General features: G+C 49.3%; 1 protein-coding gene across 1 annotated transcript; it reads left to right on the forward strand.

Annotated features, from left to right (window-relative positions):
- The first annotated feature begins 898 nt into the window (after nt 1–898).
- On the forward strand, nt 899–38,655 carry KCNJ3 (potassium inwardly rectifying channel subfamily J member 3). Its single transcript, XM_050340519.1, has 5 exons — nt 899–1,004; nt 1,069–1,281; nt 1,340–2,043; nt 7,568–7,784; nt 34,608–38,655. Exons 1-5 carry the CDS (start codon nt 899–901, stop codon nt 35,189–35,191), a joined length of 1,824 nt encoding a protein of 607 aa, XP_050196476.1. The 3' UTR covers nt 35,192–38,655.
- The last annotated feature ends 32,445 nt before the right edge of the window (nt 38,656–71,100 follow it).

Raw genomic sequence — 71,100 nt, forward strand, 5'->3', positions numbered from 1 at the left:
GTTGGGCAGAGAAGCTGTGGCTGCCCCTGGGTCACCCCTAAAGCCACCAATTTTAACTGCTTTAATGCTGGTTCCAGTGACCCCACGGAATAGCCAAGAAGTGGGAAATGAATAATAAAATAAAATAAAATAATAACATAGTAGGAAGGAGGGGGGGTGCCCAACCTCCTCTCACCCCTGGCCCCTCCCGGCCGGTTCTGCAGGAGCTGGAGCCCCGCCGCGGGATGGGGAAGGAGGGGCCGGGGGACGCTGCGGGGCGGGGCACGGGGCGGGGGCGGTGTGCGGAGCATCGCGGGGGGCGGTGTGCGGGGGTCCGTGTGCGGGGGCCGTGCGGGGCCAGGCCAGTGCGAGGTGGGCGGTGCGGGGGCAGCGCACCGGGGCCAGCGCGTTGCGGGGTGCGGAGGGCGGTGTGCGGGGCGGATCGAGGGGCAGTGCACGGTGGGCACTGCACGGTCGGTGGTGCGGAGGGCGGATCACAGGGCGGTGCGGGGAGGGTGCTGCGTCGCAGGGCGGGGGGGATCCGGGGGCGGTGCGGGAGGGCGTTGCGCTGCGGACCCGGGGAGGTGCGGGGGCAGTGCGGGGGCGGTGCGCTGCGGGGCCCGGGGGCAGTGCAGCGGGAGGCGGTGCAGGCGGGCGGTGCGGGGCGGTGCGGGGGCGGTGCGGGGGCGGTGCGCGCTGGGCCCAGGCTGCCGACGGGGCGCGGTGCCGGGGGGCGGTGCGCTGCGGGCGGGGCGGTGCGTGGGGCGGTGCGGGAGGGCGGTGCGGGCCGGTGCCGCTGCCGCGCGCTGCCGGCGGCTCGCGTGGAGTAGCGGCAGCGGCGGCGCCGAGCGGAGGCTCCGCAGGAGGGCCGGAGCCAGGCTGCAGGGAGCTCAGCGAGGCTTTGCAGGGTCGCAGGAGCATGTCGGCGCCACGGCTGAAGCTGAGGGACGACTACCAGGTGGTGAGCACCTCGGCCAGGCGGCGGGGCGGCTGCGGCAGGGCCGGTGCGCTGCGGCGCCGGGCCGGTGCGGGCGGTGCAGGCGGGGCGGTGCGGTGGGCAGTGCGCTGCAGGCTCCGCGGGCGGTGCAGCGGGCGGCGCGGTGGGCAGTGCGGAGGGCGGTGCGCGCGGGCCCGGGGCGGTGCGGTGGCAGTGCGCGGAGGCGCTGCGGTGGGCGGTGCGCTGGCGGGCGCTGCGGGTGGCGGTGCGACGGGCGGTGCGGTCGAGGGCGGTGCGGTGGGCGCGTGCGCTGCGGGCCAGGGCGGTGCGGTGCGGCAGTGCCAGCGCGGGCGGTGCGGTGGGCGGTGCGGCGGGGCAGTGCGGCAGGGCGGTGCGCCAGGCCCGGGGCGGTGCGGTGGGCAGGCAGCGCGGCGGTGCGGCTGCGGCCGGGCGGTGCGGGGCGGTGCGGAGCGGCGCTGTGCGCTGCGGGCCCGGGGCGGTGCGCGGGCGGTGGAGCGCTGCGTGCGGCCTGGGCAGTGCGGCACGCTGCCAGTGGCGGCGCATGCCGGCGGGCCGTGCGGCAGCTGCGTGGAGGCGGCTGCGCCACGTGCAGCGCGGCGCGTGGGCAGTGCGAGAGCTGCGGTGCGCTGAGCGACGCGCTGCGCCTGGGCGTGCGTCAGGCGCTGCCGTGTGCAGTGCGGTCATCGCTACCGTGGCCCGGTGCGGCGCCTGCAGCCGGTGCATCGCCACACACGCGGGGCGACCTCGACAGGCGTACGCACAGCTGCATCGGCGTGGCCAACGTGTACAACTTCCCCTCCGCCTTCCTCTTCTTCATCGAGACCGAGGCCACCATCGGCTACGGCTACCGCTACATCACCGACAAGTGCCCCGAGGGCATCATCCTCTTCCTCTTCCAGTCCATCCTGGGCTCCATCGTGGACGCCTTCCTCATCGGCTGCATGTTCATCAAGATGTCCCAGCCCAAGAAGAGGGCCGAGACGCTGATGTTCAGCGAGCACGCCGCCATCTCCATGCGGGACGGGAAGCTCACCCTCATGTTCCGCGTGGGAAACCTCCGCAACAGCCACATGGTCTCGGCGCAGATCCGCTGCAAGCTGCTCAAGGTGAGGGACGCGGCCCCGGGGCGCGCAGGGCAGGGCCGGGTTGGGTGTTAGGGAGAATTCCTTCCTGGGAAGGGCTGTCCTGCTCAGGGCAGCGGTGGAGTCCCCTCCCTGGAGGGATTTCAAAGCCCTGTGGATGTGGCATTTGGGGACGGGGGTCAGTGGTGGCTTTGGCAGTGCTGGGGCATGGTTGGACTTTGTGATCTTGGAGGGCTTTTCCAGCCTTAATGGTTCTGTGAGAGAGCTGTGGCCCCATGGCCCCACTGCTGGTCCCTCGGGGACATCCCACCACCCCATCCCACCACCCCCTCCATGTCCCAGAGCTACTCACCCTCCGACAGCAGAGCTTTGCCATCCCTCCCTCCTGCCAGGGCTGTCCCCTTGTCCCTGCGTCGGGAGCAACCTGGTCTAGTGGAAGGTGGCCCTGCCCAGGGCCAAGATTTGGAACGAGGTGATCTTAGATCATTTTTGGGTCCTTCTGCTGCTGCCCCAGCCTTCCCGGCTGTCCCAGCCTTCCTTCTGTGTTCCTGGAGCAGGGACCACCTCCGAGAGCCTCAGGCTGCGGGCTGAGCCACCAGGATTCTCAACTTCCTTGGAGATAATTCTTCTCTTCAGCCCGGGATTTAAATGCATATTTATAGATTCCTACAAAATGCTCCGTTTTCCCTGACAAGTAAATCCTCTGTAGCTCAGATTCCTGGGTGAGCCGGTGAGGAGAAAGCTCTCTGCCTCGCGGGCATAACCCGGAGCTTTTGGGCAGCCCCGAGCCCAGCCAGGCAGAACTTTTTATTTCTGCGGTGCGTGAACTGCAGGCAGAGCTCAGTGCCAGGGCTGGACGTGGAGAACCCCGCCGGTGGCCCTGGGAAAATGGAGTGTTTGTTGGAGCCCCGCTCCGGCGGCCGCGGATCCAAAAGATCCACGGGGGAGAGGGAGGCAGGATGGAGGGGGTGGAAGGGGCCGGCTCGGGTGACGTTTGAGGCAGGCAGAGCATCCCGCAGGGTGCCCTGGCCCTCAGGTGGGTGCTGTGCAGGGAATGGGGGTGCCCTACCCTCGGGATGGGTGCTGGGTAGGGAATGTGGGTATCCTGCCCTCAGGTGGGTGCTGTGCAGGGAATGGGGGTGCCATTGGGAAGGGTGTCCTGCAGGGAATGAGGGTGCTCTGCCCTCGGGATGGGTGCTGGATAGGGAATCTGGGTATCCTGCCCTCGGGATGGGTGCTGGATAGGGAATGTGGGTATCCTGCCCTCGGGATGGGTGCTGTGCAGGGAATGTGGGTGCTCCCCCCGGGATGTGGGTGCTTTGTAGGGAATGTGAGTGCTCTCCCCGGGAGGTGGGTGCCGTGCAGGGAATGTGGGTGCTCCCCCCGGGATGTGGGTGCCGTGCAGGGTCCCCCTGCCCTGGGTGATCCCTCGTGGAGGTTCCCCAGCTTCGTCCCCTCTCCCCTGGCGGCTCCCCCCGGGCAGAAGCTCATCCCCCATCCGAGGCTCCTGAAGTTGTCCTGCTTTTCCCCAAATCCACGTTTCCCATGGGATTTGGCAGCCAGGATGTCTCAGTGTTGGGGGTTGCAGAACCCACCCCAGAGCCCCTAAATCCTGGGAGAGCTCCTAAAGAACCCCCAAAACAGCCCTGTGATAGTGTTAACACTATGAAATATCACATATAAAGATGTATAAATCTATAGAAAATAAAATTGCAGCATAATGTCATTTGTTTATATAATATAAAAGCATATGTTTAATCTATATTTAATAATATTGACGTTTTACACCACATGTTTAACAACATTCAATAATTCATGTGTAAATATGAGTTATGTAATATATAAATATAATAAGGAGCATCCAGCAGTGCCCTTTGCTGTCGAGCTGAGGGGCTCTCCCTAAATATAATTTAACTCTTACATAGAGAGCCACTTGATATATAATATTATATATATAATAGAACTGTAACAGCTCTCTGAGAGCTTTAAAGCATTTCAAAATATTAAGGAGCAAGATATTAAGGATATTTCAAGATACTAAAGAGCAAAAATGAGTCATGTCCGTTATAGCATTTGAAAATGACCCTTTTTTTGTGTGACTTGAAGTGCCTTGGGGGGAATTTTAAAAGTTGGTGCTTAAAACTTAGTGTGGCTCCAAAAAAATTCCCTGGAGATTAAATGTTAGTGAGCAGGTTCTGGGTCTGGGAGCGTCCCTGGGCAGCTGGGAATGGGGAGGGAGAAGGGAATAAAGGGTAAAATGGGGCTTTTCCAGGGATACAGGTGGAGCTGGCTCTGCAGATTCCCTATAAAATATCCCTACATGGAGCTTTCCTTGGCAGGGAGGGGGGGGAGCAGTGCTTGGCCAGCCTTCCTGGGGGAAAAACCAGAAAAGGAACAAAAAAAGGGAAATAAAAGGAAAATAAAGAGAGAAAAAAGGGAAATGGGGAAAAAGGGGAGAAGGGAAAACAAAAGGGAGAAAGGGGAAAAAAATAAAAGAGGAAAATAAAAAGAGAAAGGAAAATGGGGGAAGGGAAAATAAAAGGAAAATAAAAAGAAAAAAGGAAAATAGAAGGGAAATAAGGAAAAAGGCAAGAAAGGGAGAAAGGGGAAAATACAAAGAAAAAAGAAAAAATAAAAAAGGGACAATAGAAAGGGAAAATGGGGAAGGAAAAAATAAAAGGGAAAATAAAAAAGAGAAAATAAGAGGAAAATAAGTAAAAAAAGGGGGAAAAGGGAAAATGGAAAGAAAAAAAAATGGGAGAAAAAAGAGGAAACAAAAGGCAAATAGAAGGAACAAAAAGCGAGGGGGAAGGAAAAAAAAATCCAAACCCCAAGGATTGCAGCAGGGAGAACAATCCAGCCCCTCTTCCCAGGTCTTGCCAGGCCTGGACACGGTTCCCAGCTGGCAGGGAACAGGGATGGGGATAATTCCTGGCTCAGTGTTCCTGTCTTGGTTCCCAGCTCAGCTGTGCAGGTGTTGCACGCCCGGGTGCTCTCAGATATCCTTCTGAAATGCCTTTTTTTTTCCCCCACAGGAGGTTCTTTTCCTTGCAAAACTGTGTGAAATGGGAAATCCCTGTGCACTCTGTTTAATATTTCTTTATTTTTCCTGGTGAGCTCAAACCACACCAGAGAGAAACCAAACCCAGAGCCTCAACAGTAACAAATCAGTGCACAGCCCTGTTTGCTGTAACATTAATGGCAAACTGTTAATTTTTTAATAGATTTTTAGGATTGTAAAGAGCTCAAATGGCCCTCAGAATTCCTAAGCTTTCCTCCCTCATTTCTTGGGGCAAAGGAGTCACTCAAGGTCTTTTCTTTGACAAATTGTGGGCTAGAATAGCACAATAGTCCCTATAGGAATTCCTCCAATAGTCCCTATAGGAATTCCTCCAGCCAGGCTGGGCTTGGACACTTCCTGGGATTCAGGGGAGGTGTAAAACAATACTTGACTGATCTGTATTTTAACTTCCTAACTCCATCTCAAATCCCTGGGAGTGTGTGACATCCCAGCTGGGTCGTGGAACTCCTGATTTCCCTGCAGGGTCAGGGATGGTGCCCTGGGAATCTAATCTGGGGTTAGATGGGATATTAGGAGGGGTTTGTCCATGCAGAGGGTGGTCAGGCACTGGAAGAGCTGCCCAGGGCAGGAGTACAGTCCCCAGCCCTGGAGGGATGTAAAATCCATGGGGATGTGGCACTTTGGAACAGGGGGCAGTGCTGGGGGATGGTTGGATCTGATGCTCTCGGAGGCTTTTCCAGCCTGGAAGAATCTGTGATTCCAGGATTTCCTTCCCCCCTCTGGAGCTCATCCTGTTTTCCTGGATTGTGCTGAGTCCCTCAAGCCCCACGTTGTCTTTAACCCTCCTTTTCCATCACTGTTTCACCTCTTAAGATCCTGGAATCCTGGAATGGTTTGGGTGGGAAGGGACCTTAAATCCTATCCATTCCACCCCCTGCCATGTCAGGGACACCTTCCACTGGCCCAGGATGCTCCAAGCCCCGTCCAACCTGGCCTTGGACACTCCCAGGGATCCAGGGGCAGTGCTGGGTGGACAGTCCTGGGTGTCCCCAGTGTCACCCACAGCATCCCAGCCCCTCTCCCTGTGCCTGTGCCAGTGTTCTCCAGCTGTCCATGGGAGCAGTTCCCTCCCTGGAGCTGCTCCTTGCTCAGCTCACAGGAGTTTTTTGCTGCTTTTCCTGTGGGATTTTTGCCTTTTTAATTGAAAACTTCCCCGTGGGGAGGGAACAGGCCCAGCCCTGCAGGTGGGGCTTTGTGCAGGTGTGCCCTGGGCTCCTTTAGGGCTGTGTGAGCTGGGATGGGATCAGGGGGCAGGGCTGGGAAATCTGCACTTTCACACCCAAAAATGGGAGTCCAAACTTGAGCAAGACACCCCATTGCTTGTTTGGGGGTTGATCTGCTCCCAGCCCAGCACCACTCAGGGGGAGGTTTAGAAATAGAACCCAGGTCCCAGGCGAGGCTCCTGCTCCTGTTTGCTCTGTCTGATGCCTTTAGATATTAAAAAATCCCGTTTAAGTCGGTGGAATTGCTCATTGTGGGAATGTTCCCCTCAGCTCCAGATGTGGGGAAGGATGGAAAGGCATCCCAGGCAGTGATTTAATGCTGGGTTTGGCTCTGCACAACAACCCCAGCAGTTCCTAAAGCTCTTTTTTTTTTTTTTTTAAATCTGAATGGAAATAATGGGAAATTCTGTAATAAAAGTAATGACCAGGATGGGCTGTAATGTTCTGTTCCTGCCTATTCATAACTCAGGGAGAAGGAATAAAAGCTGGAGAGGGGGTGTTTGAGCAGGGCTCCTTATGGATTAGGGATGCCAAGTGTAGCACTGCGAGCTGGCATTGGAGGCTTCAGCTCTAGGTGGCATTTTATGGCTTTGTTATGTGGCTGTTAATGATGGGACACTGTGGGTGGCACAGTGACACCAGGGACACCCAGAACTGTCCAGCCAGCACTGCCCCATCCCTGGAAGTGCCCAAGGCCAGGTTGGATGGGGTTTGGAGCAGGCTGGGCTGGTGGAAGGTGGCCCTGCCCGTGACAGGGGGTGGCACTGGGTGGGCTTTAAGGTCCCCTCCATTCCTGTGGGTGGCCAGTGGTTTTCCAGGGCTCCCATGTCGATGATGTGTGATGGCAGTAAAATATGTGTAGGAAATAATTCCTCCCTCCTCTGCCAGTGCTGGGCTCCCTGCTCTGGCATGGCCTGGTGGCTGGAGCAGGGTTTGCCTGCTGAGATGGGTGGTGCAGAGCAGATGATGTGGGGTATGGGGTGTGGGGTGTGGGGTGCTGCAGGGGTGTCCTGGTGATGGTCATTCCAGCAGTGATCCCAGAATCCCAGACTGGTTTGGGTTGGAAGGGACCTTAAAGCCCACCCAGTGCCACCCCCACTGTGGGCAGGAACACCTTCCACTGGCCCAGGTTGCTCCAGCCTGGCCTTGGACGCTTCCAGGGATGTCCCCAAGCCCTCTGGGCACTCTGTTCCATGCCCAGCCTGCTCCTGACCTCCTGCCCTGTCTGTCTCTCCCTGCCCAGTCCCGGCAGACCCCGGAGGGTGAATTCCTGCCGCTGGATCAGCTGGAGCTGGACGTGGGCTTCAGCACCGGGGCTGACCAGCTCTTCCTGGTGTCCCCCCTGACCATCTGCCACGTGATAGACTCCAAGAGCCCGTTCTATGACCTGTCCCAGCGCAGCATGCAGACCGAGCAGTTCGAGATCGTCGTCATCCTCGAGGGCATCGTGGAGACCACGGGTGAGTGTGGGCTGGGAGACCGGGGCTGCAGGGGCAGGAGCTGCCTGCCTGGGACAGCAGCTGGCAGACCACGGGAATGACAAGCTGGGGGATCCTCCCAGCACGCGGTGGGGCCCTTGGGATGGGCCCGTGCAGGGTTGAGGGTTGGGCTCCGTGACACTCGTGGGTCCTTCCAGCTCAGCGTGTTCTGGGGTTGTGTGAAGTTAAAGCAGGAAAATCCCCCAGGCCCTCATGGACACCACCTGCTCTTTTAAAGAAGTTCAAGGGATGATTGGATTTTACCCAGAGTGGCACTCCAGAAGGAGGTTTTATTTCGTGGTTTTCCCAAAGCAATACTCTAACAGTGTCCCAAGTGAAGAGGAGCCAGCCTGTCCCACATTCAGAGGGTGAAAAAATGCCATTTGTTTGTCACCTCAGCACTGACACTGCTGAAAGAGCTGAGCTGATTGTTCCAATTACTGAAAGACTCCAATCCCACATTTGTGTGGCAAGTCACTGCCATTGGCATCCCTCTTGGAATATGCATGTTCAGTTGTGCAATAAATGGTGGAATATGAGAAACTATGGTTAGAAATGGAATAAAATGTGCAGCCAGCGATCACACACCCATCAGAATAACAGAGTAACAGGTGAACATCACACCTGACTCTGAGCTGTGTCCTGTGTGGTTCATGGACACCTGATCTTTGAAGACTGATTTTGCAGATAATTAATTCTATTTGTTAGATTATCTGGGCCAAATTTGCTATGCATGGATGAGTTGGTGTATCAGGCTCCTACAGGGTCTACTAACGAGAAAATAGGGTCCAAAATTTCCTTAATCCTGTTTCTTCAAACAAAGACGAAGTTTGGAGTAGTTCAGTGTAGCTCAGGAGTTTGAAGGGCAGCCAAAGTTGTGTCTCCCTCCCAGCTGTGGCTGTTGGAGGGATTTTGGCAGTGTGTGTGTTACCAGGCTGGTGGGTTTTGGTTCTCCCAGGATGTTCTGGTGCTGTGCTGATGCTGGGGCGGGGTTGGGAACGTGGGATGTGATGCTCCTGCAGCCAACGAGTCCATACCTTCATTTCCCAGCCTGCTTTCAGCCCCAGGGAATGTTCAGAATATCTTGGATCATTTTTTAGTCCATATGTTGGTGTTCCAGTGTTTCCATCCTGTTTTCCTTGCACATCCCAGAGCCTCAGGCTGCAGCCCAGCCTGGTCCCAGGGAAGCTGGGACAGCACAGGGGAATCCTCTGTGCTCTCCCATCCTGATATTTCCATAAAAACTTTCATATTTCCGTAAAAATTCCTAGATAGTTCCACAAAAATTCCCTGATATTTCCATAAACCCCCCCCTGCTGGGATGGAAGCTTTGCAGGGCTCACCTGCAGCCCAGAACACGCACCTGGCTTGTTTTTATTCTTCGCAGAATTGTTTTTCCAGCAAAATAATCGAAGAGAAGTTGTTTTGTAAATAACTCTTCGAATTTTAAAACAAAGTGGTGTGTTTGGGTTTGTTTCTGTAAATGTTTTAGACCTGGAAATTACACAGAGAAATGAAGAAAAAAAAAGGCAAAAAGAGGGATTTTCTGGGTCTTTAAAGCCTAATTCGTATAAGCTGCGAATTTGGTGACCTAGTTTTGTGAGATGAGCTGAATATTGGGCAAAATAGAGCAAAATGTGCTCTATCTTGATAAAACATGAAGGGATGAAAGGGTTTTAAAGTTAGAAAAAAGTCTTCCAGTGGGAGAAAATGAGGGAGGAGGAGAGGACAGGGCTGGAGGAGGACCGGGGATGGCAGGAGGGGGTCAGTGTGAGGGTGATGGAGAGGAGGGGAAAATCCTTCCTCCACGGCTCTGCCTTTCAGGGATGGTTCCAGCAGCCCCTTGTGCTGAGCCTGGCTTGGGTGTGGAAAAGAAGGACCTGAGGGAAGGGACAATCTCATCTGAGGATGCTGGGTTTTTTTTAAAGAGAGGAGATGTGGACACTTCAGCAGGGTTAAAAACCTGCAGGAGGGCAGGAGCCACCTCTGCCCTGGAGCTCTCCCAGCACATTCCTCATTTCACCTCCTGTCATCCACCATAAAGCCAAGACATCTGGCAGGGCAGAGGTTTTGGCTCTGGGCACAGCCAGTAATCCCTGTGCAATCCCTGTCTGTAAATGCAGGGTGTGCATCAGGAGCAGTGGGAAGGAAACACTTCCCATGGATCCCGTCCCTGGACACCTCTGCCAAGGGAAGGAGGGCTTTAACTCGGAGTTGTCTGTGAGGTTCATGCTGGCAGTGTGACCCCTGGGGCTGGGCTGAAGGTCCAGACACACCAGCCTCAGCACTGAGGGCATTTTTAAGAGGTCAGAGCCCCCAGGATTCTTCTCTTCATGGAACAACCAGAGCAGGGATTTGGGGAGGCTCAGCTGGGCTGTCCCATCCAGACCGTGCTCTTGCTGGGAGAGGCTGGACCAGATCACCCTTGAGGCCCCTTCCAACCTGGTGATGATGATTCCAGCCTGTGATTATTAGGAATATGATCCACAACTTGCAGCTGGCTCTGGGGGAGGCTTTGGAGGGGGAGCTGCTGGGGGCTGTGGCTGTGTGTCCCTGTGCTGGCTGTCCCCTGTCCCCTGTCCCCTGTCCCCTGTCTGTGGTGGCAGTGGTGCCACACGAGCCTCCAATCTCTGCTGGCGTGGAAGGAACAGAAATAACTTGCAGTTGTTTGGGAACCAGGCAGCTATTTTTGGGTTGGTGTGAGAACAAGGCTTGTTTGGGTTTTTTTTTTTACCTTGGAAAGTCAGTGAGTAGGTCGTGCATCTGGGAGGGCTTTTGTGGTGAGTTCTGGTGGGTGTGGCTGGGGGAGAGTGCTGGGGGCACCCCTGGGTCCCACCAGGGACTGCCCCGAGGGAGCAGGAGGGTCCTGTGGGGAGTAGGTTGGAGGAGGATTCGATGAAGTGTGGTTGGTTTGCAGCTGAACTGAAGTTCCAGCTGGCAGTGTTTGAGGTGGGGACTGATGGGAACAGGGTGGGAGAAGAGTTTGGGGGGTCCATTTGAGCCCAGAAGGGCCAGACTGAGGCCAAAGCCAAGGCTGAGCAGAGAGCAAGGCTGAGCTGTGTGGGGTGCTGTGCTGCAGCACCAGCCCAGCTGGTTCCTCAGGAGATGCTCCTGCTGCCTCCCAGCCCTCCCAGCTCCCCACAGAAGTCCCTTCCTGCTGCTGCTGTCCCAGCCCTCGCTGTGCTGCCTCAAACTCTGAGTTCTGAGGTGCAGTCACAACGTTCTGCTGGTCCTCCTGGGAGCAGATTGAGTTAGACTGGGAGTGAAACCTGGGCAGGTTTCAGAGCAGCCCCTGGAGGGTGAGTCTGCTCCAAGCCCTGCTCCTACCGGGGGTTTCTCTCGCATCCCAGGAGGAAACCAGATGTTCAGTGCAGAGGGAAGAACTTTTACCTTTCAGCCTGCAAAGCTGCCTTTGGGCTGGTTTTCAGTCCCCTCACATCAGTTACTGCAGGAAAAAATCCTCATCATTTTGTGTCATTGAGTTGGATTGAAATTGTGTTGGATTTTGGGACTCAGAGTGAGATGATCCTCGAGGACCCTTCTGACCCAGACTGTTCTGTGATTCTGTGCAGTGCTGCTTATGAAACCATCTTTTGTGTTTAGAGCTGGACTCAGCTCTAATGTTTCCCTGGAATATTAATTAATTCCACTTGGATCTGCCTTCCCAAGCAGGGAATGTTGCTGAGCAGAGCAGCACTTTTAGGAGGAGTTTTCCCCAGTGGATGTGCCCCTTGGCTCCTGTGCCACCACTCCTGGCTTGCCAGCCAGGCAGAGGGGCTGATAAATCATGGAATCACAGAATCCCAGGATGAAGCATCCCAGTAACTTTCCCATTTTCCATGTTGTTCTCATTCCAGTCCTCCACTATCTCCAGGCTGCAAGTCCCTCACAAATCACAACAAGGATTAGAAGGTGTTGAGTGTTTCTCCCTCTGTGTATTTACAATAAACAGGGATTTAGGAGCCAAATGTCATTGGTTTGGGCCATGTCTGTCTTTTCATCTGGACTTGGAGCCTCTTGCTTTGTTCCAGCAGGTGCTTGTGGAGGTTTTTTCCCCCTCTTTCTTTCCTGCTTTAATCCGTTGACTTTTGATCTGCGACACCGCCGAGGGGTTTAGGGAATTAGTAAATACACACAATAAATTTTGTTTTGACTGTCTGCAGAGGCAGTAAAGATTTTTTTGGAGCTGTCTAATGAGTTGTTTAAGCAGGATCTTCTCGCTTATAAATCCCACTTGGCTGATTAAAATCACCATTTCCAATGCCTTCTCTCATTAAACCATATAAAAATGATTTCTCATAGATGCCTCCCAACTTGATTAAGTTAATTTACTGCCTCATCACTGAAATTTTAATTTCTGGATATATAAACATTTCTTTATGCTTTCCTTACCCTCCTTAATTACAGGTTTTAGGTTGTTTGGATAACAGGACGTGGAAAGTGGGGAGCAGAGCCAGCACATCCCTGGAGGGAGGGAGGGAACCTGGGGCTTCTGACCCTCCTGACCTCCCTGGAGCATCAGGGCTGAGCTGGGCAAAGCCAGGCTCTCCTTCCCTTCCCTTCCTAGGGGGACTTGGCCCTTTCCAACCAGCTCTTTCTTTTAGCAAAATATCTCAGCAGACAGATTTTTTGTGAGGTCACAGGAGGGGTCACAGCCAAGGATGACTGAGGGGGCTCCTGACTCCTTGTGACAGGACAAGGGGGATGGGTTTGAACTAAAAGAGGGAAGATTTAGGTTGGATATCAGGAGAAATTCCTGTCTCTGAGGGTGGGCAGGCCCTGGCACAGGGTGCCCAGAGAAGCTGTGGCTGCCCCTGGATCCCTGGAAGTGTCCAAGGCCAGGTTGGACGGGGCTTGGAGCAACCTGGGCTGGTGGAAGGTGTCCCTGCCCGTGGCAGGGGGTGGGACTGGATGGGCTTTAAGGTGTCCCTTCCAACCCAAAGCAGTCTGGGAATGCTGCAGGATGCTCAGTGCTGGCTCTGGCGTTGGGTTTGTTCCCATTTTTTGGAGCATTTCCCAGCTGAGATGTTCCAGTGGCTTTTCAGAACCCAAAGATGGTTGTGATTCACAAGGGTAATTGCTGATCATTTGGGATTTATTTTCTGATAGTCCTTCAACCCCTCCATTATTCTGATAACATGTAATTTTGAAGGACAGAGTGTTTATTTTCCAAACCTGTTGTCCTCATCTCACATTACTGTGATGGGGAACGTGAAGCTCCCTTGTCAAACCTTCCTGGTGGTGCAACAAGTTCTGACCTTCCCCCTGGATTCTCCTTCTGGCCTTTCCCTCTGGATGTGTTTAGGATTACACAGCCCTTTGCAATTCCTGTATTATCCTGTGACTTATCAGGAGGCCTCTAAAATTGCTAAAAAATGAACACTGAATAAGAACCTGGAGTGTACAAAACCTGGCAGGAATGGGATGTGCATCCCTTCTCCAGACTCATTAAATGCTACTTTGGAAACCTTTTAACATCGTTTTCTGATTAAAGAAATCAAACAGCCTGCCAGGCTTTTTAATTAAATAAATAGAGGTGGCATCAAAGGCTTATTCCACTGGTTTTACTTCTAAAAACATGAGTAATTTGAATGATGGAACCGTGGGTCTCCACAGGAAGGTTTCCCTCAGCAACAGATACAGGGGGGTGATGTCAGAACTCAACAACGTGAGGGAACAAAGAGCTGTGACACAGATCTGAGAACTAACAGGGTTTAGATCACTTCTACAACCATTTCAAAGTGTTCTTCTTGTGTGTCATTCTCAGGGTTGCTTTGCTTTGAAGAAACCTCAATACAGATGTTCAGCTTTAAATGTGGAGCGTAAAATATCGTAGAATTATGGAATAGTTTGGGTTGGGAGGGACCTTCAAAGGTCAATATACTTATTCTGGTTTTGTCTTGCCATTCACATCCTGGGGGTTTTATTGCACAAATGTGGGCAAAGGGTGGAAGAGGGAAAGCACTCTGGATGGAGGTGGTGGAGGAACTCAGTGGTGTGCAAATGCTGCATCACTTGAGAGCTGGTGGGCTGTCCACCTTCATTCTCTCCTTCCCCCACTGTCTTCCAGCAGGTTTTGTGACCAGGTCTTGGTGTTCCTGAGGAATCATCCACCTCACTGTGTGGCCAGGGCAGAAATTTGGGTAGGGAGGTGGGGTGAGGAGCTCCCAGAGCAGAGCTGCCTCTTGTGCCGGGGCTGCTCCCCCAGGGATGGCTTGCCTTGGGTCACCCTGGGGTCCTCTGCTGGCATGGGAATGGCAGGAATCTGGGGGGAGCAGGGATTTGGAGTGGGGAGTCCCCTGTGGTGTTTGGTGAGGGAGTCCTTGTGTTCTGCCTTGGTGGGACTGGGGTGGTTCAATCCGTGGCTGAATTTCCTGGGGTCCGTCTTTCCGAACCGCTCCTCTGCCAAATCCACAGACTGACCAAAGCCTGAGGGTGGAGGGGACTTTTGGAGCTCCAGCAGGGCCACCTAGACCTGGTTGGCCGGGAGCACCTCTGGGTGCTGAGCCATCGGTCAGGGGGAGGTGCCAGGAAAAGAACAATGCGGCAATTTCACGTCGCGAAAGCGGCTTTTCTCTATCCTTATTTATTTATATTTTTCATTTTTTTTTAGGCATAACCTAAACATGGTAAAATAGCAGTTAGAAGTCCCACGCCTTGGCAGTTCAGCAGCTCTTTTTTCCAGCGCTGCTGTTACATAAAATCCCTCAGTGGAAAAACCGATACGGGCTGGGGGTGAGGGCAGAGCCGTTTGGCACAGCCAGAGGGGACGGGCTGGGACCTTCACCTGCTGCCCCTCTGCCCTCCTGCAGCTGCTGCTCAGGGGCAGCACAGCCAGGATCAGCTCGGCCAGAAAAGGGGGAAAGCATTTCTAATGCCAAGGAATCGTGATCATGGAATGAGTTGGGCTGGAAGGGACCTTAAAGCCCACCCAGTGCCACCCCCTGCCATGGGCAGGGACACCTTCCACCAGCCCAGGGTGCTCCAAGCCCTGTCCAGCCTGGCCTTGGACACTCCCAGGGATCCAGGGGCAGCCACAGCTTCTCTGGGCAGCCTGGGCCAGTTCCTTGCCTGTTGTTTTTTTCTGCTGATAAGCATAAATTGGAGATCTTCATTTTTCCTTGTCCTCTCACCATCACTGCCTCTCTGCTGAGCTGGATAAATGATTTAGGGATTTTTCAGGATATTTCTGGGAAGGAAAACCACTGTCTGCAATGGCCCCAGTGCTGGAGACAGGGCAGTGATGTTGGACAAGACCTGCTCAAGCTCTCTGGGTTGTGCCAGAATCTGAGTTTGAGCCACCAGGAACCCGAGGGACATTTTATTTCCCAGGTGTGGAAGTGGGGCTTGGAACATCCTAAACAAACAGGTCCTGCAGAATATCTTGAACCAAGAATGAAAATACTCATCTGTTGGTGGCTGATTTGGGCTTAATTCAGGAAGCATTTTAATTGCTGGTGCAATCTGAGGGATGAGTTTTGCACGTCCTTAAATATTTCAGCTCCCAGCGGGTTCCTCACACCCTCCCTCACCTGGAGGGTGGCCAGAAAATGGCCAGGAGAGGGTTGGGTTGGGTATTAGGGAAAATTCCTTCATGGGAAGGGCTGTCCAGCCCAGGGCAGGGGTGGAGTCCCCGTCCCTGGAGGGATTTCAGAGCCCTGTGGATGTGTCAGTGGTGGCCTGGGCAGTGCTGGGGGATGGTTGGACTCGATGGTCTTGGAGGGCTTTTCCAGCTGAACCATTCCATGATCCTATGGAGACCAGGCTGGGGTTTCCAGCAAGGCTGTAGCTTTAAATGGCACTAAATGGGGGATAAATGGAAAACCTTCCATTTTCTGTTAGTGCAGCAGATAAATTCCTGCTTCCAAGAGCTGCACTTTTATCCATTTCCTGATACTTTGCATATCTCTCATTTTTCCCTCCAGTTTTTTAATTTTATTGTAAAATTCACTTCAACCCCCCTGAATCCCTGCAGCAGCCCAGCTCTCTCCCCTCAGCAGCCCCGTCCCTCTGCCTGGGAAGGAAATTAAGCCCATTTGACCTGATTTGCTCTGACAAATCCATTTTGGCCCTTGCTTCAACCCTGCTCTCTTCAACCCTGGCTGATGAAAATTGTTTTCTTGCTTTGTGCAGTGGTTTTTTTGGGGATGTGGAGCGAAGCTGATGGGGTGTAATGACCTGTCCCCTTCCTCTTCCTCCTCACTGGAGCATCCCTGGATCCACCAGCTGCTCCATGTGATGGGTGTTGGCCCTTTCTGAGGCAGCAGGGCAGTGATGGGGGGGGAAGATCAGCAAATATTTTTAATATCAAGGGTCAGAAATTGAAGTTGGAAATGCTGGTAATTCCTGGGAAGGGCTTGCAGCTGGTGAGCTGCAAGTGAAGCCCTTCTGGCTTGACTTCAGTTTGTAATTCAGGATTAATTAACACTGCACTGATGAAAACAAGGGGTTAGAGCAGTTTGTACTTTGTTCCTTTCTTCCACATGATCAGAAATGTTCGTTGTCTTCAAAATTAAAAAATTCCTTGTACCTTTTCATTACTTGGAAATTCTGGGCAGTCAGTTTTCAGTTTTCAGGTGGGTTTTTTTGCTCTTCAGTCTCATTTGTCACAAACCCAAAGGTTTTTACTCTTTTGCCTGAGAATTTGTCTGGGAAGACACCAAATGCTCATCCTGAGCTGGAGCATAAAGCATTCCATGAGAAATGTCCCTGATCAGGGCAGGGGGTCGGAAAAAGATGAGCTTTAAGGACCCTTCCAACCCAAACCATTCCGGAATTTTATGATACTCTGTGCATGCATCTCAATTTCTGCTTTAGGTACAGAGAGACAGGTTGTTTGGTGGGAAATTGGGTGGCCAGCAGCTGGAAATTGTTTCATTCTGGGGAAAAAAAATTGGAAATAAGCAGCTGCACTTCACCCTTTGGAAATTCAGACTAAATCCTCCCAGTGTGGGTCTGTAAATGAAACAGCAAAAAGGGAATGTGGCTTTCCTGGTGGGAAGGGTGGAGGGAGGACTCTCTGGGATGAGGGAGGAGGGGATGGAGGGCAGCAGGAACAATGCTGAACAAGGGCAGAAGGCAGGAACAATGGAATTACAGCCATTAAGCTCAGGGAAGATGAGGAATGACCTGCTGAGTCTGTCTCTTGGAGGGCTGGGTTTTATTAATCATGGGCTTGTCTCCACTGGAGATCTCCAGCCTGGCCCAGCCCTTGGCTCGTGGCTGCTGGGGGGGAGAGAGCTGGGGGATGATGGAGCTGATCTCCAGGGCCCCTTCCAACCCAACCCAGCCTGCTTTGTTCATTGTTTTGGAGCCTGAGCCATTATTTTTATGTAGCAGCCCATTCCCACTCCTTATTTAAGACACTGGATCACCTGGAAATCCAGCCTTTCCCTGGACACTTCCCCCCAGTGAGTTATTGCTGGTGCTGTCAATTCTGTCAGCAGCCAACTGATCCCTCCGTGGTGTTATTTATTTTCTGTCTAAATTCAGCAGGGCACCTGCCTCTGGCAGATGTGCTGGCTCCTTCAAACCTGCCAGAAATGCCCAGCTGTCTTTTCCATGGATACCTGTTCCTTGTCCTGGATACCTTTGTGCTCACTGTTCTTTATTTCCAGCACTCTACATTGGGGGGGGGGGGGTTGGTAAATGGCTCCCAGCTCCCAAAATCCAGCCTGGAGGCCGTTCCCTCTCCTCCTGTCCCTGTTCCCTGGGAGCAGAGCCTGACCCCCCCGGCTCCCCCCTCCTGTCAGGGATTGCAGAGCCAGAAGGTCCCCCCTGAGCCTCCTTTTCTCCAGGCTGAGCCCCCCCAGCTCCCTCAGCCCCTCCTGCTGCTCCAGCCCCTTCTGACACTTGGCAGCTCAGCTGGCACTAACTGGGGGCTCAGGGTTTTATGGGTGACACAAAATAGTGGTGGTTTCTGTTGAAAGCCTTGTTATGTGTCTGCTGTTGTTTCTTTGGGGGTTTTTTTTTGAGGTGAGATTCAAGCTGAAGAAAAGAGCTGCTTTAGCTCTTTGTGTGTTACACAACCAAACCTCCACTTAGTGCTCCTTCTAACGAACTAAATGATGGTAAAATCCTCTGGCAGGAGAAGGGGAAGAAGTCGTGGGTAAAACGCTGCGACGTTTCGGGAGAGTCATCCAAAATGTCATGAGGAATTCTGGATTTTATGGAGGAGAAGCTGTGCTTGGGCTGCAAACAGCCTGGAGGCTCCTCCAGCTCGGGAGGCTGTAACACCCTCCCCGTGGGGGCTCATCCTCCTGCCTCCCTCCCTGTCTGGGCTGCTTTTGTGGGGCTGGGGAGAGCAGGGGGAGCAGGAAGGGGTGAGGAGGGCAGGCTGTGGGCACGATGCTCCTGGGGCTGCTGGGCTGGAGCCCCTGCCCAGTGCTGGCTCCTGCCTGCACTCAGGACTCATCCCACTGGACAAGGTCCAACTTATTCAGGACTGATCTGCTATTGGAGGCATCCACTGCAGATCATTATCTTGGCTTGTTGTACCGAGTTAATCTTGAAGTCAAAAATAAGCTCATTAGTGACTGTGACGGGGTTCAAAGGGTTTTTATCTGTGTGTGTCATCACAGCACTGGGAGAGGATGCTGGGGATGCTGGAACAGCTTCCTCCTCCAATTGCAGGATTTATTAGAGTCTCAATGTCTTTTTTTCTCGTCCTCACTGACTCTCTGCAGCCCTTGAACATACTGTGCAGTACATGAACAAATCCCAAACCTCACTGCAGAGGAACTCAGCCCTCCTGGTTCCAGTGGTGGTGTCTGAACCCCCGTGATTGCAGAGCAGGTCCTGGGGAGTGGATGGGAAGGGGGTAGGATGTGGTTGCCAAGAGCAAGGCGTTGGCTCAGGGTGTCCAGGTGCCTCTGGACTCAGTGTGACCAGCAGGGCAGGGGGGATCCTGCCCCTCTGCCCCCTCAGGTGAGACCCCCCTGCAGAGCTGCCCCAGCCCTGGGAACAGCAGCACAGGGACGTGGAGATGATGGAGAGTCCAGAGAACACCCTGGAGATGCTCCAGGGCTGGATCCCTCTGCTCTGGAGCCAGGCTGGGAGAGCTGGGGGGGTCACCTGGAGAAGAGAAGGATCCAGGGACACCTGAGAGCCCCTTGCAGGGCCTAAAGGGGCTCCAGGAGAGCTGGAGAGGGACTGGGGACAAGGCATGGAGGGACAGGACACAGGGAATGGCTTCCCACTGCCAGAGGGCAGGGAGAGATGGGAGATTGGGAAGGAATTGCTGGTCTGGGAGGGTGGGCAGGCCCTGGCACAGGTTGGGCAGAGAAGCTGTGGCTGCCCCTGGATCCCTGGGAGTGTCCAAGGCCAGGTTGGAGCAGACTGGGCCAGTGGAAGGTGTCCCTGCCCAGGGCAGGGGTGGCACTGGATGGGCTTTAAGGTCCCTTCCAGCCCCAAGCATTGCAGGATTCCCTGATTCCCTGTTTTTCCCCTGTGCTGCTCTGGGTCAGGGCTGGCTCTGTGACTCCTGTCGGGAGGTTCTCCCTCTGTTCCTGCTGACAGGGTCAGTTCTTCACTTCAGCTCTAATTCTCCCCTTCCAGTTATTTATAACTTTCCAGTCAATTAACTCCTAAGACTGCAATTTTTCATGCTTGGTCTTTGCTTGGAGGAAAATATATTTTGGCAAGTTGGTAGACAGAAAAAAATCTCTTTGCTTTTTGTGGCTGCTGCTTTCCTGGTCCCCAGCTGCGTGTTCCCAGTGCTCCTGGGAGGTGGGGAGAGAGATCCAGGGAAAGAGGGGGAATTAACATTGCAAAAAGAACTTTTTTTTTTTTTTTTTCTTAATCCTACCAGATTTGCATCTCCTCTCACGTATGACTTGCTAAAGTGTTTCTTAATTGGCCGAGGATCCCGAAATACTCAGAGGTGTTTAGCACAATTTCTCTGTATTTCCATGGAAAGATGTTGAGGAGCTCATGGAATTCTGAACCTCAGAAGTTCCAGAAAGTTTGAATATTTATTTATTTTTTAAATTGTCTGGGATCTAACAGTGGGCTGGAGAACCTCAGTACACACATCACCCCCCTGATTAATTCCCTGTCACCAGCACATACATCCCTGGAGTTGCCACTGGTATTTAATGCATATCTTGGTCACTTTTCTTTTTCTTTAATTCATATCATGGTCAGTTTAAATTTTTTTTTTTACTCCATATCGTGCTCTCTTCTATTTTTTATCTTACCTATGCCAGGGAGTTGACTTTCTGCCAATACACAAATTTTCCAAGCACGCTCAGCGCTGGCAGGACAAAAAAAAAAACAACAACCAAACAGCCAATTGTGCCCCCAGACAGTAAAATGGCCCATGGAGTCAATTTGTGCACAGTTATTGACTGTGGGTGGGAGAGGAACAGCCTGGTGTGGGTGAGGCTGTGGCAGGGGCTGCAGCCCCAGGGTGGGAATCACCCCTGGGTTTGCTTTGTGCCCCTGCCCTGCCTGTTGGGTTCAGACTCTCCCTGCTGTTGGAGATTTATTCCATTTATTTATTTCCTGGCAGGATTCTTCCTGCTCAGGTTTGGTCAGAAATGATAAGGATTCAAGGAGGGTGACAAGGACAAGGGGAATGGTTTCAAACCGAAGGAGGTTGATTTAGAGCGGAGATGATGGAGAAATCCTTCCCTGGGAGGGGGGGCAGGCCCTGGCACAGGTTGGGCAGAGAAGCTGTGGCTGCCCCTGGATCCCTGGAAGTGTCCAAGGCCAGGTTGGAGCAGCCTGGGCTGGTGGAAGGTGTCCCTGCCCATGGCAGGGGGTGGCACTGGATGATCTTTAATTTCCCTTCCAGCCCAAACCATGCTGAGATTCCATGAGGGTGATGACTTTGGGATGCTGTGAGGTCCCACAGCTGCTGAAGGTCAGTCAGGCGCCCCAGTGCCATCAGGAATCACCTCTGTGTTTCCTTTGGACGGGTCTGAGCAGGGAAATGCAGAGATAAATGAGGCCAAAGTGAGGTGGCCTCTTGGAGCAGCAGTTTTTGTAATGAGATTTCCTCTGCTCCTCGTTAGGATATCGATCTGTGAGTGCAGCAGGATCAGTCAGGACAAAGCAGAGGCTCCCAGCTCCTGCAGAAATAACCCAGGACATGCAGGAGTCACTGCTGGTGCTGAAGGACACGTGTGGGGCTGGGGCTGGGCTGGGGGGTCACTTTGTCTCCCCCCTGTCCATGGCTCTGGCTGGGTCAGGGTTTGGCATTACAAAGGGGCTTCTCCAGGGAACCCAGGGGCTTTAACACGGGCTGGGTGTGGGGATTGGGCTGATTTTGGCTTCTGGAGTGTTTTTGGGGCTGGAGTAACCAAGAACTGGAACAACTTGAAAGTTAAAATTGTGTCCTTGGAGTGCAAAGAAAATCAAGATCATGGGAATCACAGAACAGTTTGGGTGGGAAGGGACCTTAAAGCCCATCCAGTGCCACCCCCTGCCATGGGCAGGGACACCTTCCACCAGCCCAGGGTGCTCCAACCTGGCCTTGGACACTTCCAGGGGCAGCCACAGCTCCTGACATAAATGGATTGACCAAGTTTTGTCCAGGGGAGGCCTGGGCTGGCACTCAGTGCTCTGGGCTGGCTGACAAGGTGGGGATGGGTCATGGGTTGGACTCAGTGGTGTGGGAGGGCTTTCCCAACCTAAATGACTCTGGGATTCTGGGATCAGGTTCCCAGCTGGTGTGTTTGGTTCCAGCTGCTCCCTCAGGTACCGGACAGAGGCAGACCCTGGAGCTCTCTGAATGTACCAAACTCCCAAACTTCCCTTCAGAGCCCCTGTAATGATTCATTTCTTTGCCCTTCGATGTCATAAGGTGACACTTCCCATCTTTTCCCTGCAGTCATCCCGCAGGACACAGACCTGAGCACATTCCCAGCGTTCCCTCCTCCTCATTATGCTGCAGATGCTTTAAATTCCCCCAGTAATGGGGAGGAAATTTCCCACAGTGGAACATTGCTGACTTAATGCTGCTGACTTAATGTTCAGTGCTTAATGTGATGAAGTAGCACAGATTTATATTTAATATTTCCTTTCAAGCCCTGCAAGATTTCCCTGCTCGTGGCTGTTTTGTGCAGTTTTGCTCAGCAGCCAGACCTGGGCAGGTTTCTAAAGCTCTGAAAAATTCATACAGTGCTTTGTACCAAGCACCTCATACATAACAAAAGTGGATTTTTCGTTTATTTTTTTCACCTGGAAGAGTTTAAGGCTTTAAAACCTGCCCGAAAAACATGCCTGGGGATGTTGTTTGATGCGTGATGCCAGTGAAACCGTCCCATCCTTCCACTCCAGACTGGATATTAGGAAGAAATTTGTGGCTTGAGGGTGGGCAGGCCCTGGCACAGGCTGGGCAGAGAAGCTGTGGCTGCCCCTGGATCCCTGGGAGTGTCCAAGGCCAGGTTGGAGCACCCTGGGCTGGTGGAAGGTGTCCCTGCCCATGGCAGGGGATGGAATGGGATGGGGTTTAAGGTCCCTTCCCACCCAGACCATGGAATTCCACGTTTGGGTGCACATGTGCCCACAGGAACGCGCCTCTAGGAGTAAGATGAAGGTAAATACCATTCCCTGGGAGCTGTGGCTCACTCTGAGCACCCCTGGTAATTAATTCATCAGCACAGCTGCCTGGGATCAGAGCTGTGCTCAGGACAGAGGCTTCTAATTGCGAGTTAATGGCTCGTTAGTGCTGAGCAGATCCACGTGAGAGCAGCCCCGACACGGGCATGGTCACTGAGGGCTTGCAGGCAGTGGGATCTGCTGTTCCCTGGGGGGATCCCTGTCCTGGGGTCTGTGCTGGCTCCTGTGAGCACACAGGTGGGTCTGGACTGGGGGGGACAGCTGGACTGGGGGGTTCTGGCTGTGCTGCCACCCAGAGAACTGCCTGGGAGTTTGGGATGGTGTGGGACGATGTGGGGTGGTCATGTCCTCCTGCTTTGGTGCCTCCTTCCTCTTCGACCCAAACTGGGTCCATGGGGATAAGGTGTTTTTTGGGTAAAAACATGTGAAATGAGCAGCAATGGTTGCTACCTAGAAAGATAAAGAAATATAAATCTTAGAATCCTGATTTGAGGATCCAGAGAATCCTGGAATGGTTTGGTTGGAAGGGACCTTAAAGTCCATCCAGTCCCACCCCTTGCCCTGGGCAGGGACACCTTCCACCAGCCCAGGCTGCTCCAGCCTGGCCTTGGACACTTCCAGGGATCCAGGGGCAGCCACAGCTTCTCTGCCCAACCTGTGCCAGGGCCTGCCCACCCTCCCAGTCAGCAATTCCTTCCCAATATCCCATCTCTCCCTGCCCTCTGGCACTGGGAAGCCATTCCCTGTGTCCTGTCCCTCCATGCCTTGTCCCCAGTCCCCATCCAGCTCTCCTGGAGCCCCTTCAGGCTCTGGAAGGGGCTCTCAGGGACCCTGTGTGGGACAGGGGCTGTGTTGGTGGATAATTTGCTGGAGATAATGCAGGGAAGGGGACTGTGGTGAATGGACATGTCCTGGTTTAGGGGAGGGGCTGCACCAGAGAAGCAGCAGCAGCCCCAGAGCTGCCCATCCCACCTCTCCCTTTGGTTTCCCAATGTTTCATCTTCCAGGGAGAGGAGGATAATAGCTTGGAAATGCCCAAAATGGCTTTTCACACCTCAGTGCACAGAGAAGTGAGTAAAAGGGTGAAAAAAATGAATGTATGTTCCTAAAGTGTCTGTACATGAGTTCTGTACCCTTTGAATACAGGGAAAAATGACAGGGAGGAAGAGGAAGGGGGGGAAAATGGGACTGGGATGTGCAAACACCGTTTGCTTTGTTATTTGTCAGGTTAGCAGTGATTCAGTAAAATGGGTATTCTCCCTTAAACCTGGAGAACAGCGTTTTCCTTGGAATAACAGAGCTGCAAACTGGACTTTATAAACACATGAGTTGCTCCACCTGATATCATTCCACCCGTGTGGTGAGGGATGTGTGTCCTTGGAGGGATGGGGGGGAAACTCTGCCAAGGGCAAAATCTATTTACAGGGTCAGGTGTTCTCCACTTCAGCCCCCAGGGCCTGAGCATAAACCTTCCAAATCCAGGTAAAGGCTTGGGGTTTAGCTTTGCCTGGGGGGAAATACTGATTATTCCAGCGCTCCAGGTGTGGAGCAGTTGGCCTTGGGGATGTGGGTTCATCCTGCTCCCTCCCTCCCCCCAGCACCTTCTGAAACACAGATACCTCTGGAAAAATGCTCTTGCTGTAGCTCAGGCTGGGAGTATAAAATCAGCTTTCTAGCCTGAGCCTCATACTGTGTTTTCTGGCTGTTTGATCAAAACAGGGGCAATTACAGTTGGATCCACGGGGTTGACAGACAACCAGCAACATTTGTCTGGGCTCACTTGGCTTTAAATTACTCTGAAAAGGGGTGTGTTTGTTGCATGGGCTTTTTTCTTGGATTTATTTCATTCTTCCCATTTAACCTCAAGCTGAAAAAGGGGTGGGAAGTGGTGAATTGTTGAGTTTAAGGCGGCTTTTTGTGGGGGGGGTTTCACCTAAAGAGCTCAAAACACATCCTGCTAACTCCTCTGGGCCCAGCCTGTGGGAAGGTTTAGTTGGCAAGGTCAGAAGTTGGACTTTGTGGTCTTGGAGGGCTTTTGCAGCCTAAATGATGCTGGGATTCTGTGAGGATGATGCTGGGATTCTGTGAGGATGATGCTGGGATTCTGTGAGGATGATGCTGGGATTCTGTGAGGATGATGCTGGGATTCTGTGAGTCCTTTTGCAGCTGGGGAGGCACCTCTGCAGCCCAGCAGGTCTTTCCCTGGGAGCAAAGCAGTGCTTTGCATTTAGGATTGGAATGAAACTCAGAATGGTGAAAATACTGACTTGCTCTTGAAATCCTCAGACTGAAAAGTCACAATTTTCCCTAAAATGGCAAAGATGCTCCAGACTGAGAGGATTTTAAGCCTGGTGAGAGCTCAGATCAGCGTGGTTGCAGCGTAAGGAGAGGGGGCTGTATATAAAATTAGAAACCCCTCATAGGCATATGGTTGGTTGTGCAGCTCAGCACCGAGCTGTGGCTTATTTATCCTCCTGGGGTGCACATGGAAATAATGACTGTGCTGTGTGACATCACAGTGCCAGAGATATTGTCACTAATTAACCTTGCTGGCTGCTGGACCGGCCTCCCCCTGCACACGCCGCAGGAAATCATTTGCCTCTGTGTTATCTGCTGGGTGCTTTGGGGATAAACCATAATGGGCCAGAGGAGGAGATCAGCAGCCAATAACTCCGGGCTTTATCTGCCTTTGTGCCAGGAAATGTTGGGGGTTTAGGGTTTGGGGGATTTTTGGTTTCCCCTGAGAGAGGTTTGGTGATGCTGGGAGGGAAGGAGCAGCTCTGAGATGGGCACCTGGTGACAGGGTTCCACCTGGGGACATCAGGAGATGTGTTACCAGGGGGGAAAATGCGACAGGAAATTACTGAAGGTGTGAAGATGCTTTTTTAGGAGTTTTTCCAAGGGGAGCCTGAGTTGAGCAGAGGCAGAGCTGGGGTTGGGGAGGTGCCACTGAGATGCTCCACTCACTGCATGGGAGGGGGAGACCTGCACTGCCCCTGCATCCCTGGCAGTGTCCCAGGCCAGGTTGGACAGGGCTTGGAGCAACCTGGGCCAGTGGAAGCTGTCCCTGCCCGTGGCAGGGAGTGGGATTGGACAAACTTTGATGTCCCTTGCCACCCAAACCAGTCTGGGATTCCATAATTGGGTGGTATTGGTGTCTGTGTGTATATTTATATATGAGGTGTGTCTGGTTTGCTGAAGAGCCTTTTGCAGCCCCAAATGCAGGCTGACAGTTGTCTCCCCCAGCACTGACAGCACTGATGCCTCTCTTCCCTGGAAGTTGTGTGCTCCTGACGTGTTTGCAGGGAGTGTTTGTCAGCTGGAGCCGGTGCCTGAGCAGCAAACGCTATGTTTAGTTCAGGGATCTGCTGTTAAGCTGTGCATTAATTTTAAATACATGACAGGAGCTGTTCCGGGCTGGGAGATGCTGGGGATGGAGCTGGGAGCTGTGATGTTCCAAGGGGAAGGCAGGCACTCCAGGAGGGATGCAGGTGAAGAGCTGGGAAAACTGGTTTAAACACGGTGTCAGCAGCTGAAAGGGACAGAACAGCCCCTCAAAACAGAAGGTTTGGGCTTGTTGGGGCTGCCAGGGGGGTAGGCAGGCACATTCCCTGGGTGTTGGGCTCCTGTGGGCAGCTCCTGTCCCAAAGCAGGAGGTCCTTTGGTCCCCATCTCCCCTCTGTTTGGGGATCATCACCTGGTTCCCAGCAGCTCTGGTGACCCTCTGTGACCCCTGGGAACAGGGGAGGACAGTCAGTGGATTTTAAACATTGTACCCCAGGAGAGGGTGGTGAGTGAGGGTTTCATCGAATCACTGAATATCCTGGGCTGGAAGGGACCCCCAGGACCATCCAGTCCAACCCCTGGCCCTGCACAGACACCCCAACAATCCCCCCCTGTCCCTCAGAGCGTTGTCCAAACCCTCCTGGAGCTCTGGCAGCCTTGGCAGGGCAGGCTTGTTGGAAGCAGTTCTGGGGATGAACTGATGGCCTCCAAACGTTTAGGGTTGCAGAGATACCCAACAATCAATACATGTGTTGAACCAAACACTAAATGAGGAGAGTTTATATCCAAACACAGCTCTGGGCTGTGTTTCATAGAATCTTGGAATCACAGAAGGGAGTTCTGTAATCTCTGAGGGATCTTAGAGCTCATCTCATCCCAACCCCTGTCCCTTGAGCACCTTCCACTGGCACCACATTGCTCCAAGCCCTGGCCTTGAACACTTCCAGGGATGGGGAATCCACAGCTTCCCTGGGCAGTCAGAGATGTCTGATCCTTCTCTGTACCATCCTGCTGTCCCTACAGTCCCCATCCAACAGCACGTTATTTCAGCTCAGAAAGTGCTGCTGAGTTCATGTTATATTTAAATCAGTCTCCCAACCACCCTGAGAGCCCTTTTCCATAGGATGGATGCAGGGATGCAGCAGGTGTCCCTCTGATGGTGCTGTGCTCCCTCCACTCCCTGCAGGCAGCCCTTGGGCCATCCCTGAATCCTGGAGGCCAGAAATGCTCCCCCTGCGTGGCTGTGCCGAACAGCTCCAGCAAACTGTTCCTCCCAGGATGGAGGGGACTGGTTTTTCCATCCCAGGAAGGCAGTGTGAATTCCACAGGGTGTTTTTGGGGCTGCAGATGAAAGCTCTATTTTGGTGCTCAGGGCATATGGCCGGGTGGGTGTTTGGAGCTGCTGGGGAATCGTGTGTTCAGAGGGAAGGGCTGGGCTTTGGGTTGGTGGTTCTTGCCTCATAATTAAAATGTTCTCATTCAAAGAGCATAATTTATTTTAAATGTCTTTTTTTTTTTTCCCCTTTCCTGAGTGGTTTGCAGGCTGTGCTCAGGTTTTGCTCTGTGTGTGTGTTCCTGAGGCACCCTCTGACCTCAGTTTTCTCTGATTTACAAGAACATTCCTTTCTCCCCGTGTCTCTTCCCCACCATCCCCAGTGGACATTGTGCTGCAGATAAACCCCCTCATTTCGGGCTGCACTTCAGAGCCCAAACTCCATGAAAAGCAGGACCAACTGTATTTCTTTACTTTTAGATTGGAAAACCCATTTCAGACCATTGACTCCAACTGTTTCCCAGCACTGCCCCTGGATCCCTGGAAGTGTCCAAGGCCAGGTTGGACGGGGCTTGGAGCACCCTGGGCTGGTGGAAGGTGTCCCTGCCCATGGCAGGGGGTGGAATGGGATGAGCTTTAAGGTCCCTTCCCAACCAAACCATTCCTGGATTCTGGGATTCTATAATTAGCATGAGGAGGGTTTTCAGAGCATTGTGGTATCAGTAAAAATCTGGGAACACTTGAGGCTGGAAGGGAGCTCTGGGAAGCAGAGCTGTGCTCTGGCAGGGCACGGATGGGCAAGTTCATGGCAGAAAACCACTTTATCCTTGTCCCCAGTTTGACCCTGTAAATATCCCCATCCCTGGGGAGGGAATGCAGTGCCTCTCCCTGCTCCCATCCTCCTGTCCCCCTCTGACCCTTCCCCCCTTCCCCTTCCCAGTGCCAGCATTGCTCCTAGCAGAGAGCAGGGAATGAAACCCTTCCCGTTTGGTGCTGCTGATTCAGTAACATCCCGGTAGGAGGGAGATGATGCAAAACTGGGAATGTGGCAGATGGCTCTGTGGAAAAAAAAACCTGCTCCAAGGAGGGAGCTGGAGGGGCTGGCTCAGCCCTGACGCACTCGGCACGGAGGGAAAAGGGACGGGTCGGAACTGGAATAGCGGGAGGGTTGGGCTTAAAAAATGAACAGAGAATAAAAGCGCCAGGCCAGACTCTCAGTATAAAGTTCTGTCACTGCATTGAGTGTATGGTTGATGGTTTGGTTCAGATAGCCGTGCTCCTGCCTCTGTTTTTCCCAAAGAATGGAAAATCCTGCTGCAGCCATGGAAGGGCAGCACTGAAGGCTGCCAAGCTTTCATTTTTTTCCCCCTTTTTTTGGTGACCAATAAACAGTTGGCTCACCTGTTGCATCCCTGTGCATGGAGCAGGATGGGGATGTGCTTTCCACGCTGCTTCCGTGGTGTTTTTGAAAGCTGCTGTAATTTGGGATGAGGAAGGGAACTGTGTTCCTGGCAGACATCAGGATGAGCTGCCTGCAGGGTGCCAGGGAATCGAGTGTCTGAGGGATTGGGAATGGCCCTGAGAAGAGGGATGGCTGATAAGAAAATACCTTTGGTGTCAGTGCTGTTTTTAAAGTGTCACGAGAGCTCCTGGGAGAAGGGTGGGAATAAACCAGGAGTGTCTCTAGAGCTGAGCCTGAACAGCAGGTCTGAGTTGAGAGCAGAGCAGGAGCCTGGCTTTGTACTCAGGGGGGGCAGAAATGTCAGTGTTTAGCATAAGGCTGGTGTCTGACTGACATGAGTGTGTGCCTGGCATTCCTGGAGCCACAGGATCATGGAATTGTGGAATGGTTTGATTTGGGAGGGACGTTAATGATCATCTCATGGGAAGGGAATCCATGGGCAGGGACACCTTCCACTAGCCCAGGTTGCTCCAACCTGGCCTTGGACACTTCCAGGATCCAGGGGCAGCCCCAGCTTCTCTGGGAAATGTATTCCAGCCCCTCCCCACCCTCACAGCCAGCAATTCCTTCCCAATCTCCCATCTCTCCCTGCCCTCTGGCAGTGGGAAGCCATTCCCTGTGTCCTGTCCCTCCATGCCTTGTCCCCAGTCCCTCTCCAGCTCTCCTGGAGCCCCTTTAGGCCCTGCAAGGGGCTCTCAGGTGTCCCTGGAGCCTTCTCTTCCCAGCTCTCTGACCACAGATTGCCAGAAGGTTCTGGTGCCCTTCAAACCATCATCACTTTAATAAACAGCCCTTGAAATTGTGATGGGGAAATGTTAATGCTAAAAATAGCTGTTCTTTCCAAATAGTTGGGGGGTGGTGGAGTTCAGACACCACACAGTGTCTGGGAGGAGCCTTCCCGGGCTGTGCCTTTCCCAGCCTGGCATCTGAACTTCCATGGAAAAATAATGTGGCACTGCAGATGGAGAGGAAGAGCTTTAGAGCTTCCTTTCCTCCCAGTCTGGGTGCTGACCTCCCATTTCTGTCCCCGTTTTCTGGCTCATCACAAAACTCAGGCACAGTTACCACTCCAGGTGACCATCAGGATATCACATTCCTTAGCTAAATGGGATAAACCCAGCTCCTTTCCCTGTGTTTGGAGGGAAGCTGTGGCTGCCCCTGGATCCCTGGAAGTGTCCAAGGCCAGGTTGGGCAGGGCTTGGAACAACCTGGGAGAGTGGAAGGTGCCCCTGCCCGTGGCAGGGGGAGGGAATGAGATGATCCTTATTTTCCCTTCCAACCCAAGCCATTCCAGGACTCTGTGGTTTCCTCTGGATGTGGAGAGATTGCCATGGAAATGGTGCAGCTCCTTTTTCCTGCAGCAGTGAACCCTCCCTGAGTCCCACAAGGGCAGGGGATGAACGTGGTGTGTTTTTATATCGAGTCTCACATCCAGCTTTACTCTCCCCTTCGTGGGCCCGAAATTGCGGTGGTAAATCAGCTTAATTGGTAGCACTTCATTAAGCATTGCTGTCTGATTAGCTTTTAACAGGGGGGTTCACAGTTCAACTGCAGGTTTAAGGGAGCTCAACCCCCCAAAATGCACGAGGAGCAGCCCCTTGGACCCGGCTCAGCTCCAGGGTTTTTCACCTGCAGGGCAGTAACTCTTCAAAGGGAAAAAGGAGAAAGTCTGACCAAAAATAATCCTGTATATGTGCATTTTGGCCAGGAATGCTGGAGAGATTCCAGTTCCTTCCAAGATGCCCTTTCTGGGACCATTGGGACCACGTGCTGGTGGATCATCATAAAGCCAAATAAATTATCTCTTCCTCCCCCCAATTAAGTTTTCCATGTTCAGAGGACCCCTGGTGTCCCTGTGCCCAGCCCTTGGCCAGCAAACTGCATTCCAGGCGCCCAGAAAGATTGCAGGGGAAATTTCTGGCGTTAACTTCGGAGAGGGAAAGGAGCCACAGAACCTTTGTGTGCCAGAATTGGTTCTGAAGAGTCTCACAGGCTGTGGGGGGGCTGATAAAGCTCATTAGTGATCTGTGATTTCCCAACCATCAGCCAGCTTCTGGAATAAAATGGAATAAATAACAGCACGGCTGGGATTTTTTTTTTTTTTCAAGGCAATTTATTATGGGCTCTAGAAATTGCCTGAAAAGAGCCAGTTCCATCTGGGTACTTGGAAATTTGGGAATAATTGGAGGGTTATTATAGGGTAGAATTAGTCAAAGCATTTATTTACAGATTTTTTTGGCCTCCATCTGCCCCTTATTAATCCGGGGAGGCAGCTCTGAGCTGGGCTGACAGTGAGCTGTAGAATCATGGAATGCTTTGGATTGGGAGGGAAGTTAAGGATCATCCCATCCCACCCCCTACTGTGGGCAGGGACACCTTCCACCAGCCCAGGTTGCTCCAAGCCCTGTCCATCCTGGCCTGGGACACTTACAGGGATCCAGGGGCAGCCACAGCTTCTCTGGATGTCCCAGAGATGCAAACCCAGCATTCTCTGGTTTTGATGTGATGAAGAGGGGGTTTATTGGATGTTTATTGGGGTTTTTTTTGGAGTACAGGCATTCTCCTGGCTCTCTCAGGTGTGCTGCTGTGGTTTGTGTGCAGGCAGAGCTTTGCTGATGTTGGTGACAGCTCTGGGATGGGGGTGTTTGTTTGGAGTGAGGGACAGAATGCACCAAACCCTTTTCCCTTGACAAACCGATGGCTGGTTAATGCTGTAATAAATAATTCCTCTGCTTGCAGCCTGTTTGCTTCCAGCCAGGGCTGAACATTCTGCAGATGAATATTAATAATCCAGGGAACTTGGTAAGATGGGAACAGGCCCATGAACAGGATGGAGGCAGCGCAGGGTGTGGGTGCTGTGGGTGCTGCTGGGGCAGAACTGAGGGGAAAAGACCATAAAAACCCCCAGGAAAGCCTTTCACAGCAACAACAGGAAAGGAAAACTGGCAGCCAGGAGGGCCAGGGCTTAAAGGGTCTCCAGGAGAGCTGGAGAGGGACTGGGGACAAGGGATGGAGGGACAGGACACAGGGAATGGCTTCCCACTGCCAGAGGGCAGGGACAGATGGGAGATTGGGAAGGAATTGCTGGCTGGGAGGGTGGGCAGGGGCTGGTAGAGGTTGGGCAGAGAAGCTGTGGCTGCCCCTGGATCCCTGGAAGTGTCCAAGGCCAGGTTGGACAGGGCTTGGAGCAACCTGGGCCGGTGGAAGGTGTCCCTGCCCATGGCAGGGGTGGGTTGAGACAATCATTAATGTCCCTTCCACCCCAAACCATCCTTGGATTCTGTTGTTGCTGGAATGCTCCCCAGGGGATGGTTCCAGGCAGCTGGAGCTGCTGCTCCAGGCATGGAATAGCAGAACAGCACTGTGAGCTCAGAGCTGGGGACTGAGGCTTTGCTGAGGGAATGGAATGTGAAGGAAAAGCTGGAAAGCACAGCAGAACTGGAAGAAAACCTGGGAATTGATTTCCCTTCCAGGGGCTGATCGTGTCAGCACCTCTCAGTTCCCTGACAGGTATTCCTGAGAAGCCCAGGAATATGAGTTGCTGCTGTTCATCCTGAGAGGCTCTGAAATAATCCGTGCCCTCGGGTTTGTTAGGGAATGACATAAACGGATTTGAAGGACAAATGCTATTCCTGCGGTATTTATCCCTCCAGTGAGCTTCCAGAGGAGTGGAACAGAGTGTGAAGCTGCTTTTCCTGAGATCCAGCTGATACATTTTTTGTGGGTATTAGCAGGTATAGAATTCCTCCTCTGGAATGCTGCTGGGAGGGGGCAGGATGGTGGAGCGGGAGGTGGGAATAGCCCTGAGGAACAGCAGCTGGTGGGGAGGGGAGAGGCCTTCCCCTGGCCATGGCATTGCCTGGGATGGGGATGGGGATGCAGGTGTGGATGGGGGTGGGAATGCCGGTGCTGACAGGGACGTGGGTGCAGATGGGGATGTGGGTACGGATATAGATGTGGATGGGCATGTGGACATGGATGATGATGCGGGTGCAGAAGGGTGTGGGGATGCAGATGCCATGAGGATGGGGGTGCACATGCAGATGGAGAAGGGGACAGGGATGCAGCTGTGGATACAGATGTGGCTGTGGATGCAGATGCTGACCTGTCCTGTTCTCACTTCCCCTTCCAGCCCTGGTGACATCGCTCACCCCCACGCCCCCTGTTACACCCCCAAAGGCACTCTGCTGACACACCTTCCCACTAATCCTCTTTATTAAGTTCTTTATTTTGTGTTCTCCAACACCCAAAGAGCCGGGGGGGGATCCCCAGCCCTGCAGGAGCCCAGGATGCAGCGGGAAGGGCCCTGGTGCCTCCCCACCCTCAGCAAAACCAGCCAGGGCACAAGTAAGTGCCTTTTCCAGCCAGAGGGATTTGCACTGTAAGCAGTTTGTTCCCCGGGGCAGGGGCCAGCACAGTTAACCAGCCATGTCCTCCACACAGCCCATTCCCAATCCCAATCCCCTTGGACACATCCAGTCCCTGGAGAGGCTCCTGTGCAGAGCCAGGGCTGAGGCAGCACAGGGGGCAGGTCTGGCTTGGCTGGGGAAGCTGCTGCTGAGCAGCTGGGCAGGGAAGGGCACAGCTGGGGGAACAACTCGCTCAAATTACCTTTTTTTCTCCAAATTGCAGGTTTTCCCCTAAATCCATTAGGTAAGGGATTGCTTCCACTTCACTGAGGGAGCAGGAGCACGTGGTGGCTGGGTGGAAATAAATACACTGGGAAGTGTAAATGCTGTCCTGGCTGAGGCTGTGGGGTGTCTGGGGCTCTGGGCACACTCCTCCCTGGTGCTGGGGCAGCATCCAGGGGTAAAGAAACTCGCATTCATATTCTCCCCCTAAGAGATAAAGTGGAACACTGAGCATTTTGTCTCGTGATCTGTTCTGATGGATCAGCAGCAGAAATCACGATGCAAAACTGGCACTCTGATTGCATTACCAGTCAGATAAAGTGTAACAAACTGGAATTTTCCTGGCTGCGTGTCACCAGGCCCAGCCCATCCCCTCTCCCCCTCTCTGCAGCCCCACTGCTGTTTTTCTCATGTTCTCCAAAGTTTCCTTTCCTTTCCCCCTGGCTTGCAGGCATCCCTGTGAGCAAGGCAGAGGATGTGTTTGCAGAGGTGGATATAGCTTCCTGAAACCCAAATGTCACATTTCCACTTCGCCGTATAAAAGTGGCGGCGTAATTCTATTTACAGATGGCTACCCAAAAAAAAAATAATAGTCAAAAAAAGAAGCAGCAGGATTTCTTCTAGAAGCCTCCAGCCAGCCATGATCATCTCCCCCTGATTTCCAAGGTTGGGTGGGTCACTGGGGTGGCCAAGTCTGGCTGTTCTAAAGGACTTTTCTCCACGCTGGGAGGTGGGGGAGGAAGAGGAAGGGCAGTGTTGTGCTCTTAGTCTTGTGGGGTTTTTTCCCCTGCTAATTTTTTGGAGCCTGAATCTCATCCTGGCAGCGGTGGATCTGTGAGCAGGTTGCTGGTGATGCCTTTAAAGAGGAATAAATGTATTTTATAGGGCTTATTGTTCGCTGATGGGTTGGAATGTGCTGACACAACGTGCTTGGCTTGTGCATGTGGGGTCTGGCTTTGTGTGTGTTCATTGATATGATGAAAATATGCAATAACTCAGTAAGACTTTAAGATCTGTCATGTCCAGTTTTCCACTGCCATTAGCAGCTCTTGCTGGGTTAATTACCAGGGTTATCAGGTGGTCCTGTCTCTTTGTCAGCAGCACCTTCAGAAGTCAGAGGGTCTGGAATAGTAGATGGGAATTGTTCAGTTCCACTGCTTCCTGTTGGTCACTCCCTTTCACCTTGAGGATGACAATTTAATAGCCACTGTATGATAGAATCATGGAGTTGTTAAGGTTGGAAAAGGCCTTTGAGATCATCAGGTCCAGTTGTCAACCCAGCACCACCCCTATGGTGACCACTGACCCATGTCCCCAAATGCCACATCCACACGGCTTTTCAATCCCTCCAGGGGTGAGGCCTCCACCGCTGCCCTGGGCTGGACAGCCATTTCCATGAAGGGATTTTCCCTTGAGTCCAACCTAAACCTCCCCTGGCACTACCTGGGGCTGTTTACTCCATCAAGTGGTAAGGCAGTCCCGTGCCTTTCCTTTTACACATTTCAAATGGATTGTTAGAAACCCCAGTGGCTCTGTGCAGCCACGGTTACCCGTGACTGGTGCCAGTGTCTCTCCCTCGCTCCCTGCAGGGATGACGTGCCAAGCCAGGACGTCCTACACGGAGGACGAGGTGCTGTGGGGCCACCGCTTCTTCCCCGTCATCTCCCTGGAGGAGGGCTTCTTCAAGGTGGATTACTCGCAGTTCCACGCCACCTTCGAGGTGCCCACCCCTCCCTACAGCGTGAAGGAGCAGGAGGAGATGCTGCTCATGTCCTCGCCCCTCATCGCGCCCGCCGTCGGCAACAGCAAGGAGAGGAACAGCTCGGTGGAGTGCCTGGACGGGCTGGACGAGGTGGGCACGAAGCTGCCCTCCAAACTGCAGAAAATCACCGGCAGGGAGGACTTCCCCAAAAAACTCCTCAGGATGAGCTCCACCACGTCGGAGAAGGCCTACAGCATGGGGGACCTGCCCATGAAACTGCAGCGCATCAGCTCGGTGCCCGGCAACTCCGAGGAGAAGCTGGGCTCTAAGACCACCAAGATGATGTCGGATCCCATGAGCCAGTCGGTGGCCGAGCTGCCGCCCAAGCTGCAGAAGCTGTCGGGGGGCGGGAGGATGGAAGGGAACCTGCCCCCCAAACTGCGCAAAATGAATTCCGACCGCTTCACATAGCCCAGGGCGCCGGGGGCGACCGCGGGGAGCTGCGACTGCTCCGGGGAGGGCAGCGGGGCCGGGAGGGGCCCCGGCACCGGAGGGGGGTGCGGAACTCTGAGGTCTGGAGGCAGGAGATGCCCCCCGGGCGGCGCCGGGGGCGTTGGCATGTACCATCACACCACGCATGCGATACCAGTGTGCCATCCCTGCATATCGTCCTGTGGCATGACTCCCACTGTAGTGACACTGTACAGCCCCAAAAAGCGGGGAGGGGCCCCCTCCCCCCGTACCCCTGAAGGAGTAGGGACAACACGCGAGCGGGGAGCTTTCAGGGTAAGTTATGACTTGACTCGGGTTTTTTTTTCTCTCCTGGTGTGGGTCGTGACGATTTGTCCAACCAAGTAGTTCTGGTGCATGTCTATTCTTTCTTCGAGGGAGGTGTGTTAGTGAATTCCTGACACCGACTCTGCTGGCCTTAAATCAACTGCTGGTTTCTAGTTTGCTTTGAGGTTTTCTTGGGGGTTTGTTTCCTACTGGGAAAAAAACCAAATCTGTATTTCCTAAGGCTTTGTTTAGAGAAGAAACTTGTATTTATAAGTCTAGGCAAGACAATGAATAAATGAATAAAAATTCACACTTTAGATACGATTAGTAAAAACTTTTTAAACCTTTGTGATTTATAATGTATGTGCAAGAAAGCCGTTTGAAATAAGCAGGATGTGCTTGCTTTCTCATGTTGATGACATAGCTGGACATGAAACAAGCTGAATGTCTCCACGAAGCCGAGCAGGCTCTTCTGCTGGATGAACTGCACCCCAAAGGCAGAGCCACCCTTCCCCCTGTCCCTCCAGGCTCGGATTTCCCTCCTCTTGCTGTGCTGGCAGCTGTGCCAGCAGCCCTGCAGGCCGTGGTGGTCCCCAGCCCGGGTAGGCTCCTTGCTGCTTTTGCTGTGGTGAAAATGCTGTTTAACCGTGCTCTGAACTGAAGTTGACCCTGTGGGTTTCAAAATGAGTCGTGCTTTGTGCAGATGTTGGGATTGGTGTCCTCTGTGCTCGGGTTTCCTCTGTCTATCCTGTTTGGCTCCGGGGTGGGCTGAGTGTTGTGTGGGTGCCCCGTCATCGTGGCTTCTGCTGGGGGAGCACCCTCCCCAAAATTCCAAAGGTCAGCTGTTGAGGTGCCCGTGGATCCTGTGGGCTGTGTTTGGGGGCCAGTCCTTTGGCTCTTTCCTGGAGCAGGAGGTCTGGGGTGGATGGAGCCGTTGGTGGCACCATCAGTGGTCTGGGTAGGAAAGCTGCTGCCAAGAGCACCCAGGAGAGGGGCTCTGTGGGATGTCCTCTGTGTGTAAAACCCTCTGGACCACATCCAGGTGGTCCCAGGCATGGACAGGTGAGGGTCAGAGGAGCACCCTTGGCTTCATTAATGGATGGGCCCTTCTGGCTCCTGGGCCCTGGCCCATCCTGCACAAATGCTGGCACGTGCTACCCAACTGGTAACAAATCTGAGGGTCTTGGAGGGGTTGTTAGAAATGTTGGCATGGAGCAAGAAGCCTGAAGCCCAGCACACTGCTGGGGGCTGGCTCAACTCTCCTTGGAAGTTGCAGTGTATGACCTGTCAGCTGTACACCCAAGGACTTTGTGTGAACTTCCAAAGTTCCTTTCATCATTTCTCCCCCTTTTTGAGTGGCCCTGCATGTTCTTCACACCCGTGGCTGCCCCTCAGTGCTCTGCACGTGGCTGTGAGGGGCAGGGCTGACCTGTGCTCCACATGTGCTCAGCCACGGGAAAACCTGGGCTTGTGCTCCCCTTTTCCCAGCACTCCTTCAGGTTGTCTTGTAAAATACCCCTGACTTTTGTAGCTGTTCCCTCAGTCCTTGGCTGGCACCAGGAATAGCCATGTCCCTTTTCCAGGTGTCCCCAGCAAGGCCACCACCCAGCCCAGCCCAGCCCAGCAAGCCAAGGGCATTGCCCAGCCTGGGAACCAGCCCAGGAGCCCCCCAGCAGCCTGGGCACAGGGGTCTGGCTGGGAAAGGAGGGTCTCCAGCAGCTCCACCCCTCCTCAAAGCTCCTTTGGTTTATTGGGGTGAGTGGGGAGCAGTGGCTCCTTCTGGGGGCTGTCAGAGTGTGACCCCACCAACCACTGCCCTTGTGTGACACTGGACTAGGTGGTCATTGCAGTCCCTTCCAAATGAAATACTCTGTTCTTATTCTAGTCTAATTCTGTCCTATTCTTAATCTATTCTATTCTTATTCTTAACCTGTTGTTCTTATTTATTCTATTTTCTATTCTTATCCTTGATCTATTTTTATTCTACTCCTAATATATTCTATATTCTTATTCTATTAATTCTATTCATATTCTATTCCCTATTCTTATTCTTGATCTATTTTCTATTCTTTATTAATTCTAATTCTATGTTCATTCTATTCCTTTTTGATTATGTTCTTATTCTATTCTATATTAATTCTCTGTTTATTCTAGTCTCCTATTCTAGTATTCTATCCCATCCCATCCCATTTTATTCCCTTCTGCTTTGTTCTCTTCCATCCCCTGCTCTGCTGCAGTTCTGTGAGTGGTCCAGGAGCTCAGGTGCAATTTGGGGTCCCCTGGGGTGTCCCACCTTTGCTGAGCTCTCCTGCCAGCACCCTGGGGTGGCTCATGGTCCCCTTGGCTTTTCTCTGTGTCCCAGGGCCTCCTGCATCCTGCCTGCCCAAATCCCGGGGTTCCCAAGCCTGCAGCAGGAGAGCCAAGTGGCCTTTTCCTTTGGGAACCCTCGTGCTGAATGTGTGGACAGAGTGAATGAGGGAGGAGCCACCTGGGTGTGCTCCCCAAACTGGACTGAGAGCAGGTGTCAGGGAGCTGGAAAATGTCCCACCAGTGTGGGAGACGCTGGAGAAGGGGCCTCATTTTTATTAAATTAATGCCATGCAGATACTGAGCTGTGATTTGATTTTTGTAACTCAAAGCACTCACCCATCCCTGCTGGGTACAGAGTTCCTGAGGTCTGGGGGCTGCATTAAGGTGACAATGAGGTGTCTTTAATAAGAGGTAAAGTGCAAACACGGACAACGACTGTCTTTAGTTATTTATTTTAGGAAGTCACTTGTGGTTAATATTTCATTTTTTGTTGGTGTGGGCACTTTGTTTTTAACCAGTTACCATTTGAGCCCAGCCCTGATGCTTCTGCTAATTAAAGGTACTGTTTGATTGCACAGCCGGTCTGTGTCTCCTGCTGAATTTACGCTTGGGTTCTCCTGTAAATTGTACATATTGAGATCAAATAAAGAAACAAAGAAATGCATTTTCAGCATGCAGCCTCTCACTGTATCAATGGACACATTGATCCAGAAGAACAAACTCTTGTATTAATGCTGCAAGCTCAGTTTTATCTAAAGCTCTATTAAACTTTCACCAGCCGGTGGGTTTGAAGGTGTTTGTTGTTTCTCCACTTTTTAGCACCTTAATAAAGGACTTTCAGCTGCTCAGTTTCCTGATCTCACGTTTGGTGTGTGCTGAAAGTCTGCCTCTTCACTGCAGCAGCTGGGCAGCAGCACTCGGGGAGCAAACTGTGATTATTATTATTATTATTATTATTAAAACAGAGTAGATATACATTAATAATATTATTAAAGAATATTTCTATTCTATATATTATTACATAGATATATTTCTAATACATAATATTAAATAATATTTCTATTCTATATATTATTATATAGATATATTTCTAATATATAATATTAAATAATATTTTTATTACTATATATTTGTAACAATATATGTATATAGTATATATTAGTGTGCATATATATACACTATATATACTATATATGGCTATGTATATATATAGTATATCTATTTTAATGTGTATGCATTTTATATACATTATATATAATATAATATCTTGTATATAATAATATATAATAATATTTAAATGTAGTGGTAATGACAGTGATGATGATAAATAATAATAATAATCATATAACTCAGAGGGTGGGGGTTGAAATAAAGTGAATTATTTGGACTTATGTGGGGACATGAAAGTGGAATTGGGAGTAGATTTGAAATGCTTTTGTAGGAGACACAGGGAGGGAAGAGGAGCATTCCTGGGATAAGAACTCAGAGGGGAATTTCTTCTCATCCGTGTGCTGAGGGAAACGAGGAGGGGAATTTCAACACCCTTAAGTGAGGTGCGGGAGCTTTGTTCTGCCCAGGGCTGAATTCCCACTTGCAGGTGATTTGTGGTTTGTTTGACACCTCTCCAGGGCACCGCAGTGCCAGAAGGACATGGAGCTGATGGAGAGCATCCAAAGCGGGACACAGGGATGGGGAATGTGTGGAGGGGCCGTGTGAGGGCACTTGGGTTGTGCAGAGGAGAAGAGGGGACACTGCTGGGGGTGCAGAGCATCCTCCCCCCAGACCCACACACAGCTGCCCCTCTGTGACCCCTGTCACGCAGCAGCCGTTCCTGCAGCTCGGATTTCTTGGCTAATTCCCGTTTATTCCCCGTTCCTGCTCTCCAAACCTAGGCATTTCCTCCCAGCCCGTGCTCTGTGGGTTCAGCGGAGCGTGCTGGGCAGGCCTTGGGCTCGTTCCAGGGCGGCTGCGTGCGAAGGGAGCCCGTGACAGATGGACCAGGGACAGAAACCTGGAGACTTTTCCCTTGGCATCTCCTGCCTGGGCCTGGGAAGGCTCCAGGCAGCCTTTCCTTAAATGGTCCTGGAGCCCATCAGGAACAAGGGTAAAAAACCCCAATCCAGGCACGTCCCAGCATGGTCAGGATGAGGCTCAGGGTGAACACCAACATGGCCTTGCTCCCCACTCCAGAGAGGAATTACATCCCATCATTTACACCGATTTACAGTACGGATAAATCCACACTTTTTAACGAAATTAATTTGATTTTTAAAATAAATTAGCCCGGCTCCCATTTAGGACAATAAAAGCAAACTTGTTTTGTTCTCCTCTTAGGCAGTGCATTACAAATTTATGCCTTGATTTTCATGCAAATTGGCGGAAAATGTCAACATGTTTACTCGGGTTTGTTGTTGGATAACACCTCGTTCCTCCAGTCCCAAAATTGTCCCTGCTAATCAGCAGGAGTGGCAGTGGGTGTGGGTCGAGGCAGTTCAGAATAAACGTGGGATGTCTGCAGTCGGCACAGGGAGGTTTTTCCGGCTCTCATTCCCGCTCAGCGGTGCCTCCACGAGGGACAGGTGGAAGCAACGGGGCCCGAGGAATCGCGGCAGGGGCACCACGGGGGACGAGGGCGGGAGGGAACCCCACGGACCGCGCCTGTCCCTTCCATCTCCCCACCAGATCTGCAACTTCCAGCACCAAGCTGATCAAATCCAGAGATCCCAAGGTGTGTCCCAGGAGCGGGGAGTGTGATCCTCAACAGCCAAATCCCGTGGAATGTTCTGGAAGGAATTTTGTCATCCCCTCCCAGGGGACAAAGCACCAGCTAAAACGCCTTCCCAGCACTGCTGATAAACACTCAGGCAATCCAATGGCCCCTTCCTAAGGCATAATTTAACATTTAATATTAAAAAAACCCAAGAAACAACATTTTCTTTGACAAGACCAATTTTTAATTTTTATATGATATTCTGAATGTAGCTCTTATAAATTTGTGGTGTGAGTCAGCTTCATTACAGGCATTTTATACTTTATTTTACATTTCATAATTTGTATTTATTTTATATTTTTATATTTTAAATTTTTATTTTTTCATATTTGGTATCTATTTCATATTTTACATTTTACATTTCATAGATTTTGTATTTTATATTTTTATTTTATAATTTCATCTTTCTTATTTTATATTTTTATTTTATATTTCTTATTTCATCTTTCGCATTTTATATTTTTATTTTTATCTTATATTTGATAGTTATTTTCTATTTAATATTTTACATTTTATATATTTTATAATTTTATTTTAAATTTCATATTACATATTGTATATTTATATTTTATATTTTACATTTTATATACATTTTATATTTATTTTATACTGTGTTACATGGTTTATAAATATTTTTATCTTATTTTTATGTCATTACTTTTTATTAATTTTTTTATTTTATCTTGTTTTGTATTTCATATTTTGTATTTTCTAAGCATTCATTTCCCATCCTGCACACACACACACAGAGGAAATGTGACCCAACCATGAGGCCCCACACAGAACCCTTGACACTCTTGCACAGTTGATGTGTTTTCTATGATCTTTATATATTTATTTAATTTTTTATATTTCTATAATTTTTATATTTTTATATTTTATGCTTTATAATATTTTTTTATTACTTTTTATTAAATTTTATTTTTTACTATTTTATATCTTCTCTTTTCTAAGCATTCATTTCCCACCCAGCACACACACACACATATTATATTTGACCCAAGCACGAGGCCTCCATGCAGAACCATTGACACTCTTGCACAGTTGATGTGTTTTCTGTGATCTTTATATTTTTATATTTTACATTCTTTTATATTTTATTTTACATGCTTTGTATTTATTTTATATATTTTATAATAAAAGTAGTAGTCTTACTACTTTTTATTAGATTTTATTTTTATTTTATATCTTTTATTTTTATTTTATATCTATTATTATTTTATATTTTTTTTATTTTATATCTTTTATATATTTTTATATCTTTATATTTTATTTTATATCTTTTCTATATTGTATTTTCTGTGTATTCATTTCCCATCCTGCAGTAAATGTGACCCAGGCATGGGCCCTCCATACACAACCCTTGACGCTCTTGCACAGCTGATGTGATTTCTGTGATCTCTCTATTTTTATTTTATATTTTACATTTTATGTCTTTATTTTACGTTTCATCCTTTACTTTTATTTTATATTTTATTTTCTATATTATTACTTTTTATTAAATTTTACATTTTATTTTTTATCCCATGTTTTCTCTTTTCCATTTTGTATTTTCCAAGCATTCATTTCCCATCCTGCACACACAGGACATTTGATCCAACCACTTGACACTCTTGTACAGTTGATGTTTTTCCTATGATACATTTAATTTATATTTTGCAGGTTTTATATTTTATGCCTAATGTTTTATATTTATTTTATATTATTTTTGTCTTATTACTTTTTATTAAATTTTTTTTTTATTTTATATCTTACGTCTTCTGTCTTTATTTTGTCTTTGAGCATTCATTTCCCATCCTGCACACACACAGGATATTTGATCCAACCACTTGACACTCTTGTGTGGTTGATGTGTTTCCTATGATATTTATATATTTAATTTACATGTTACAGTCCTTATATGTTATGCATTGTGCTTTATATTTATTTTATATTTTATTTTTATGTCTTATTACTTTTTAATAAATTTTATTTTTTTATTTTATATCTTACATTTTCTGTCTTTATTTTGTCTTTTCTGAGCATTCATTTACCACCCTGCACACACACACAGAGGAAATGTGACCCAAACACGAGGCCTCCATAGAGAACCCTTGACACTCTTGCACAGTTGATGTGTTTTCTATGATCTTTATTTAATATTTTATATTTTTATATTTTTATTTTTTATATTTTATGCTTTATATTTATATTTATATCTTTTTATTTTTTTTATTTTATATATTCTATTTTGTATTTTCTAAGCATTCATTTACCAACTTGCACACACACACACACATTTGACCCTTGATACTCTTGCACAGTTGATGTGTTTTCTATGATCTCTATATTATTTTATCTTTTACATTTTTTTATATTTTATGTTTTATACCTTGTATTTATTTTATATATTATTTTTTTCTTACTACTTTTTATTAAATTTATTTTATATCTTATATTTTCTCCTGTTTTTCTATTTTGTATTTTCCAAGCATTCATTTCCCATCCTGCACACACACAGGACATTTGATCCAACCACTTGACACTCTTGTACAGTTGATGTTTTTCCTATGATATATTGAATTTATATTTTGCAGGTTTTATATTTTATGCCTAATGTTTTATATTTATTTTATATTATTTTTGTCTTATTACTTTTTATTAATTTTTTTTTTATTTTATATCTTACGTCTTCTGTCTTTATTTTGTCTTTGAGCATTCATTTCCCATCCTGCACACACACAGGACATTTGATCCAACCACTTGACACTCTTGTGTGGTTGATGTGTTTCCTATGATATTTATATATTTAATTTACATGTTACAGTTCTTATATGTTATGCATTGTGCTTTATATTTATTTTATATTTTATTTTTATGTCTTATTACTTTTTAATAAATTTTATTTTTTTATTTTATATCTTACATTTTCTGTCTTTATTTTGTCTTTTCTGAGCATTCATTTACCACCCTGCACACACACACAGTAAATGTGACCCAAGCACAAGACCTCCACTCTTGCATAGTTGATGTGTTTTCTATGATCTTTATTTAATATTTTATATTTTTATATTTTTATTTTTTATATTTTATGCTTTATATTTTATATATTTTTTTCTTATTTTATATATTCTATTTTGTATTTTCTAAGCATTCATTTACCAACTTGCACACACACACACACACATTTGACCCTTGATGCTCTTGCACAGTTGATGTGTTTTCTATGATCATCTATATTTTTATTTTATCTTTTACATTTTTTCATATTTTATGTTTCATACCTTGTATTTATTTTATATATATTATTTTAATGTCTTACTACTTTTTATTAAATTTATTTTATATCTTATATTTTCTCCTGTTTTTCTATTTTGTATTTTCCAAGCATTCACTTCCCATCCTGCACACACACAAGATATTTGATCCAACCACTTGACACTCTTGTGTAGCTGATGTGTTTCCTTTGATATTTACATATTTAATTTACATTTTACAGTTTTTTATATTTTATGCATTACGCTTTATTGTATAATATATTATATATAATATATATTATATATATTATATATTATATATATTATATATTATATATATTATATATATTATATATTATATATATTGTATATATTTTATGTCTTATTACTTTTTATTAAATTTTTTTAAAATATCTTCTATATTCTGTCTTAATTTTATCTTTTCTAAGCATTCATTTCCCATCCTGCACACACACACAATAAATGTGACCCAAGCACGAGGCCTCCACACAGAACCCTTGATACTCTTGCACAGTTGATGTGATTTCTGTGATCTTTCTTTATATTTTTATTTTATATTTTACATTTTGTCTTTTATCTTTCTATTTTACGTTTCATCCTTTATTTTTACTTTACGTTTTATTTTTCTGTCTTACTAATTTTATTAAATTTTATATTTTATTTTATATCCTGTGTTTTCTCTTTTCCATTTTGTATTTTCCAAGCATTCATTTCCCACCCTGCACACACACAGGATATTTGATCCAACCACTTGACACTCTTGTATAGTTGTTTTTCCTATGATATTTATATATTTATTTAATATTTTACAAGTTTTATATTTTAAGTATTATGCTTTATATTTATTTTATATTTTATTTTTATGTCATTACTATTTATTAAGTTTTCTTTTTTAATTTTATATCTTACATTTTCTGTCTTTATTTTGTCTTTTCTAAGCATTCATTCCCCATCCTGCACACACACAGTAAATGTGACCCAAGTAAGAGACCTCCACACAGAACTCTTGACACTCTTGCACAGTTGATGTGTTTCCTATAATCTTTATATTTTTAATTTTATATTTTACATTTTTATATTTTTATTTTTAATTTTATTTATTATTTTATGCTTTATTTTTATTATATTTTTTCTTATTTTTATTAAATTTTATTTTTTTTTATTTTACATCTTACATTTTCTGTCTTTATTTTGTATTTTCTAAGCATTCATTCCCCATCCTGCACGCACACACAGAGTAAATGTGACCCAAGCACGAGGCCTCCACACAGAACTCTTGACACTCTTGCACAGTTGATGTGTTTTCTATGATCTTTATATCTTTATTTAATATTTTATATTTTTATACTTTTATATTTTATGCTTTATATTTATTTTATATTTATGTCTTATTTTAAAAATTAATTTTATATCTTCTATTTTGTATTTTCTAAGCATTCATTCCCCATCCTGCACACACACACATATTTGACCCAAGCATGAGGCCTCCACACAGAACCCTTGACAGTCTTGCACAGCTGATGTGTTTTCTGTCATCCTTATATTTTTATTTTATGTTTTACATTTTCTCTTTTATCTTTTTATTTTCCGTTTCATCCCTTATTTTCATTTTTTATTTTATTTTTATGTCTCACTACTTTTTATTAAATTTTATATTTTATTTTATATCTTATGTTTTCTCTTTTCTATTTTCTAAGCATTCATTTCCCATCCTGCACACACACACAAGATATTTGATCCAACCATTTTTCACACTTGTGTGGTTGCTGTGTTTCCTATGATATTTATAAATTTAATTTACATATTACAGTTCTTATATTTTATGCATTATGCTTTATATTTATTTTATATTTTATTTTTATGTCATTACTTTTAATTAAATTTTATTTTTTAATTTTATATCTTACATTTTCTGTCTTTATTTTGTGTTTTTTAGGCACTCATTTACCGTCCTACACACGCACAGTAAATATGACCCTCCATACCAAACAACTGACACTCTTCCACAGTTGATGCCTTTTCTATGATCTTTATATTTTTATTTTACATTTTATCTTGTATATTTCATATATTATGCCTTGTATTTATTTTAAATTTTATTTTTATGCCATATTACTTTTTCTTAAATTTTATTTTTATTTTATGTATCTTACACTTTCTGTTTTATCTCAGCAATATTGGGCTATTGGTGGTTAAAAGGGAAGTTAATTCAGCCTGGACATAATTTGGAGTTCAATACATTTGAATTTTTTCTTAAAGAATAAAGAAAGTTGGGAGAGCCCAGAATTCTCTGGCAGGGAAGGAGTGGATGGTTCTCCTACAACCTGGACCAAAATACCTCCTGCTTTACAAATGGCTGCTTTAAATACTGGGAAATCTACTTTTTAATATCCCTTTGGGTTAGATATTTTTTGAGGAAGTTTTGGGTCTTTTTTGTTGTGGTTTTTTTTTTTTTTTTTTTTTTGGGGGGGGTAGTGTTTTAATTTTTTTTTTTATTTATTTTTAAAATTTATTTTTCTTTGGGGTTTCTGGTTTTGGATTTTTTTTTTTGTTTCTTATTCTAGGAATTAACAATTCCCAAATCTCTTAAGTGAAAAAAACAAAAAACCAAAAAACCATAAAAATATTTTTACATTTTTACATTTTCCTTGTTACCTCCTTGGCGATGAGGAGTTGGGCACCCAGGGTGGAGTTTCTTACAGCTGGGGGTCGATTTTCTGTCCCCTCTGAGCCACCCCAGGCAGGCACAGAGCACAAAAGAAACCGCCTTTCGTTAAAATCTTTATTTTTACAATGAAAGAAAACAAATTCCCATGGCAGGAACAGGACAGGGAGCCACTGGGGCTTTCCCCTGCTCAGGACACGCCAGCGTGGGCACCTCCAGGGCAGCTCCTCACCTATTTCCATTAATTATTGGTAGAAATGATAACAATTAGCAAATATTAATGGAATTGTTGCTGTGGTAAAGAGTTACCCTGGGCAGGCCAGGTGCCAGCAGGGGCAGGTGGTGGTTGTTGTTGTTGTTGCTGCTCCCAGAAATGTCTGATGTTCGTGTTAAAAAGGAAGGGATGGAAGGGGTGGGAGCTTGACTCCCGTTTCCAGCTCAGCTTCCGAGTGTTTTACGGAGCTGGGAGCACACAGGCTGCTCAGGAGGCAGGAAGGAACAGGAACACGGAGAGGATGTTTTTAATGAGAGCTCCACTTCCTTTCCAAACCTGTAGGAACTGGCAGATGAAAATTAATCGGGAAAAATCGCAGCTCTTCAGGCTGGGAAGGGAGGCAGTTGGTGTTCCCCGGGCTCTGCTGACTCCCTGTCCTGTCTGACACCGTGGGGAACACGATGGGAGCTTCCATTCATGGAATCATGGAATGGTTTGGGTTGGAAGGGATCTTAAATGCCATCCAGTGCCACCCCCTGCCATGGGCAGGGACACCTTCCACCAGCCCAGGCTGCTCCAGCCTGGCCTTGGACACTTCCAGGGATGCAGGGGCAGCCACAGCTTCTCTGCCCAACCTGTGCCAGGGCCTCAGCTGGAGCCAGAAGGTGTCCAGAGCTCATTTGTTCGTAGGAAAAGCTCAATCCAGGCAGTGCCTCTGGAATGCCCTGGCCAGGGGCTGCAGGGTGGGGGGAAGTTGGTCCTGCAGCCGACTCTGCTCCTGCAGAACATCCTTTATTTCTTCTCTGCAGAACAGTCCCCTAAAGCAGAGGAAAAGGCTTGGTAACTTCATCTCTGCCCCCTCTTCCTGCTCTAGACTTGCCTTTTTCTTTTTCTTTTTATTTGCACTTTTTAATAAGGTTGCGAGTGGCTTTATTACAGCTGAAAGCCCCTGCAGGCTGCAAAGGTCCCTCTGTCCCCAAGCAGTGAACTTTCCTCCTGGAGGAGCTGATAAAACTGATAAACCCCTCCTGGTCCCTCACACGACTGAGCTGCACCACCCACCCGTCAGGTGTGGGGTGGGCTGTGTGTGCAAGCACATTTTTCCACGTTCTCCCCCTGAGGGCCATTCCAGGAGGATCCTGCTGCTGCTCTGCCTCGTGAGCTGGGTTTGTAGCAGTGGACCATTTGTGGATTAGCTGTTTCTATGGAGATGCAGCAGAACAAACGTGGTGTGGTCCTGGCTGCCTTCAGCTCCTGCTTCCCCACAAGGTCTCCCTTCTCAACATCAAAAACGCAGCCTCGAATTCCCCCCGGATCATCCGCTGAGTTCTGGGTGGGATCATGGGATGTGTCCGTGGAAAATCGCTGTGGCAGCACCTCCTCTGAACGTCAGAGGCTGTACCAGAGCACTTCATAATATCCCCCATCCTGATGGCAGGGATGGAGGAATTACTGGGAGGGAGAGAAAAAAAATAATAAATAAAAGCTGGTTTTCAGTTTGGGGCTCGTAGAGCCAGAAATATCCCCTTGTCACGGGTAAATCAGGGACTGGAAAATCCATAGTGTCCTACACAGTCACAAAAAAGGAGGCCAAGCCAGACATGAGTTTTAAAAGCTGTAACAATATTTGAGGGGGAGTTATCAAAAAAAATCCTGTATTTCTGAAAAATATCCCCCTTTTGTCCTTGGATCTGGAATCTGCTGGTGCCAGTTTGGCTCCCACATCAACAGGAGAGGCCAGTGCTGCCAGTGGGAGCTCTGCAGCCTCCAGGAGGGGTTTCTGAATGGAAATATCATCAAATCCTTATAGCTGGGAACACCACTGGGAGCTGAAGTCATTCCTAACACCTAAAATATATAAATATATTTTTATATAAATATATTTATTATTTACTGCTGGAGTAAAAACCAAATGATGATCCTGCTCTCCTCCCACCATTCCCATCACAACTGGCAGCCACAGAGGGTCTCATCACACCTCTCTGCACCTTTAATATCCCAAAGGCCTGTTTAGATCCCTCTTTCCTGAGAGGAGAAGCCCCAGCTCAGCACTTGGGAGGATCATCCCATGGATTGAGGCAGAGTTCGAATATCTAAGTCAGCTGCACTCCCAAATGCTGGCTCAGCCCTTGCCTGGCTTTTAGAAATGAGAAATAAATAATGGGAAAAGGAGTTGGGTGATTATTCAGTCCCTGGAGGAATAACAGCATGGAGTGGAAAATTATGGAGAGTTCAGGATGTGGGTGTGAAGTGTCCACACTCACCTGGAGTCAGGGACAAAGATGAACCCTGTCAGCTGAAAGAATTCCTGCCCTGCTCATGGGCTGAAACCTGAAAACAGAAAACCCAGTGGTCACTGATTTTTTAGTGGTAAAATAAATGAGGTTTGACCTTTTCTCCGTTAAATACCTCAAAGTTTCCACATCCTCACTTCTAGGGGCTGGGGGTGGTGAGGGACAGGGAGGATCCTCCCTTCCCACCTGGGCAAGCTCAGTTTGCTTTTAAAAGTCTTAAAATTACTTTTACTTTCTTTTTTTTTTTTTTTTTAATAATTAGGAAAAAAATATTTTCACTCCTAAAATAATTCAACCTCCCAAATGTTTGGCAAAGCCACCGTTATTCAAAATGATGTATTTAAATAGGAAGAGTGATTTAAGTAAAATATCTATCAGAAATATTCTCAAATTATTGTCGAATCAGGTCTGGACATATCCGTGAACTGAAAAAAAGGTGAGATTTTGGCAAAAGAACATTGGTTAAAAGATTGGTTTGTGGGTCCAGGAAGAGTTTTGATGGGACACACCAGCAGAAACACAAAGTGAAAAGTGAAAAAGCACTCAAGTTCCAAACTTAGGAAACAGCAAAGGGAGGAAATGTTTGGGCCATGTAAAACTGAAAATCCCTGGAGGGCTCTGCTGGCTGCAGGACCAGAAGCCACCTCACCATCCCAGGGGCCACTGAGGACACCCTGGCTGGGTGGGGACAGGCTGCTCCCAGGTTTACACACTCCCCCTGATGGAATTAAAAAAGGTCTCCAAAGGTAAAGTCTCTACTGCAGATGTTGGTGGAACAGGATGATTTGTAAGGCCCCTTCCAAGCCCGAGCCATTCCATGGGATAACATGGACACCATGTACAGTGTTCCTTGTTCACTGTGGGAAGTTCTTTTCAAGTGGTTTCTTCGTTGCCATTCCCTGAAATATTTCTCAAGGATGGGATAAGGAATGGAAAAAGGCAAGAGTAAAGGGAAGGCAGCAAACCTCCTCCCACCCAAACTTCCTGCCAATCCAGTGTCCGATTCTCCCTGCACATCCCAAAATCCCCCGGAGCTCCGCCGGGCTCGGAAGCCACCTGGGGGATCATCACAGGCACCTCAGGGACCTGGAAATGCAGCTCCCAAAGGCTCAGAGATGTCTGGGAAAACAAATCCATATTCCAGGTGGGATAACTCGTGTGCTGTTTAAATCCCTGGATTCACAGGGACATGACAGGACGCTCAGAGCTGATTTTCAGGAGAACAGACAAACCATTCCCTAATCCCGGTCTCCCCTGGAACTCCTGGGAAGCTCCTTCTTCCCTGATACCTGCGGGCCCAGGGTGGGTAATCTCCTTTTTGTTCCTGCTCTCGGCTGAATAATTAAGTTCCAAAAGCCAGGAGGGAACGGCCGGGATGAGGAGGAGCCGTTTCCAGGAGGGAATGGTCGGGATGAGGAGGAGCCGTTTCCAGGAGGGAATGGCCGGGATGAGGAGGAGCCGTTTCCAGGAGGGAATGGCCGGGATGAGGAGGAGCCGTTTCCAGGAGGGAATGGTCGGGATAAGCAGGAGCCGTTTCCAGGAGGGAATGGTCGGGATAAGCAGGAGCCGTTTCCATGGCACCGCGGGATGGGCCGGCTCCAGCCCTCCCCACGCACCCCGCACTGGCTCCGGGCAGGAGGGATCTCGGGGTTCCAGGGGGACAGGAGCAGCTGGGAGGGGCTGGGGGCTGCCCATCCCACGGCTGGATGACATTCCCGGGGCCGGGGAGGTTCCCAGGGATGGCCGGATCGCTGGGATGCAGCTCTGGCTGGTGCCTCACCACAAACCCAAGGTGCACTGCATCCCCCATCCCCTCGCAATTCCAGAGCTCCACACAGGTCTGGAGACACCTTCAAACCCACTGCCAGGGCTGACACCTGAGCTGCTCTCCCTCCCCTTCAGCTGCGCTCCAGGAGAAGGCTCTGCCTGTGGTGTGGCCAGGCCAGGCTGCAGGAGGAAAAATTCCCACCCCACGTGAGGGGTCTGGGCTGAAATTCGGCATTGTTAATAAAGTGCATTGTGCCAGTCTCTCAGATTCACCCCAGAGCTCTCCCCTCTGCTGTTCTGTGTGGGTTGGACACACACAGCTAACAGGTCCCACTCCCACTTTTCCACAGTTGCTCCTCCACGAGGCCTTTAAACAACCCATCTGGTGTATTAACATTTCTGCTAATTAATGTCAACCCGACTCACAGCCTCCCACGTAATCCCACAAAACACCGGGAAAAGCTCTTGCACAAATAGCAACAACATTTCAAATTGGCTGCACGGAGAGAGGCCCCCGACAGGAGATCTGGTTGGGAGCAGGAAAAAGTGGGATGCGCATGGAATGATTCACCAAATGTGGGATATCTGCTGCCACTTTGCCTGGCAAACAGGTGAGGATGGAAATAGGAAGCCAGGACAAAAAGGCTTTTCCTCAGAACCCTACTGCACCATTTCTGGGGGCGTTTTACTGATTAAAACTCCCGGGAGAACAAACCGTTTTTAGTGGTGGGGCCTTCAGAAGTCTCAGACTCAGGATTTGCATTATAAAGGTTCTTTCTTAAAAAAAAAAAAAAAAAAGAATTCCTGAATTCAACTTATTTCTTTTCCTTTTAGTTAAGAATATTCACAAGAAATGTATTTTCAATAAAGCAACATCCAGTGGCTGAACTGACTTTGCTCACAAACGCAAAATTCCCACTGAAACAGGCACAGGAGAATCTCTGGGACACAGGAACAGTGACTGGGCTGAAAGAGCTGTTTGCTAATCTTTTCCCAAAAGCACAGCAACTTCAGAGCAGTGTCTGATAAGGAATAATTCCAGAGAATTGCAGGAGGATCCCAAATCCATTCCAGTTCCTGCCATCCTTTGCTGCACATGAACAATTTCATTTCTCTGCCACGGGAAACCCTAAATACCATCAGCATCTGCTCAGTGTCCCTCAGTGAATTATCTCCACGAACCACAGGGCTCACACACATTCCCTGTGCCTTTTGGCAGCAGGAACCAGATTCAATGGGAAGAGCAGGAATTAAACAGCTGGGAAATACACTGGGAAAATTGGTTCCTGAGCTCAGGACCCTTCCAGCAGCATTCCCCCCCAAAGCACGTCCCTCCTCATGTGAATGCTGCAGAACATGTCCCTGTCTGGCTCTTTGCTTTCTCCATACAGGAGGAGGATCAATGCTCTTGCTGCCAAGAGAGGACCTAAACCATTATATGAAAATATTAGTTTTAATTATTTTTTTTCCTAACAAACCCCACAATATATTTTTGTTCACTCTTTCCAGAGCAGATCCACACACTAAAGATATTCCTGGCTGAGTTAACACCAGACACCACCAGCCAGTGAATCGTGGAATCACAGAAAGGTTTGGGTTGGGAGGGACCTCAAACCCCATCCCATCCCGCCTCCTGCCATGGGCAGGGACACCTCCCACCAGCCCAGGCTGCTCCAGCCTGGCCTTGGACACTCCCAGGGATGCAGGGGCAGCCACAGCTTCTCTGCCCAACCTGTGCCAGGGCCTTCCCACCCTCCCAGCCAGCAATTCCTTCCCAATATCCCACCTAACACACCCCACTTCCTCAGAACCCCCTGGTGTCCTGGTGATACAGCACAACCCACCCCACACCCAGCTAACAAAAATCTGGGGCCATCAGGGTCTACCTGTGGAGCAGACATCCCCAATGCCCACGGCTGATGTTGCACAAGAGGCCTGGAAAGTTGGCCAGTGATAAAAGCAAACCAACCACGACAATCATCCAGCCTGAGGTTCCTGGACTTAGAGAATCCAAAGCTCTTCCAAAAACATTGGAGTATGAAAAAGTAATTTTTAACTGCAATTGTAACTTTTCACTGTAATTAAATGTGTCCATATGTTCCCATAATCTTTGGGTTTCCTTGGCACCCTGGGAGCTTTGTCCTTATTAACTTTCTGCATATACTTGTATCAAATTCCATATGAATTCCCCCCAAAAATTGAATTATATGCTTTTTCCAGCAGTGGTTCCCATGCATGAGCCAAATTCTGGGAGAACCCTTGGTGGCACTTAAATAATGATCTCACACAGGACACAAAGGGCCCTTTGTCAGTGGTGTTGTTTCCTCTGGCTCCAAAGGGATCTGGGACACACGGAGAGATGAACACACCACCCCAGCACCCACACACTGGGCAGCACAACCCTGGCACTATCCCAAAGTTCCCACCTTAGAGCAACACATCAGGTGTTTAGGGAGGAAAAAAAAAACAACAGAGAAGCAGAGAGAATGTAAAATATCTGACTGAGTGCCAATTAACTTCAGCTCTGACTGTGAGACTAATTAGCAAGATCCCAAATACCAACAGCTGCTGGGAAAGGAGTGATAACTGATAAACAGCACCAAACTTTTATATATATATATATATATATATATATATTTACACATTATTAATGTTATACATGGTACAGATAAAATCTATTCTGTGTATTAGTATAACGATGTCAAGTGTATTTAAAATCAACATGGTTTAATGGGCATGATGGTTTTCTGCTGGACTTGATCTTGGAGGTCTTTTCCAAGTTTAATGAATGTATGACTGTGATAATTATATATATATAAAACCATATATATATGGGTTTGTGCATAGCAGCAGGGGTTGCACTGGGATCACTCTGGCATTTAGCAGCCAGAGTTATGATGGGAAACCATCCCATCCAGGCAGGGATCATCCCTCCCTTGGGAGGGCAGAGGCCTCTCCACCTTCCCTGCAAACCCCTCCCAGCCCCTGCATTCCTGCCCTGTGCTTCCCTGGGTATTGGAGCAGAAATAATGAAACCCTAAAACCCAATTCAGTTTAATAAGCTTTCTTTTCCTGCTGTGAGAGCTGGAGGACACATGAACTGCCAAGCTGGAGAGTCACCCTGTTCACTGAGCTGCAAATGTTTGGGCAGAGAGAAAACCCATCCCTCCCGAAGAAGGGAGGTTCTCCATCCAACAGGTGCCTTAGCAGGGATAATGCAAAATTCATTCACCTTCATGGGCTGCAATTGACACTTTTTAGGGGCTCTGCTGGAGCTGCAGCCCAAGTGCTCCTGGCACAGGATGGGCCCTTCCATGGCAGACCAGGGGGATCAGAGGGAGACAAACTGTGGGTTTGGTTCTTGCAGGTGTCCCTCCCTCCCTTTCCCGGGCACATTCCCACTGCAACACTGTCCTGCTCCTGGCTCTGTGTGCAGAACACCCTTTGTAAAGGAGGAAAGCGGGAAAATATCTGTTCCATGACATGGAGCTGCGGGACAGAGTCCAGAGGAGGCCACGGAGCTGCTCCAGGGCTGGAGCCCCTCTGCTCTGGAGCCAGGCTGGGGATGTTCACCTGGAGAAGAGAAGGTTCCAGGGAGACCATGGCCCAAAACCTCCTCCAAACCCCCTGCAGGAAATCTCCCCAGGGAAGAGGTGCAGGCTTGTTGCCAGGGAACACTCTGGCCACCGACTGCAACGAGATCATGGCTTCATTCTGTGCAGCAGCTCAGCAGGGACATCGTGGGTTTGCTGTTCATTTGCTCTGCAAGGCTCAGAAGGACCCCAAGCCCAGCCCAGGCAGCCAGGCTGGGTCCCAGTCCTGCATTTCTACAGTTTCATGTCCAAACACACAGGGACAAAGGAATTCCTGGTAAGGATTCAGCAGCAGAACCCAGGGAAAGGGAATACGTGCTCCAGCTGGAATAGAGGGATTTTACCCTCCATCTCTGAATATTCCCAGGCATGGCCAGCACTGCTCACAACAGGGACTAACTGCACCCAAGGCTGAGCACAGGAAGGCAGGGCCACATTGCTGCTGAAAAAACTTCTCCTTTCCACTGTTATCCAATCTTTCACTCAGCCATTTACTTCTGACACCCAGTCATGTGGGAAATGACCTTCCTGCTTTTACTGCCTCTCACTGAGAAATGCTGAAGAGGATCATCACAGAATCCCAGACTGTTTGGGTTGGAAGGGACCTTAAAGCCCATCCAGTGCCACCCCCTGCCATGGGCAGGGACACCTTCCACCAGCCCAGGGTGCTCCAAGCCCCGTCCAACCTGGCCTTGGACACTGCCAGGGATCCAGGGGCAGCCACAGCTTCTCTGGGCAGCCTGTGGTGTCTGAAGTTTAAAGGAGCTTCCCAAGGATTTGCTTCCTCCTCACCAGAAACAAAGACGTGGCCCTGAGGGAGCCCTCACAAACCTGGCTCTCTCTCCCCCATGGCTTTGTGTGCATCAGGCACTTCCAGGAGGGATTTCCCTCTCTATTTACAGCCCTTGACCCGGGGCAGGAACACGAGGGTTGAGCAGAGGAATGAGTTAATTGCAGCTTTTATGGGAGCTGGATTTGGAGCGTGGAAGTGCAACTGGGAATTGGTGCTGGTGGCCAGAATAGAACCCATTTGTTAAAAATACATGCACTTTTTCAAGGTAAAAGGTTTCTCCCCACCACTTCCCCTGGACATCTTAATCACTGCAGTTCCAGGGCTGAGTGTCCCAAGGGAACTCGAGCACAATAAAAACAGATTTAGAGGAGTTTCATTGCTAAAAGCAGGTCTGTTGCCTAGAAAGCTCAAGACTGAAGGTCTTGTCAGGGATACTTTATGAGCTGGGGCCTCCTGCAAGTGGCCTGTGCCAGCCTCCTTTGGGGACCTGGCTGAGCGTGGTGGGACATTTGTCACTGCAGGTGCCCTGCCTCCCATCTGCAATGAGCACCACAGCTGAGATGCACAGCCTGCACTGCCACTGCAGAGATCTCTGCTGGGAATTCCATTGCCCCTGGCTCCCAGGGCACGGGAATTTATATCACTCCTATTTTTATTTGTGGGCTAAAGAAGGCAAATTTCAGGGTGGGGAGGATTTTGGTAGAATCTGCATCTTGGTAGAAACAATAATTACTAAACCAGCCTGTCAGAAGACTTGCTCAACTGTATATTTTCCCTTTACCTATTCCCTTCTCCCCAGGGAGCCATGACTTTAACCATTTGGCTTTTCCCTCCTACAAGTAATGAAATTGTCGAGCTCAGCTCCACAAAATCCATCACTACAAAGGATGATCTTAAATCTTCCACTTTATTGGTCATTTGCATTTGCTCTGCCTGCTCCAGTTGCACAAATTACACCTAATTGAGAGAATTTTCTGAAGGTATTATATGGCAATGTCTGGAATATTAAAAGATACCAGAGTATACAAGGCCAAAGCCTGTTTACTTGTCCTTTCAGCCTCTGTTAGGAGCCTACAAACAAAGTGTGCCTTCTCAAGGAAGGAAATGTTAATTTGCAAATTTCACCAGAGCCTGAAAGAGTCAAAAAAAGAGGAGTTTTTAACATGTATATTTGAAAATCTGATTTAGAAAGAAAAGCTCTGGCCATTGTGAGAGATGCTGAGAGAGCTCTGCTCGTGCCTGAAGCTGCTGGTAAACTCCAGATGAGAGAAACAGACCCAAATTACTTACAGAACCCCAGAATTCCAGGCAGAAGCAATTGCAGGCTGTGCCCCAGCAGGTTTGCACCCAAAGTCTGAGAAAGTCTCAGAGAGGTTACAAAGAAAACCAGGCCCCTTCTCGTTCCCAGAGAATAAGATGAGGTTTTTGAAGTGTAGGAGCTTGCAGGTGTTTTGCCTCACAACAAAAGAGGATGTACCTAAAGGGGGACCAGGAGGAAGCTTCCAGAATGAGTTCTAAGCTTAGAAAAACTCTCTGTTGTGAAAAATCTCATCCAAGGGAAGGCAAAGAGCTCAGAGGAGAAGAAAAGCCCTTTGGTTCTGCAGACAAAGCCGAGGCACCGCAACGGCTCCGAGCAGAGATTGTGTCTGAAATACAGGTGCCAGCTGGAGAGCAAAGGTAATTTCTCTTGGTAAATTGCTCTGATAGAAGCAGAGCTCTCTGAAGACAAGAAATTTCAGTGAAAGCTGAAAGTTTTTTCTCTCTGAGCTCGCTCACTCAGAGAGAAATTGGAGCTTCCCGGAGGGAAGAGGCGAGGTGGCAAAGCCGGGCAGAGATGGGGCTGGATCCCAAGGGCTGTGGCTCCCTGGGCTGGCTCCTGGGAGGCAGGAAGGGGCTGAGAGGGGCCCTGCAGCCTCCCAAAACCAGCCTTGGATGGCCACATCAGCAGGAATGATGGAGTGTTTCTGCTCCCACAAGGCCTTTTGGACAAGACCTGCCCCTTCCTGAAGAACCCAGAACAAGGCACACCCACGACTCCAAATAAAACAGGCACACAGCACAACTTTTGAGTGACATCACTTTCTGGAGTGGACTTTGTATGAACACCTTAAATATTTGCCCCCTGGTTTATTTGAGACATTACTGCCCATGACATGAAACCTCCTGAGGAGAAGCCCTTGCCTCGTGCAGGAGACAATGCAGCACATAAGGACTCTTTAAATTAAAATTAGTCATTTGCAGCAGGAAAAAAAAGTCCTAATTTTCATTTTTCTTTTCCTCATGCTATTAAAGAGAGTGGAGCTTGTTTCTGTACAACAGCTGCCCACACAGCACCTGCTCGTGGCAGAGCTGCAACAGTGCATTCCATTCTTGTTCCAGGGTATTTTCAACTCCAGCCTCTACAAGCATTTATTAGATTTTCCATCTCTTGCTAAATTATGCACTAAAAAAAGACTCTTCTCACCCAAAATGTAGTCAAGTCACCAAAGACAAATCTGGGTTTGTATCTTCCCCTCCAGCCTCCCTTTGCAGAGAGGGGGGATGTTCCAAGGCTGACTGGTTTAACTGATTTTTCCAAGGAAAATAAGAGGTGGTTGTGTCCTCCCCCCATGGTGGGGGAAATAAACTGCAGCACTGGCTGGGAATGGGGCAGGAATTCTGTAACTGAGGGTACTCCAAAATACACAATAAACCTTATGGAATAATAAATATATAAAAATATATAAACAAGGAGAGGATTTAACCAAATAAACATTTCACTATTGTCTTCAGAGAGGGGAAAACACTGATAACAGGGAGATAAATGTCAGTGACTGACACTCTTTTAGATTTGTGTTTATTTTCCAGCAAACGTTGGTTATTTGATATGGCTGTTGTTGATTCAAAAGCTATTTAAATACTTGTTTCATGTATATTAAACTGTTGATTAAATATATATAAAACCCACCATATTTCTTCCCCTTTCCCCCCTCCGTTAGGGTAAAACATTCCCTAAATTCATAAATTCGAGATCTTCATAGCTGATCATTCCTTACCCCTCATTTTATGTCCCTTCTGCCTTTAAATTTCAGAACATTTAATAAATGAACCACTTGAGAACTGAGTGCAGAAAACCCCAGGACCTGTTTCTATAGAGACAGGTCTGCCTGGATTCACAGGGAGCTTTGTGAGAGGAGGAAAAAAAGGACACGGCAGGAGGACAATGGGCAGCAGTTCTAGAGGGTCTTTAAGGTCCCTTCCAACCCAACTCAGCCCATGGTTCTGTTATTCCATGATTAAATACTGGGGATAATTGCAGCCCACTGAGATTTTGCACTTACAGATGAGTCTAATTAGTGAATAAATGTTTGCAGAGAGGTTTTGCTGTTGGACTCCCTCTCGTCCAAGCAGAGCAGGGCAGTGTCCCACGTCCCTCCTGCTGCTCCCCTGGGACACCTCAGCACCCCAGGGATGGAGGAGGTGAGAGCAGGAGAGCAGCACTGGCTGGGACCACTGATGGAAATGCCTTTGTCCAAAATACTGCAAAGAACCTTACACAGAGTCCAAGACTGGTTTGGGTTGGAAGGGAAATGAGGGATCATCCAGTCCCACCTGGCACTGGGAAGCCATTCCCGCTGGAATCAAAGAGAAAGCTCTGCCCAAAGACAAGCCCCACCTTTGCCACCCTGCAGCTCCCACAAATCCTCAGAGCCAAACCTGGCCCAGCACTGAGTTCTGCAGGAACACTCCTTGAACTCTGCCAGGCTGGGGGAAAGCTCCCTGCTCCAGGAGTCGCTTAAATCACACTCTTTGGGGAAGATTTACTGCCCTGTTTTGTCTTTTCAGTCCACGGGCTGAGGCTCATTAGATATTTGCAGGTGATTCACATCCCATAAAGCATCCACTGCAGGAAGATCCAGTCCCACCCCCTGCACGTTCCTCAGCCCTTTGGGGATGGGGAGCAGCCCTTTATCAAAGCACTGCTCCAAACCTGCAATTCCTTGCCAGGGAGGTGCTGTATTTCATAGGCAGCACCTCAGTAACCCTGATTAAAGTGTGTTTCAAAAGCAATGGGAAGAAGGAAAGGATTATTTTTTTCCCCGTGGCCAAGTTTGGCAAATGAAGAGTTGTTGTGCCCACATTTCACATTATTATTAAAAAAGCAGTTGGCACAACAGCAGTTGGGGTCATTGTGGCTCTGCTGCACCCCCAAAGCCTCATTAAATCCCCTTCCTGCAAGAGACAATAACAGGGTAGAGCTTTGTGCCTGCTGCCCACCGTGGATCCAGCACTAATTAGTTCAGTCCAATCACCAGGACCTGGCCAGTCAATAAGAGTGTCTGCTGGTCCCTCTGGAATGAGGACCTCCCACTCTACATCCAGCCCTGTCACCTGCAGCCAACTGACCTTTCCAACCTGGTTTGAACCACTTTTGGAAACAGGAGCAAAACTACCTGGCAAAGAGAGGGGAACTCCCAGGGACACTGCAGGAACTCACAGGGATATTGGAAGCATCCTGGCCTTGCTCTGCTTAGAGGAGCTGAGGGCATTTTGAAGGCTGTCATGGGCAGTGATGACAGAGGGGTTGGGGCTCTGCAGCTGGAGGGACCAGGGCTTTCTGGCACTGGGAAAATGGATGAATCTTGGAATGGTTTGGATTGGAAGGGACTTTAAGGATCATCTCATTCCACTCCCTGCCATGGGCAGGGACACCTTCCACCAGCCCAGGTGGCTCCAACCTGGCCTTGGACACTGCCAGGGATCCAGGGGCAGCCACAGCTTCTCTGCCCAACCTGTGCCAGGGCCTGCCCACCCTCCCAGCCAGAAATTCCTTCCCAATATCCCATCTCATCCCTGCCCTCTGGCAGTGGGAAGCCATTCCCTGTGTCCTGTCCCTCCATGCCTTGTCCCCAGTCCCTCTGCAGCTCTCCTGGAGCCCCTTTAGGCCCTGCCAGGGGCTCTCAGGTGTCCCTGGAGCCTTCTCTTCTCCAGGTGACCTCCCCCAGCTCTCCCAGCCTGGGCACACCATGCCAAGGTGCCACAGGGACCCCCACACGTGACTGACCCTCAGCCCAGGAAGAGGCTGCGGGTTTTTACATCCAAAATTTGAGCAACTCTCTCGTGAGCAAAGACGGAGCAAAGAAGAAAGTTCTGGAGACCCAGGATCATCCCTCATCCCTTGCATTGACTGCAACACCTGCCTGTTTACCCGGGGAAAGGGGCAGAGCAGGATTCCCACCCTTGGAGCAGACACGGCCGGTCCCTCCCATCGCCATGGAAACCACCGACAGGACGAGTTGAGTGAGGCACCGCGGTGAACTGCGCTCATCTGGGCAGGGGCAGGTCCTGCTGGGCTGCAGTTCCTCTGTCTGTGCCCTTCCCCACATTGCAGGCTGGCTGGCAAAGCACTGTGCCCAGCCCCCAGCCCCAGTGGGCAGCGTTCCGTGTTCCTCCTCCGCTTACAAATGCCTTCAGAGCACATGGATGGCTGTGCCTTGATGTCCCACTGCTGGGCACCACCTGCCCAGCCACCAGCAGGCCTGGCAGCACCTTCTGTGGCTTCCCAGGGGCTCCCGAGCCCCCCCAGCCCCTGGGCCGTCACTCAGCCCCGGCTGACGCACAAAGCAACGTTTAATTATCAGTATTTTTAGCAAAATCCCACACCTTGGAGCAGGTGGGGACAGCAAGGGGAGGGCAGGGCTGTTGTCCTGTGGGGTCTGGCAGGACAAGGCTCCTCACACTGATATTTCCTGGCTCAGGGGCTGGAAACATTTGCACTCAGCAGTGCCCAGGTTCCTTGGGCATCACGTGGGCAAATGCCCACTGGAGCAAAATGGGAATGTTACAGCAGCACACAGTGTCCCCTCACACCCACCTGCATCACTGTGAGAGAGAAAATAGTGTAATGCAAGTCCATCTGCAAAGTTTTAGGTCAGAGAATAAACTCAGGGTGGGAACACAGAGAAGATGAAGCACTCACTCCACTGAACTCAGAGACCAAAGGATGGTTATTAGCACATGATCTTCTTCAGTGCAGAAAGGAACTGCAGAACTACCTAGGCTGGAAAAGCCCTCCAAGGTCATCAAATCCCCCTGTGCCCATCCCCACCTTGTCCCCAGCCCAGAGCACTGAGTGCCACGGCCAGGCCTGCCTTGGACACCTCCAGGGCTGGGCACTCCAAACCTCCCTGGGCAGCTGTGCCAGTGCCTGACCACCCTTTCCAGGAGAAATTCCTGCTGATGTCCCACCTGCCCCTCCCCTGGCACAGCTGAGGCCGTTCCCTCTCCTCCTGTCCCTGTTCCCTGGGAGCAGAGCCCGACCCCCCCCAGCTCCCCCCTCCTGTCAGGGATTGCAGAGCCAGAAGGTCCCCCCTGAGCCTCCTTTTCTCCAGGCTGAGCCCCCCCAGCTCCCTCAGCTGATTCAGGTATTTCTATTTTTTTAGAGGGAACAATGCTTGGATTTTGTAATTCTTAATAACACATTTCTATAAATAGAAAAATTTGGCAACTGAATATAGAAAACCATCCCAAAGCTGTTCTTGCAGCTCTGAGCTGAGTCACCAGAGAGCGACCGCCCAGTGTTCCCAGACCTGGGGAGGGATGTTCTGGTCACTACAATGGTGCAATTACAGATGTCCCAGCGGGGCCAGTTATCCCAAACAAGGCCCCAATCAGCAGGCTTTGTCAGGCAAAATGGCAAGTTTTGCATTAGGACTATAGCTGGGAGATGGGAACAGTTCTTTCCTTCATGAGAGAAACATCGGAGCCATTCCATGGCTCTAGGAAACCTTTCCATCAAGCAGCAGGCCAGCAAATCACAGAATGGCTTGGGTGGGAAGGGACCTTAAATGCCATCCAGTCCCACCCAGGGACACCTCCCACCAGCCCAGGGTGCTCCAAGCCCCTTCCAGCCTGGCCTTGGGCACTTCCAGGGATCCAGGGGCAGCCACAGCTTCTCTGCCCAACCTGTGCCAGGGCCTGCCCACCCTCACCATAAAAACTTCCTTATGTCCAGTCTAAATCTCTTTTTCCCCTTGTCCTGTCACAGCAGACACCTCTGGCATCCTGCAGGGAGATAATCACCCCCCACACATGTGGGCATCAGAGCTGATGCTCCCCCAATGTACCACGACTGTGGCAGTGCCCGTGGGAAGCACCTGCACCTCTTCCAGCCACAGCACAATGACTCCAGGTCGCAGGTTTTAGAGCAAATATCATGATGTGTTTTATTTTAAATCTTGCCTTTGCTTTCTTGGTGTTTATATTGAGATTTATAAAAATGTCACCTTAAAGTTCTCTCTTATTTCCAAGGCAGTTTTATTTTTAACACAACGTTTTAAAGGGACTGGAAATAAAACCACGTGGGAAGGGCTGTTAAAGACACCAGGCAGTGCCCACAGTGTTTCTCTGCTCTCATTGCTCAGTTTAAGTTGCTGGTTTTCCTTCTGTGGCTCTCCCTCCCTTTGATTTATTCATCTATTCCATCCGTGTTCCATCCTTTCCTGGGCTCTTTGCTGAGGGAAGGGGAGCTGCCCTCAGAAATCACATTTACCATAATCACCCGCCTTTATTTTCTCTCCTACCTGTTCCAGATATTCCCTGAACACCTCCTTGGGTACATCTGGAAGTCATTAATGGCAAGAGCCCCGGGTTCCACCTGATGTGTCACCACTCATGGCTCGGCCTCCAGGGACTCCCTAATTTGTAGGAGGAAGTTCTTCCTCCTGAGTGCAATCCCTCAAACTCCATCCTCATTAAGACAAGGTGCTAAAAAACAAACCAGGAAGCAGAAAAACACTCAGCAGTCGTTAAATGAAAATACCTTAATTAAGCAAAGAAAGTGATTATTATTAGAAACTCATTTCTTATTTATAAGCAGCATGAAATGTTAATGAGGGTAAAGTCAGCAGTTGCCTGATGAAAGCCAAACCAATTGGGTCAAACGAGACCAAATCACACAGTGCAAGGAAAAATAACATCTACAGCAACTTCTCCAGAAGTTCTCCAGAACTTCATGGTGAGCAACTTCTGCAGTAAGGTTTAGGAGGAAAGAGCCAGTAACACGTTTTAAAGACCTTAATTATTACATATATATATATGTATGTATAATATAAAGAATTTAAGTCTAGGTGAAGATGGCTGCTTAGATAACAATAAACAAGGGAAGGAGGAGGGTTGGGGCCATCAGGAATAGGACAAGGAAGACAGGATTGAGGCTGATCAGACAAACTGAACCATGGAGAAGCCCAATTCACCACCTGAGCCTGGGCTCAGGGTTTAGCAAGGCAAAGATAAGCCAGCTGCCATCCAGACCTGAAGTCAATAACTGCACATGCTGATTTACACCAAAGAAGATTTTGGCTGGTTTGTGCAAGAAAGGTAATTATCTGCTTGGCCACAAAATTACAGGCTATTAGGAATAATTTTATCCATTTAATAATTAGAAGATTAAGCAAAGCTCTCAATATAGAGGTACTAAGAGTTCATCTTGCACATTATGTGGGACATAGTTCATTAGCTGCAACTGGCTGCTCTTAATCTAAAGGGTAACAGCCCTTTGGCAGCAAAAAAAATCACATTTCCTTTCTGGGGTCTATTAGTTTCAAGCCATCACGACAGGCCCATTACCTTCATTTTGTCCCTGGCAAACTGGGGGTAAATAACAGCAGATTACACCAAACCCCCAGTGTTTCAGCCCAGTCCCTCTGCACACTCTTGCCAGGCTGCTCAGAGCCTCCCACGCTCGCTGGGTTTGTCCCCAGCTCGTTCTGCTCAGCACAAAACAAAAGCAGTGCCAGGCTCTGCTGCCTCTGGAAAACACCGAGCTCAGGAGGGGGCAGGAGGGGGAATGGCAGTGGAAAACACACCCTGAGTACAGGCTGAGGAGCACTGGGCTGGCTCCAGTTGTGTGTGTCTTGTTTACACCCATTTTGGCACAGGGGAGCATTTGGGGCTCCAGAGGTCCCTCCTGCTGCTGCTGCACCCCTAGGTGTGGCCCCCGGGCACTCCTGAACCCCCAGGGTGGTTTGGGTGGGAAGGGACATTAGGGCTCATCCCATCCCATCCCATCCCATCCCTGCCACGGGCAGGGACACCTTCCAACACCTTCCACCAGCCCAGGTGGCTCCACATCCAACCTGGCCTTGGACACTCCCAGGGATCCAGGGGCAGCCCCAGCTTCTCTGCCCAACCTGTGCCAGGGCCTGCCCACCCTCCCAGGGAAGGATGAAGCTTGATTAACAGGGGAGGTTTATCCAAACCCAAAGACTCTGTTCTTGAAAGGGCATCCTGAGATCAAGGGACCAAATACCGCTACAGAAATAGGAAAAACACTCCTTAATTCCCATTTTAGTATTAAAACTAAATGCTTGCACATAGATATTGATATGTCAGGAGCAGTCTGGCCTAACAGAAAAGGGTTAAACCCTTCAGGGCTCAAGTAATTACAGTCCAAATGTATTCTGGACTCTTACAAATAAGAAATGATGAAGGACCCGGGATGAAAAGCTTAATATTTCCCACAGAGATGAAGGGGGAGGTTCTTCTTTTTGTATTTAAAGCTTGTAAACTGTCCAAGGGACTTTTCTTCCCATTCCCAGGGCATATATAATTTCTATTTGCCTAGAAATTAAGCCTCCAACCAATCCCCTTCTCCCCACTCCCCGTTTGCACTGACTGCATTCACTTCAGTCCAAATCAAGGTGATCAGGACAACGAGCTCCATCCAAGCAGGAAAAACACTTGTGTGAAATAATCAGAGTCCTCCAGAGACCTTGGAAGTGCCTCCAGAGAGGCACTCAGGGGCTGGAACACTCGAGGAGCCTGATGGGGCTGTACAGAAGGACTTCAATCCAAACAATTGCAGACAGAGAGCTGTCAGCCCCCAGGCCTGAATGCAAATCCAGCTCCCTCTGCAATGCAGGAGCGTTTCCCATCAGCTGGAGATTGGAATGTACTTCAGCAGATTGAATCTCCTCCAGCCTAAACAGTGTTTTGGTTTTTTTACACGAGGCTGCTAATTATGTTTTCCACTTATACCTGGAAATTTCAGCAAATATTCTAGACAAGACATTTTTGATTGGAGTGATTCCATGTGCTACAAAATAATGAGATTTTCCAGTTTTTAGGAGCTGTTTATGTGAAGATTAAGCAATTTGTCAGTATAGGCTGGGACAGTTGCATGGACAGACACATTCACCTGGTCCCAGAGGCTGGAAATGCTGAAGGTTTTAGGAACACACCCTTCAGGTGCCCAGTTCTGAGCCAGGCAACAGCAGAAAGCCCAGCCAAGCTTCCAGAGGGTTTCTAGGGATGCATCTACAAGAACATTTAACCCCAAAGGTGCTGGTGGAACTAAACCAGCAGCAGATGCTGCTGCCAAGGAGCCCATGGGGTGGGAAGGGCACCAGGACAACTCAGAGGGGCAGGGCCAGGCTGGGCACCTGCTCCAGCCCTGCCCCTGGCCAGGGGACGAGAGCTGAGGGATGGCACCACAACTCTGAGAGTTATTTACTCCCATCTGGCCCCTCAGAAGGCAGTCATGCGCATGACTCAACCTCATCTCCCATCCAACCTCCCAGCTCCTCTGCAAGGGCAGAGCGTCGCTCTCTGAGCTGACTCACTTGGCAGCAGAGCTTCAGACACGGCCAGGACAACACAAATCACCACAAAATACACGTTCAGTGGAGTCAGAAAGTGATCTGCAACCTCCAAACCAAGCTGAGTGACAAATAAAGTTATGTATGCTGCAAGGCTCAGCCCCAACACAACTCCCCAGGGTGGAGCTCAGTCTCCTGAGCTCCTCCAAGCACCAGTGGGACCCTCAGCACTGCCAGGACCAGAAAGGCACTGGAAGGGCTTCATCTCCAATGGCAGAGGGGCTGAAAGAGCCCCAGCAGCTCTGCAGTACTGAAAGGATTAACTCTGCAGCCCTGGCAGGTTTCACACTGTCCCAGTGCTTTTGGTCTGCCCTGTTCTCCTCCTGCACCCAAAACAGCTGGGATGCCCCATCCTGACCCCAGGGGTAGCTGTGCCAGGAGCCTGGCATGTCCATGTTCCATCCAAACAGATGGAAAAGGGATTGAGCTGAAACAGGAGGAGAAAAGGAGATGTTTGAAGGGTTTGCTGGGTAATTCTGGGCAGCAGGGCCAGACCCAGGTGCTGGGACCTCCCTGGGGACAGGGAGCTGGTGGAGTCCCCATCCCTGGAGGGATCTGAAAGCCCTGTGGATGTGGCACCTGGGGCCATGGAGAGCCTGGGTACAGGGTCAGCACAGGCAGCCTGGGAACATCTTTGCACCCAGTGTTCTCCAGAACAAATGATCCCTGTGTGAGCCAGTCACTGCCAGTCAGACTGCAGGAACCATGGAGTCACAGGACGGGTTGGGCCAGGGGGGATCTTACAGATCACCTACAAATCTATGGCCTGATTTAAGATGCCATTCCTACGTCTTTATATCTTGGAGAAGCCCTGAAGTACTGCAGGAAGCTGATCTATGAGTTACAGCCCTGAATTCACACAGTTTTTTGGCAGTTTTTCCTGCCACCCTTCTCCTGATGGACCATAACTTAATTCTACCCCACAAGATGTTCTTGAGTGACTCAGCTGTTAAGTCATCAGAGCTCTCTTTCCAGCTCTTCAGTTTGGATACCCAAATTAAACAACTTTCTGAGCAATACTTTTTAGCTGACAACTTATTAATTAAATACATCCTTTCTTTCCAAGTGCAGTCGCTGCTCTCCAAGGAAAACAGGCTGAGAGAGAGAGAGAGAGAAGACAGAGAGAGGCCTGGAAGGAGGGAACTCAAGACCTAAGAAGTGCTAAACCGTGAACATATGAGAGATCTAAATACCATTAGGTATTTATAACCTTTCTGCTCATTATCTATGTATGAGCAAAAGAGGTTTTTACCGTTCTAGAGGGTTTTTTGCATATGGATGAGTCATGCAAAAGGGAGCAAGAGCCCTGTTTGCCAAGGACAGCCAGCCCTGAGAGCAGCTCCTGCACAGGCACAGGGAGTGCCTTTCTGTGTTGGGCTCTCCTGCCGTGTCCCTTCATCCAGAGGGCACAACTTCTGCTGCTCTAAATACAACCTGCTCTCCTCCTGAGCTGCCAAGTGAAGCCCCCTGGAAGCTGAGGGGTTCCTGAAGGGGGGACAACAGGCCCCCCAGCAGCCCTGCACAGTCCCATTTCCCCCTTCCAGCAGCTGCTCCAAGGATTCACGGCACAGGTGCTGGGGATGGATCTCCCTGAGCAGCCACAGCACCCAGGGGGTGAGTTAAACCCGTGTGAGGCTCCAGCACCGAGCCCTGGGGAGGATGGGAGCAGAAAGCAGGGTTTGGGAAACCTCAGTGAAACGTGGGATTTACATCTGTGACGTGGAAGTGTTTGTTCTCCAGACAACAGTAAAATAAGGAGATAATGGCATAATCTGAAATAGATTTTATGGTTTCTGTTGACAGGGTAATAGGAAAAATAGACCTCTTGGAGCGTTTAATCATAGTGGTAATAAAGCAGGGAAGCAGAGAGTGTCCCCAGAAGAGATCAATGCTCCATTTCCCAGGGTTTGCAAAACTCACTCTGGGCTGTGCCAGCCCCTGTTAGAGCAGCACAAAACACAGTGTTAGAAACACAGCAGAGCAGGTTCAGGTGCATAATTAATGGGTGCACTTTGCAACTGTGTGTGAGGGAGATAAAGTGGTAAACCCAGGGAATTTAAAGAGCTCCTTCCCTGAGGAGCCATCTCCTGACAATGGGGATAATCACCCCGGACAGGGATTTCATTGCTTCACTGGTGGCCAACCCAACCCAAAGGAGGGCACCAGCATTTGGAGAGCCTTGATAGGGAATGGCTGCAGTTCCCTGGGCAGTTTCTGTCCTGAGTTGTGCCAGGGCTGGACAGCTTCCTTTCCATGAAGGAGTTTTCCCAATATCCACCCTGCCCCTCCCCTGGCACAGCTGAGGTTGTTCCCTCTCCTCCTGTCCCTGTTCCTGGGAGCAGAGCCCGACCCCCCCAGCTCCAGCCTCTCCAACAGAACAGAAAGGGCTTGAACTCTTTGGCTTCCTGGCCAGACCAACAATATTCCTCCCTGCTCTCCTCCTTTCAGCACCTGAGGGACACGTTGCACATCACCAGTCACTGAGGAAGGGAATCCATGTCCAAAAATGCATTTTATCCCATAAATCCAGTCATATTTCTCCCTCTGGTCTGAGCTGGCACAAACAAGGCTGACCAAACCCAGCTCTGCTGCTTTCTCCTTTAGCAGATGCTGCTCCCTGATCTCTTGGTTCATCATTTCACTGCACAGATATTTTCACACTGGGGTGAGCTAATTACCATTTTCAAATGTTTCTGCTTTGAAGCACCTCATGAGATGGATTTTTGAAAGGCTTCTTGTTATGATTGAGGGGCTGAGAAGATCACACTCATATTTCACCCTGATAACTCCCATTCCTGTTTATTACAGACCTTGGCTTAGCCAGGTGATGGATGAGCCCACTCCTGGATTTCCTTTGGAATATCTGCAGGAAGGGTTTTAAGAGAAGACCCCCTTGAGTTACTGTTTAAATGATCTGAGAGACTTGGCATCATTCTCTCTTTAATTAAACTCTTGACACATCCTATATTTCACTTCTCCATTACCCTTGGACCCGTCCAAGGCTTGGAATCCACGACTCCAGCAGGTCCTGGCTCTGTGCTGTGGGTGAGGAAGCATCCTGAGTGGAGCAGCCCCCTGGCAGGAGGTGCTGGCTGTGTGCCAGCCCTGGATACTGCCCTGGCTTGGCTTTGCTTCCCAAAAACGGGAATGACAAAGCACATCTCCCCCAGGGAGGCTCCCTGTGGCCATGCCTGCAGCCCTCACCATCGAGCCCACATGCCACCCACCAGGGAAAGCCCTGCCCTGCCTGCACAGGGGTGCCCTGGGGTCCCAAAGGGAGGGAACCCCTCATGTACCAGCTCCCTGGGCTTTCCCTCATGCCATTTTCTCCAGCCTCAAACTTCAGTTTACAAGAGGAAGGAAACCTGCTCTAGTGGGTGTTTTACCACTCCTCCTCCTCCTGAAAAGCTTCTTGCAAATTTCAAGGAATTTGGGAAAGAATGTAGCTAAAATAGGAAGAAAAACCTGTTTCAGGTGTTGCTGTCACTCCCCAGCAGCACTTAGTGGTCAGGGCCACCAAAGTCTAACATAATATATGGAAAATCCACACACATTCCATAGAATCCTAAAACTCTAGGATGCTTTGGGTGAGAAGGAACCTTAAAGCCCACCTTGTTCCACCCCCTGCCATGGGCAGGGGCACCTTTCACCAGCCCAGGTTTCTCCAAGTCCTGTCCAGCCTGGCCTTGGACACTCCCAGGGATGGGGCATTTAAAATCAGCCCTCCCAAGGCCTGTATAAAATGAATATACATAACTTTAAAATATCAGAGTGTCTTCTTTGGCCTAATTGTAGCTGTATCAGTAGAACACCTCATCAAAAGATCTGCCCCTGATTCATTCTGGAGAAGCAGCAGGGTCATACAAAGCCCATAAAATACATCCCTCCTGGACTGGGGGAATCCTCATTTTCATCAACGTTCTCTGCAAACCAGTGGGGTGTTTTTAACAAGCAGGATCATCCCTCACGATCCCATTTAGCATTTCCAGGGGTGTCATTAATGTCAAAGCCAGAGAGCCAAGGCTAGACCTAAAATGTCAACTGGCCTGCCTGATAAACCCAGCTCAGTAATTACTTTGGAGAGCAATTAGAAGGCTCATTTTTCTAGGAAAAAAAAAAATGGATAGAGGCTGTTTTTCTTTAACCCAAACACCCTGGCCCTGGAATGCTGCCAAGGCAGAGAGATCTGTTGCTGGCAGTGACAGCAAGACACAGGTTTGGGCTGTGCCTTCAAAATCTGGAAATGTAACCAATTAGCATTCCAAATTATGTTAATGAGGCAATTAATAGGATTTCTCTAAGGAAAGGCAATAATCAACCAAATCCCAATCAAAGAGAGATTGCTCTGCTGTACAACAGTAACAGTTTGGATTCAGATTTAATATCTTTGTACTATTGATGAGGGGACTGGAGCATCTCCTGAATGGAGCCAGGCTGGGAGAGCTGGGGAGTCACCTGGAGAAGAGAAGGATCCAGGGACACCTGAGAGCCCCTTGCAGGGCCTAAAGGGGCTCCAGGAGAGCTGGAGAGGGACTGGGGACAAGGCATGGAGGGACAGGACACAGGGAATGGCTTCCCACTGCCAGAGGGCAGGGAGAGATGGGAGATTGGGAAGGAATTGCTGGCTGGGAGGGTGGGCAGGCCCTGGCACAGGTTGGGCAGAGAAGCTGTGGCTGCCCCTGGATCCCTGGGAGTGTCCAAGGCCAGGTTGGAGCACCCTGGGTCAGTGGAAGGTGTCCCTGCCCATGGACAGGGGCTGGAATGAGACAAACATTGACGTCCCTTCCCACCCAACCCATTCCATGATTTCATTAAATTCAATACTTGATGATTTGTCTGTTCCTCCCTGTGCAGTAATCCCTATGATTCCTGACAATAATCACATCCCTCTGCAGCAGCCCAGTGGTGGAGTGGCTTCTCTCCTGGCACAGGAGGGACAGAATTATCTCAGCATGGAAAATGATGGTCCCAAAGCGGGCTCAGCACCAGCTGCTCTGCGATTCTTGCTGCTAAAAAAAGCTCCGTGGCAAGGAAACAAAACAAGGAGAAAACAAAACCAATCTGAGGGATTTCTGAAGGCACAGGAGAGCATAACTGAGGCAATGCTGGGAGGGCACTCAGGGGGATGGTTGGTGATGGCCACTGCTGGAAGGAGGCCTGATGTGTGGGTGAGGGATCACCCTGCCCTGGTCACTGGGGCTCCCTCAGGACTGGACCCAGCACCGAGGATTTATAATTCCAGCCTCCTGCTGCTGCTGAACACTCCCCACAATTACCCTCCAGTCGATATCTGCAAGTACTGA

Source organism: Myiozetetes cayanensis, unplaced genomic scaffold (assembly GCF_022539395.1).
Source record: "Myiozetetes cayanensis isolate MyiCay16 unplaced genomic scaffold, myiCay2020 scf9, whole genome shotgun sequence".
NCBI classification, from domain to species: Eukaryota; Metazoa; Chordata; class Aves; order Passeriformes; family Tyrannidae; genus Myiozetetes; species Myiozetetes cayanensis.

Coding starts and splice junctions, on each gene's coding strand:
- KCNJ3 (XM_050340519.1), top strand. CDS start 899: ATGTCGGCGCCACGGCTGAAGCTGAGGGACGACTACCAGGTGGTGAGC. Junction 1,005..1,068: donor TGCGCTGCGGCGCCGGGCCG/GTGCGGGCGGTG, acceptor CGGGCGGTGCAG/CGGGCGGCGCGGTGGGCAGT. Junction 1,282..1,339: donor CGCGGGCGGTGCGGTGGGCG/GTGCGGCGGGGC, acceptor TGCGGTGGGCAG/GCAGCGCGGCGGTGCGGCTG.